This window comes from Triticum aestivum, chromosome 7D (genome assembly GCF_018294505.1).
Source record: "Triticum aestivum cultivar Chinese Spring chromosome 7D, IWGSC CS RefSeq v2.1, whole genome shotgun sequence".
Classification (NCBI taxonomy): Eukaryota; Viridiplantae; Streptophyta; class Magnoliopsida; order Poales; family Poaceae; genus Triticum; species Triticum aestivum.
The window spans coordinates 385,334,227-385,406,315 of record NC_057814.1 but is presented as its reverse complement, the minus strand read 5'-3'; the positions used below and the strand labels follow the sequence as shown (position 1 = coordinate 385,406,315).

At 46.4% G+C, this 72,089-nt stretch overlaps 1 protein-coding gene across 1 annotated transcript; it reads left to right on the top strand.

Moving 5' to 3' along the window:
• The first annotated feature begins 41,153 nt into the window (after positions 1–41,153).
• On the top strand, positions 41,154–45,247 carry LOC123165249 (beta-glucuronosyltransferase GlcAT14B). The gene is made up of 5 exons (XM_044582882.1): positions 41,154–41,400; positions 41,531–42,315; positions 43,084–43,159; positions 43,270–43,385; positions 44,431–45,247. The coding sequence occupies exons 2-5, from the start codon at positions 41,649–41,651 to the stop codon at positions 44,994–44,996; spliced, it is 1,425 nt and encodes a 474-aa protein (XP_044438817.1). The 5' UTR covers positions 41,154–41,400; positions 41,531–41,648; the 3' UTR covers positions 44,997–45,247.
• The last annotated feature ends 26,842 nt before the right edge of the window (positions 45,248–72,089 follow it).

Below are 72,089 nucleotides of genomic sequence, written 5' to 3'. Positions count from 1 at the left end.
ACACCTAGTTGGAAGACCTATTATTGTAGTATCTTGATTGAGCATTTTGACTATCTTCTCCATGAGGATTTCATATGACTTATTCTAGAAGTTGATTCCTTGTGGATTCTTTGCGTTCCCGAAGTCCGACCTTTTACTTGATGTTATAGATATCAAACTACCTATAATTGGGTTATGCTAGTACATCAAGGAGAACATTAGAAGCGGAGTGCTAAATGTCTCTCGGTCAGTCATCCAGATTTTTGTTTCCTTGGCGTCGTCAAGGTAAAATTTGGGAAAGTGTTGTCCTCCTTTGCACCTGCATCCTCCATCGTTATTCATCATGGTAGTACGAGGTGTCACCAGGATCTTGGCATAGATGTTGGTAAAACCTTGATGAATATGGAAATGCTCAAGTTCTTGAAAGAACGCTCAGTCACTAGGTTATATCCTTGGTATCAACTGGAATGTGCCTTCCATTTACCGAGTTGTTCTATAACCGTAGTTTCCTTTCCAAACTGAGTATGCCATCCTTTTGAATTCTTTCAAACGATCAATTGTGAATTGCCTCAGGATGGTATGAAGAGTTTCAATGATCTATGGATCAAAAGTAATTCTTTGTGCCACCTAAGGGAATAATTCAACAAGCCACCTACTCTAAGGCGCCCCGTTATGGAATCATGGCAATGTAGCTCCTCGCTACTTTGAAACGCATCCACCATCCTTTTAAGTGTGGGATTGTTGCCTACCAAATTGAACCCTTGTCATCTGCTTGTTTCCATTGCTACTGATGTGTGTTTTGCGTCTCAACTCGAGAGATATTGTTATGTCTCATTCCATGAGTTGATCGTCAGTTGTTCGATCTTCGAGAAGATTGATTCCTATAGAGTCTCTTTCTGTCATCGTCATGCTGGATGAAGATCTCGAAAGCAAAGACGTCAAGATCATTATGAAGCAATGGGTCATGAAGATTGTATCAGCTTTGTGTCCCCTCTGTCTTCTTACCTCACGTCTTGAATCTCGGGACGAGATTCCTGTTTAGTGGGGGTGAGTTGTCACAGCCCTAGAATTTGTGCCTGCAAATAGTTGCATCTGCATCCATGCATCATGTTATTTTTCAAATTGATTTGAATTGGGGATGTTGAAACCCGAGCACCAAAAGAACTCAACTAGGTTCAAATTAAAAACATTTTCAATGAACCCAAAGTGCCTCAAGAAAAGTTCATGATTTTTGGTTAAGATAGAAACCTCTACCAAAAATGATGAATATATTTCTACAACATTTTTGGATTATTGAATTAACTCATATTGTATTTGAGTTGGAGCAAATAAATCCTATAATTATTTTTATTGCTCCAATTATTCTGAAACATTTTGTGGAGTTTTGGAATAATCCATATTGCATCCACAAATAATTTCAGAAGCAACAAAAATGGTTTAGTATTAGTACTAAATCAAAACAGAGCAAAACAGAAAGAAAACAGAAAATAAAACAGACGGAGGCTCACCTGGAGCAAACTTACCTACGTGGCCCAGCGCCAGGCCACCAGCGGCCCAGCCCACCAGCACCTCGCCCGTCATCTTCCTCCCCTTGCCCCGAAGGTGCTGCATGCCCGCATCACAGCCGACCGCGGCCACGTCGCCTCGCCACCTCCTGTTTCCCCTCTCTTCCCGATCCACACACTGGAGACGCCCCGCAGACCCCTCTACCTTTCCCCTCAACCTAGAACTCTCTCCCTCTCCTCTAGCTTCTTCCCCGAGCACCAACAGAGCAACCATGGACAGCGTACGTCGTTCGCGTGGCCACCGTCGATGAGACGCCACAATTCCGTTTCTGGGAGCTCCGCCATCGACCGGGAAGTCACCTCGACGCAGATCGTGAGCCAGGGTGCCCTAAAGAGATGCCATCGAGCTCCACATCGTCTCAATGCACCGCCGGTCGCCATCACCAATTCGCCGCCTCCATCGCGCCACGAGCGCACTGACCATCCCTGCGTGTTCCCTGTGAGCTCCCGCTTCGACTCCCCCTCTTCCCCGGCCTCTCCGCGTCCTCTAGGCCTAGCTGCACGAACGCCGAACTCCGGCCGCCGCCACGAGCTCTCTTCTGGCGAACTCCGGCCACCTCGCGCCCTTCCGTTGGTTTCCCTGGATGCGCAAGGGCACGGGCTACCTCCTGGTGCCCTCGGCGCGTCGATCCGTCGCCTCTGGCGCAACTCCGGCGGACGCCGCCGCGGTTTGAGGTCGCCGCCGGCCAAAACTCCGGCGTGCTGACGTGGCAACATCATTAGCCGCTAACATCTCCGCTAATTAACCCCTGGTGACACCGACTGGGCCCCATGCCTAATTAACTCTGGGTTTATTTTCTGTTTAGATTAGTTTATAACCCAGCGGGACCCACGCGTCAGAGTAGACTATGCTGACGTGTCTGTTGACCCGGCCCCAACTGTCAGTGACCCAGACAGCACTGTGTGACTGACCAGTGGACCCCACTGGTTAGGTTTGACCTGGTCAGCCGCAGTTGACCTGCTGACGTCACAGTGACGCAACGCTGACGCAGTTAATAATTTTTTGGATTTAAAATAATTCAGAAAATTCTAGAAAATAGTATAAACTTCAAAAAAAAACATAGAAATTAATCTATAGCTTAGAATGAAATAAGTTATATATGAAAAATGATCAAAAAATTCCAATCTTTCCATCTGCACTGGTTTCATGCATGTTTAATCAACTTAACCTTGTTGTTCATATCGAAACATGATAATGCATTTTATAAATTCATAGTTTGAATTTAAATCTCAAACCCTTCTGTTCTTAGCTACATTAGCTCAAATCACAGCATATTGACATGTCATGATCATGCATCATATTGTGCATTGCATTGATTGTGTTCTTTCTCTGTTGCCGGTGTTGTTCCCCCTCAGTAGACGTTGTTCTGATGCTGTGATCGATGACACCGATGAAGAATTATACTATCTTCAGAAGTGCCAGGCAAGCAAAACCCCCTTGTTCATTCCGATACAATCCCACTCTCTCGCTCCTGCTCTCTTTTACTACATTAGTACAACAACGATTCAACGGTTACATGTTGTGGTAGTTGAACCCCTTTCCTCTGCATGAGCTGTCATTGCCACAGTAAATAGATGAAACCCACTAGCATGAGTAGGAGTTGTTTGAGCCCTGATGTGCCTACTCATTCATGCTTGTTTTTCATGCCTGCTATTGCTTATAGTTGTGTCAGGTCTGATTCATCAGGGATGAATTGGAAAGTTGTGAACATGTCCTACTGTTGAGAGCTAAGTGTGTGAACACGATTTGGTAAAGGTAGCGGTGAGAGGCCATGTAGGAGTACATGGTGGGTGTCTCATTGAAACCGTCCTCAGGAGCTGAGTTCTGTGTTTGTGATCCATGAATAGTTACTACCACACATTGGGTTCCGGTAACTCAACCCCTCTCGGCTTATTAACCGCCTCGATCTCTGTCCAAGAGTTGCAACTAGTTTCTGGTGTTTGTAGGTTGTGTTAGTAGTCTACCAAGTGGCACCCGGTACAGGTGGGCTTGGGACAGACTAGGCACCGTGGCACGGTGTACCAAGCGTAGATCCATCCGTCAAGGTGGGCTTGGGAATCCTGCACACATCGTTTGGGGCCGTGAGCGACACCCCGGCCGGATCTCCTTGCGGATGGAACTCGAATAGGCGATAAACCTGGACTAGAGACTTGTGTGGTTAGTCAGGTCGTGGCCGACTCCCTCGCCAGGCTTCCGCTTGAAGGTTGTCGAGATACACGACGTGTACATGGTGGTAAGTGGCGAGAGCGTGTGTGAAGAAGTACACCCCTGCAGGGTTAACATCATCTATTCGAATAGTCGTGTCCGCGGTAAAGGACTTCTGGGTTGCCTGTACAGTTCATAGACAAGTGAAAGTGGATACTCTAAAATGCGCAAGATAAGCGTGAGTGCTATGGATGGCGTTCTCGTAGGAAGACGGGAGCGGATCCATAGTGGTGTATTGATATGGTGAATATGTGGACTCATGTGTGCCACCTCAAAAGAGTTACTTGCAGTCGTAGTTCAGGATAGCCACCGAGTCAAAGCTGGCTTGCTGCAGTTAACTCCACCACCCCCCTTTTGATACTAATGCATATGTAGATAGTTCTGATGTAAGTCTTGCTGGGTACATTTGTACTCACGTTTGCTTATTTTATGTTTTGCAGAGAGACTTCAGTCTCGCTAGTAGTTCCACGTGGACTTCGACGTTTAGCTTGTTACCTCAGCTACGATCTTGTGCCATTGGGAGGGTCTTGTAGATAGTCAGGCTTCTCAGCCTTTTTCATTTGTAGTTGTGTGTACTCAGACATGTTTATGCTTCCGCTTGATGCTTGTATGCTCTGTATGTTGGGTCATCAGACCCATGTTTGTAATATCTGGCTCTTCGGAGCCTAATGAATAAATACTTTGAGTTGTAGAGTTTCGTTGTGATGCCATGTTGTATTTACACATATCGGGCATATTGTGTGTATGGTTGAAATGCTTGGTATGTGTGGGATCCGACAATCTAGTTGTTTATCCTTGGTATCTCTCTTATGGGGAAATGTAGTCTAGTGCTTCCACTGAGCCATGGTAGTCCGCTACAACCCGGTTCACCGGAGTCCTGTTAGCCCAGTTGCTACTGCTCCGAAACACTTAGACTGGCCGGCATGTGTCCTACTTCGATCCTGTGTCTGTCCCTTCGGGGAAATGTCACGCGGTGTATACCGGAGTCCTGCTAGCCTGCTACAGCCCGGTTTATCGGAGTCCTGCTAGCCCAGTTGCTACAGCCCGAAATCACTCGCTGATGACCGACACGTTCGATGTTGGGTCATGTATCCCTGTCCCTGTAAGTTAGTGCCACTTTGGGTTCACGACTAGTCATGTCGGCCTGGTTTCTCTGTCATATGGATGCTAGCGATACTATCATATACGTGAGCCAAAAGGCGCAAACGGTCCCGGGCCAGGTAAGGTGGCACCCGTGGGAATACCGTGCGTGAGGCCGCAAAGTGATATGATGTGTTACATGCTAGATCGGTGTGACTTAGAATCGGGGTCCTGACAACGAGCAAGAATATGATAAAGCAATCTGAATATTGCGAATATATATGAAGTATTGATAATGGTGGGGATCCGTAAGCGGTATTGGTCTGGTCGTTGGACACAAACGAAGTACACGAAGTTGCAATGGCTAACTTTTAACTAAACAAATCCCAAGGAAAAAGTTACTAGATGGATCTACTTATATAGGAGGAAGGGGTGGCGGCCAAGGAAGTGGGAGGACGTCCCAAGGCTGCCTAAAACGAACCCTAGGTCGTACAAGGCCAATGGGCCCAAGTGGAGGTGATGCAACACCTTTGGACTTGTAGTTTGACTCAGATTCTGCTGCTGCATCAGATTGTTTCGTCCATAACTCAACGCTCCGGACGAATTTGAAGGTGAATCCAACTGGGTTGGAAAGAGCACGGAATCGATTTTCCAACAAAAAAATCACCCAATTCGGAGTCCGTATGAAAGAGTTATTTTCGTTTTGAGTCAGGTATGTCTGTGCAGTCCGAATCTAAATCCAGAACATGAGAGACTTGGACTCTATCTTCTCTTGGTCCAAAAGTGACGTGAGAGGACTTTTTGAACAGCACCTAAACTTCTTTTTTCCCCTTATCTTCATATGTGGATTGTACAAATGTCCCATACACCTGCAATTAGACAAAACACAAAAGTGTGTGAAGTATTTTTGTTCTGGATAACATAAATAGATTATTGAATAGTTTGCACTAGAAATCATTTGACAAATATGCATGTATGCCATATTTTTGGTCGTATCCAAGGTAGTCATGTCCTCATCGGTTACTTCTTGAGCTTGCGTTGGTTTTTCCCTTGAAGAGGAAAGGGTGATGCAGCACAATAAAGAAGTATTGCCCTCAGTTAAGAACCAATGTATCAATCCAGTAGGAGAAACGCACAAGTCCCCAATAGATGCACCTACACAAACAATCAAACACTTGCACCCAACGCGATAAAGGGGTTGTCAATCCCTTCACGGTCACTTGCAAAGGTGAGATTTGATAAAGATAGATAAAACTAAACAAAAGATAAAATATTTTTGCCCTTTTTGGTTTATAGATCTGAAAATAAAAGATTGCAAGATAGTAGATCGAAACAAATATGATGGAAAATAGACCCCGGGGCCATAGGTTTCACTAGAGGCTTCTCTCTTGAAGGCAAATAATACAGTGGGTGAACAAATTACTGTCGGGCAATTGATAGAAAAGCGCAAAGTTATGACGATATCCAAGGCAATGATTATGCATATAGGCATCACCTCCGTGTCAAGTAGACCGACTCCTTCCTACATCTGCTACTATTACTCCACACATCGACCGCTATCCAGCATGCATCTAGAGTATTAAGTTCATAAGGAACGGAGTAACGCCTTAAGTAAGATGACATGATGTAGAGGAGTAAACTCAAGCAATATGATGAAAACCCCATCTTTTTACCCTCGATGGCAACAATTCAATACGTGTCTCGCTACCCCTACTTTGTCACTGGGTGAAATCACACAAGATTGAACCCAAAGCTAAGCACCTCTCCCATTGCAAGAAAAACCAATCTAGTTGGCCAAACCAAACCGACAATTCGAAGAGAAATATAAAGATATCAAATCATGCATATAAGAATTCAGAGAAGATTCAAAAAAATATTCATAGATAAGCTGGTCATAAATCCACAATTCATCGGATCTCGACAAACACACCGCAAAACAAGATTACATCGGATAGATCTCCAAGAACATCGAGGAGAACATGGTATTGAGAATCGAAGAGAGAGAAGAAGCCATCTAGCTACTAGCTATGGACCCATAGGTCTAAGGTAAACTACTCACGCTTCATCAGAAAGGCAATAGGGTTGATGTACATACCCTCCGTGATCGGATCCCCCTCCGGCAGGATGCCGAAGAAGGCCCCAAGATGGGATCTCACAGGAACAGAAGGTTGCGGCGGCGGAAAAGTATTTTCCTGGCTCTCTTCGAGGGTTTTGGAATATATGTGAATATATAGGACGAAGAAGTAAGTTAGGGGATCCCCGAGGGGGGCACAAGGTAGGGGGCACACCGCCCCCCTCTAGGGCGCGCCCTCCATCCTTGCCGCCGCCTCGCGGCTCTTCTGGCTTGGACTCCAAGTCCCCTGGGTGTCTTCTGGTCCAAGAAAAATCATCATAAAGTTTTATTCCGTTTGATATTCCTTTTCTGTGAAAGTCAAAAACAAGGAAAAACGGAAACTGGCACTGGGCTCTAACTTAATAAGTTAGTCAAAAATAATATAAAATAGCATAATAATGCATATAAAGCATCCAAAACAGATAATATAATAGCATGGAACAATCAAAAATTATAGATACGTTGGAGACGTATCAGGAATCCCCAAGCTTAATTCCTGCTCGTCCTCGAGTAGGTAAATGATAAGAACAGAATTTTTGATGTGGAATGGTACCTAACATATTTATCCATGTAATTTTCTTCATTGTGGCATGAATGTTCAGATCCATAGGATTCAAGACAAAAGTTTAATATTGACATAAGAACAATAATCCTTCAAGCATACTAATAAAGCAATCATGTCTTCTCAAAATAACATGGCCAAAGAAAGTTATCCCTACAAAATCATATAGTCTAGCTATGCTCCATCTTCATCACAAAAAGTATTAACATGCACAACCCCGATGACAAGCCAAGAAATTGTTTCATACTTTTGATGTTCTCAAACTTTTTCAACTTTCATTCAATACACGAGCGTGAGCCATAGATATAACACTATAGGTGGAATAGAATATGGTGGTTGTGGAGAAGACAAAAAGGAGATAGTCTCACATCAACTAGGCATATCAACGGGCTATGGAGATGCCCATCAATAGATATCAATGTGAGTGAGTAGGGATTACAATGCAACGGATGCACTGGAGCTATAAATTTATGAAAGCTCAAAAAGAAACTAAGTGGGTGTGCATCCAACTCGCTTGCTCACGAAGACCTAGGGCAATTTGAGGAAGCCCATCATTGGAATATACAAGCCAATTTCTATAATGAAAAATTCCCACTACTATATGAAAGTGACAACATAGGAGACTCTCTATCATGAAGATCATGGTGCTACTTTGAAGCACAAGTGTGGAATAAGGATAGTAACATTGCCCCTTCTGTCTTTTCTCTCATTTTTTCTCTTTTTTTATGGCGGGCTTCTTTGGCCTCTTTTATTTTTATAAAGTCCGGAGACTCATCCCAACTTGTGAGGGAATCATAGCTTCCAGCATCCTTTCCTCACATGGGACAATGCTCTAATAATGATGATCATCACACTTTTATTTACTTACAACTCAAGAATTACAACTCGATACTTAGAACAAAATATGACTCTGTATGAATGCCTCCGGTGGTGTACCAGGATATGCAATGGTCTAGCGTAGCAAATGACATCAAAAAACGGACAAGCCATGTAAACATCATGCAAAGCAATATGACAATGATGAAGCATGCCATAATAAAACAGAATGGTGTTAGTTGCATGGAAATATATCTCGAAATGGCTATGGAAATGCCATAATAGGTAGGTATGGTGGCTGTTTTGAGGAAGGTAAATGGTGGTTGTAATGTACCGGTGAAAGCTGCGCGTTACTAGAGAGGCTAACAATGGTGGAAGGGTGAGAGTGCGTATAATCCATGGACTCAACATTAGTCATAAAGAACTCACATACTTATTGCATAAAATTATTAGTCATTGAAACAAAGTACTACGCGCATGCTCCTAGGGGGATAGATTGGCAGGAAAAGACCATCGCTCGTCCTCGACCACCACTCATAAGGAAGACAATCAATAAATAAATCATGCTCCGACTTCATCACATAACGGTTCACCATACGTGCATGCTACGGGAATCACAAACTTCAACACAAGTATTTCTACCAATCCACAATTACTCACTAGCATGACTCTAATATTACCATATTTATATCTCAAAACAATCATAAGGAATCAAACTTCACATAGTATTCAATGCACTTTATATGAAAGTTTTTATTATATCCCTCTTGGATGCCCATCATATTAGGACTAAATTCATAACCAAAGCAAATTACCATGTTGTTTAGAGAGACTCTCAAAATAATATAAGTGAAGCATGAGAGTTTAACAATTTCTATAAAATAAAGCCACCGCCGTGCTCTAAAAAGATATAAGTGAAGCACTAGAGCAAAATTGCCTAGCTCAAAAGATATAAGTGAAGCACATAGAGTATTCTAATAAATCATGATTCATGTGTGTCCCTCTCAAAAGGTGTGTACAACAAGGATGATTGTGGCAAACTAAAAAGCAAAGAATCATATCATACAAGACGCTCCAAGAAAAACACATATCATGTGGTGAATAAAAATATAGCCTCAAGTAAATTTAGCGATAGACGAAGACGAAAGAGGGATGCCATCCGGGGCATCCCCAAGCTTATGCTCTTGGTTGTCATTGAATATTACCTTGGGGGTGCCTTGGGCATCCACAAGCTTAGGCTCTTGCCACTCCTTATTACATAGTCCATCAAATCTTTACCCAAAACTTGAAAACTTCACAACACAAAACTCAATAGAAAACTCATGAGATCCGTTAGTATAAGAAAATAAAATCACCACTTATGGTACTGTTGTGAACTCATTCTTTATTTATATTGGTGTAATATCTACTGTATTCCAACTTTTCCATGGTTCATACCCCCCGATACTACCCATAGATTCATGAAAATAAGCAAACAACACATAGAAAACATAATCTGTCAAAAACAGAGCAGTCTGTAGCAATCTGTAAACTTTGAATACTTATATAACGCCAAAAATCCTGAAAAATTAGGACAATAGAGGCAATTTGAAAGTCACTCTTCTGAAAAAAGAATCAGTATTTTATCACGCTTCTATGAAAAATGAAAATTATTTTTCTGGGCACAAAAGTTTCTGTTTTTCAGCAAGATCAAATCAACTATCACCATAAGCCATCCCAAAGGTCTTACGTGGCACAAACACTAATTAAAACATAAGAACACATCTAACCAGAGGCTATATGAAAATTTTATTGAAAAACAGAACCAAAAAAGCAAGAACAAAAATAAAATTGGGTTGCCTCCCAACAAGCGCTATTGTTTAACGCCCTTAGCTAGGCATAAAAACATAGATCTAGGTATTGTCATCTTTGGTATGCAATCCATAAGTAGCTCTCATAATAGATTCGTATGGCAACTTATTTTTTTCTAGGAAAGTGTTCCATGCCCTTCCTTAACGAAAATTGAAATCTAATGTTTCCTTCCTTCATATCCATAATTGCACCAATCGTTCTAAGGAAAGGTCTACCAAGAATAATCGGACATGTAGGATTGCAATCTATATCAAGAACAATGAAATCTACGAGCACATAATTCCTATTGCAACAATAAGAACATCATTAATCATTCCCATAGGTTTCTTAATAGTGGAATCTGCAAGATGCAAATTTAAAGAACAATCATCAAATTCACGGAAACCTAACACATCACATAAAGTTTTTGGAATCGTGGAAACGCTAGCACCCAAATCACACAAAACATGGCACTTATAATCTTTAATCTTAATCTTAATACTAGTTTCCCACTCATCATAAAGCTTTCTAGGGACAGAAACTTCCAATTCAAGCTGTTCTTCAAAAGATTTCATCATAGCATCAACGATATGTTTAGTAAAAGCTTTATTTTGATTATAAGCATGAGGAGAATTCAACATGGATTGCAAAAAGGAAATACAATCTATCAACAAACAATTATCATAATTAAAATCCTTAAAATCCAAGAGAGTGGGTTCATTGCTACTTAAAGTTTTGACCTCTCCAATCCCACTTTTATCAATTTTGCATCAAGATCTATAAACTCCAAATTATTGGGACGCCTTTTAACTAAAGTTGACTCATCTCTAGTCCCATCTTTATCAAGATTTATATTAGAAAACAAAGATTCAATAGGAGTCACATCAATCACTTTAAGATCTTCATCATTATTTTCACAAAACTTCGGTTTAGCGGCCATCTTATTTACCGAAGAGGTTTGTTCTAAATTTTCAAGACGAGCAAATTGAGATTTAAGACCATAAAATTATTTAGACATATCATCGAGCTCTTTATTCATATACTCCATAAAAAAATCTGCTCCTTGAGCTCATTCCTAAATAAACTATTATGCTCAAATTGTAAGGATATGAAGCTTCTAGTATTATTTTCATTTTCTTCCAACTTCCTATAGTAAGGATCAAATTTCTTGGGTTGATCCATAGAAGAAAGCTAACACACGAGCAAACAAAAAGCAAGCGAAAAGACAAACAAAAGAAGGGCGAAAAAAGAGGCAAATCTTTTTGTGTTTTTCTGAAAATCGTTTTAGAAGTGGGGAAGAGGAAAACGAGAGGCAAATGGCAAATAATGTAATGCAAGAGATGAGAGTTTATGATGGGTACTTGGTAGGCTTGACGTAGATCTCCCCGACAACGGTTCCAGAAATTCTTCCTGCTACTTCTTGAGCTTGCGTTGGTTTTTCCCTTGAAGAGGAAAGGGTGATGCAGCACAGTAGAGATAAGTATTTCCCTCAGTTAAGAACCAAGGTATCAATCCAGTAGGAGAAACACGCAAGTCCCCAATAGATGCACCTACACAACCAATCAAACACTTGCACCCAATGCGATAAAGGGGTTGTCAATCCCTTCACAGTCACTTGCAAAGGTGAGATCTGATAGAGATAGATAAAACTAAACAAAAGATAAAATATTTTTGGGTTTTTTAGTTTATAGAACTGAAAATAAAATATTGCAAAATAGTAGAGCGGAAACAAATATGATGGAAAATAGACCCGGAGGCCATAGGTTTCACTAGAGGCTTCTCTCTTGATGGCAAAAAATACGTTGGGTGAACAAATTACTGTCGAGCAATTGATAGAAAAGCGCAAAGTTATGACGATATCCGAGGCAATTATTATGCATATAGGAGTCATGTCCGTGTCAAGTAGACCGACTCCTGCCTGCATGTACTACTATTACTCCACACATCGACTGTTATCCAGCATGCATCTAGAGTATTAAGTTCATAAAGAACGGAGTAACACCTTAAGTAAGATGACATGATGTAGAGGAATAAACTCAAGCAATATGATGAAAAACCCACCTTTTATCCTCGATGGCAACAATTCAATACGTGTCTCGCTACCCCTACTTTGTCACTGGGTGAAATCAGGCAAGATTGAACCCAAAGCAAAGCACCTCTCCCATTGCAAGAAAAACCAATCTAGTTGGCCAAACCAAACCGATAATTCGAAGAGAAATACAAAGATATCAAATCATGCATATAAGAATTCAGAGAAGATTCAAATAATATTCATAGATAAGCTGATCATAAATCCACAATTCATTGGATCTCGACAAACACACCGCAAAAGAAGATTACATCGGATAGATCTCCAAGAACATCGAGGAGAACATGGTATTGAGAATCAAAGAGAGAGAAGAAGCCATCTAGCTACTAGCTATGGACCCGTAGGTCTGAGGTAAAATACTCACACTTCATTGGAAAGGCAATAGGGTTGATGTAGATACCCTCCATGATCGAATCCCCCTCCGGCAGGATGCCGGAAAAGGCCCCAAGATGGGATCTCACGGGAATAGAAGGTTCCGGTGGTGAAAAAGTGTTTTTGTGGCTCTCTCCGAGGGTTTTGGAATATATGTGAATATATAGGACGAAAAGTAGGTCAGGGGATCCCCGAGGGGGCCACAAGGTAGGGGGCGCGCCCTCCACCCTTGCCGCCGCATCGTGGCTCTTCTGGCTTGGACTCCAAGTCCTCTGGTGTCTTCTGGTCCAAGAAAAATCATCATAAAGTTTTATTCCGTTTGGAATCCGTTTGATATTCCTTTTCTGCGAAATTCAAAAACAAGGAAAAAACAAAAACTGGCACTGGGCTCTAGGTTAATAAGTTAGTCCCAAAAATATATATAATAGCATAATAATGCATATAAAGCATCCAGAACAGATAATATAATAGCATGGAACAATAAAAAGTTATAGATAGGTTGGAGACGTATCAGTGAGTAGCTCAAAGGATAACATGAAGTCATCAAGACACGTTCAGAGAAGGTTAAAGTTTGTCAGAAAAATGAAAAACTCCGGAGTTATTACATTGGATTATATCCAAACGTCTAAAAATCTGACAGATCCTATTACTAAGGGTCTATCATGTAATGTGATAGATAATGCACTACTGGAATTTGCTTATTTGTCGTCTGCCTATTCTTTGCCGTCTGCTGGCGGATGGCAAAGAAGGTCTTTGCCGTCAGCTTGAAAAAAACGGATGGCAAAGAACTGGTTGATGGCAAAGAATGTCTTTGCCATCAGCCAATTCTTTGTCGTCTGCTGGCGGACGGCAAAGAGAGAGGTGGGCCCCACTAACGAGCTGCTTAGAAAAAAACCTAACGGCCCCCCTCTTTGCCGTCTGGACGGCAAAGAGCAAAAAAGCGGATGGCAAAGGGCGGCGGACGACAAAGAGACAACCTAACTAACGGCCGTCCCCACCCCGCTCCCTCCCTCCCTCTCTCTTTCTGTCCTCCCCACCCCGACGACCACCGCCACCCTCCGCCGCCACCGCCACCAGCCACCCGCCGCCACCACCCGCCCACCCACCGCCTCTCGCCCCGACCACCCGCCGCCCCCCTTGCCCCGTCGCCCCACCGCCCGCCGCCGCCCCCTCGCCCCGTCGCCCTGCACCCCTCCCCTGCGGCGCCCCTTCCACGCCGGCCAGCCGCCCCCTCCCCTCCCCTGCATGGCCGTCCCCGCCCCGTCCCGCCACGGCCTCCCCCTCCACCGGGCCGCCGCCGCCCCCACCCGCCGCGGCCTCCCCCTCCACCAGGCCGCCGCTGCCCCCACCCGCCGCGGACTCCCCTCCACCGGGCCGCCGCCGCCCCCACCCGCCGCGGCCTCCCCCTCCACCGGGCCGCCGCCTCCCCCTCCACCGGCGATCCCCTGCGCAGGTGAGTGATCTTCCCCCCTTTTTTAGTTTAGTTTGTTTTAGTTTAGTTTCTTTAGTTACTTTTAGTTAATTTAGTTTCTGTTTTAGTTATAGTTTTACTTTAGTTTTAGTTTCAGTTTAGTTTTAGTTTTATTTTTAGTTTAGTTTATTTTAGATTAGTTTTAGTTTTAGTTTAGAAGAATAAGAAGAGTAGAAGGAGGAGGAGGAGGAGGGAGGAAGAGGTGGAGGGAGAAGAAGAAAGAAAAGAAGAAGAAGAAAGAAGAAGAAGAAGAAGAAGAAGAAGAAGAAGAAGAAGAAGAGGAAGAAAGAAGAGGAAGAGGAAGAGGAGGAGGGAGGAAGAGGAGGAGGAGGAGGAGAAGAAGAAGAAGAAGAAGAAGAAGAAAAGAAGAAGAAGAGGAAAAAGGAGAAGAGGAAGAAGAAGAAGAAGAGGAAGAAGAAGAAGAAGAAGAAGAAGAAGAAGAAGAAGCAGAGAAGAAGAAGAAAAGAAAAAAAAACAGGAAAAAAGAAGAAGAAGAAGAAGAAGAAGAAGAAGAAGAAAAAGATACCCTGACACCCCGACCCCGACACCCCGACACCCTGACACCCCGACCCCGACACCCCGACAACCTGACACCACACCCCGACCCACACCCCGACCCCGACACCCTGACACCCCGACCCCGACACGCCACCCCGACACCCCGGCACGACACCCCGACCCCCGACACCCTGACACCACACCCCGACCCCGACCCCGACCACCCCGACACCCCGACCCCGACACGGCACCCCGACCCCGACACGACACCCACGACACCAGAGGCCGACGAGGTCATATATTTGTGAATTATGAGTTAGGTCATATATTTGATGCCACTGAACCCTATGAGCCCGTCATTGATTATAGTGATGATGATGATTATGCATTTATTGATGATAGTGATCGAGATTATTAGTAGTGTCAGGTATTCAATTTTTATGTTGTACTTGATGATGATACATAAGTGATATACATATTATTATTCATGTCGGTATTTTTTTATGTTGTACTAATTTCGTTTACTCTTTGTCATGGCAGGTGTTGAAAGATGGTGGGCGCTGGTCGGGAGCGCTCCGAGGCCCCTTCTTCGTCGGCGCGTGGTGGGAGGTCTTCCATTCCACACGCACCTCTCCGCCGAGCGTTGCTGGACAGTATGGCGACACCGCCGGGCCCTTCTTCGTCGACAGCGGTGCCCAGCAGGGGACGAGGTAAGGGAGGGAAGAAGAGAGGAGTTGGAGCACGTGGTCGCGGGAGAGGAGGTAGGGTGACTGCTAGGGCGCCTTCCTCGCCGCCACCCCCAGCTGTTTCACCCGAGCACGTGACTGCTAGGGTGGACTCGTCCGAGGAGGAGGCTACACGGACTCCGGTCCACGAGCCTTCGCCCACGAGCCTCGGGTCGACGGGCCTTCGGCCCACGAGCCTTGGGTCGACGCGCCTTCGGCCCACGAGACCCCGGAGGAGCACACGTCTGGATGGGGTACCTGGCCGGATGAGCCTGAGGGGCCGAGTGGCCATGCTGATGATGGCGGGGAGCCGACTGATATTGAGGAGGAGGGGGGCACCGTCTACCAGCGTGGTTGTACACGGCTCCCGTCCGTGCCGGCGACCCGCGAGCAGAGGTGGTTGATTTTCCCTGATGGGGAGAGGTAAGTGCATTTAATCCTTTTGTACCTTCTGCATTCACGTTTCTTCAAATATCTAATGCGTTGGCCTTGTCATGCTGTAGGGGTTGGGACCACCATCATAGTGTCCGCCGGCCCAACTCCGTCCTTGGAGTGCTTTGCCGGCAAAACTTCCCGGGGTTTGTCACGTTGCCTGGTGAGGGTCGGCTTCCAGAGCTTGGATTGAGCTGGGAGCACTACTTGGCTGCCCCGGCCCCGCCGGGTGAGATTATCGACGGTGTCTTGTGCGACACGAGGGCAGATGTGGTGATCAGAAAGTTCTGGGTAATTTCTCCTTTACACATTTAAAAATCTTCAACTAGCTAGTTATTAATTGTACTAATCAATATTGTCTCATTTGATTGCAGACATTCTACAGGTGTGAGGAGGGATACGAGGAGGAGGCGGCAAATGTTATCGAGAACGTCTGCAAGCGCCTACTACAGAACTTACGGCACGAGGCTCGGGTGCAGGCTGTTCGAGACTACTACGCCTTGCGTGGTATCAAGAAGCCCAAGCCGGCGTGCCGCGATAAGTTCCTGAGTAAGGAGCAGTACATGAAGGTAATTCTTAAGGCCTTGTACTTACTTCCTTCATTTAGTAATTCATAGCCGTAGCGCTCAAGTTTCTATTTGCTAACTTAGGCGCCTCCGAGATGGTGTGCGGATCGGATGGATTGTTGGGAGGTGTTGGTCAATGAGTGGTGCTCAAAAGAATGGCTAGCCGTCCACAACGCGGCCAAGGACAAACGTGCCCAAATGGAAGGTGTGCCACACCATCAAGGCAGCTCCAACTTATATCAGTTCGGGCGGAACTGGGTATGTGGTTTGCTTCATGATTCATGCAATTCATTCATCATGCTAGCTTGAGCCCTTTAATTACTAATTTACTTTGTTTCTCTCTTTCAGGCACGCTACAATAAGGCGGATAAGGTGCCAGAGGTGTACGACCTGTATGCCATGGCCCACACTGCCTCTTTCAAGAAAGTCAAGGCATTCTCTCCGTCTGACCTCGATGATGCAAACAACTTCACCAACATCTCCTCCCACGACAAGCTCGTGAAATATAGAGATGAGGGGAAGGCGAGGAAAGGGGAGGACTTTAACCCGAGCCAGGGTCCCATTGATCCAGAGCTGGTGATGATATCTGGTGGCGGGAGGTCCCATGGCTCCATAGCCATTGGAGATGGACTTATCCGTTGTCCTAGCACTCTCCCGGAGATCAAGGCGCGCCAGTCGAGCTCCGCTCCTGAGATAAGGCCTCGTGAACGGCCAGTCCAACTCGCCATCAAGGTTAGTTATACGTACTCAGTTATCTTTCTCCATTACATTGTCTGTGCTTCCATCAATGATTACAAATGGTAACGAGGAGTGGTGTTGCAGGCTGCTATACAGAGTGAGAGAGATAGAACGGAGAAACTTCTGGCGGAGGCGGCGGAGAGGCAGCGGGAGTTGGAGGAGAGGACGACAACGATGTTGGAGGAGGAGAGGGCACGGAATGACATGCAGGCAAGGGCCATGTACGAGCTCCTTGTGGTAAGTTTCTTCTGCAGATTAGCCAAAACATTCATGTAGTGTTTGTCTCATTACTAACTAGTATGACTGAGTCGTCAAAACCAAATGTGCAGTCTGTGTGCGAGAAGACCGGTCAGACCGCTCCGCCGATGCCAGTGATTGCTCCTGGGACCACGGTGAGTTTAATTTGAATGGACATTACTTGCTAGTCTTAACATTTGAGTGTCATCATGCTAACGAGACATTGGAAATGATCTTTGGTGCAGCGTAACTCCAGACAAGCATCGCACGATCCTTCTCCAGCTACCGGCACGAGCCTGCCCGCTCCTACACCTCCATGATCATGGTAAGTTTCTCTAGTGTTTTGCTTAACAAATGCATAAAGACCTAGACTTAGCCTTATTTCCTCCAAAATGCTTACCACAATGACCTAGACTTAGCTTTATTTCCTCCAAAATGACTTAATAAGCTTACTGACCTCCAAAACCATCCATTTTACCTAAGTTAGCTCTAAAACGATCTATACTTAGCTTTGTTTCCTCCAAAATGACCAAAGTTAGCTCTAATATGCTTAGTTAACTAGGTTTGCTCAATAATGACATGTACTTAGCTTACTTATGTCAAAAATGGCATAATTAGCTTAGTTAGCTCATAAACGATCCATTTTACCTAAGTTAGTTCTAAAATGATCCATTTTACCTTAGTTAGCTCATAAACGATCCATTTTACCCAAGTTAGCTCTAAAATGACCCATTTTACCTTACTTAGCTCATAAATGATCCATTTTACCCAAGTTAGCTCTAAAATGACCCATTTTACCTTACTTAGCTCATAAATGATCCATCTTACCTAGGTTAGCTCTAAAATGATGCATTTTACCTAAGTTAGCTCATAAGCGATCCATTTCACCTAGGTTAGCTCATAAACGATCCATTTCACCTAAGTTAGCTCACAAACGATCAATTTCACCTAAATTAGCTCATAAATGTCATATATTCTTCTTCTTCTTCTTCATTTTCTTCTTCTTCTTCTAATCTTCTTCTTCTAACTTTCTTATTTCCCATTTTGCAGAATTCATTCGCTTCACGGAAGCTAGCATAGATGGAGTGCTTGTTTGGATGAACTATGTTTCTTTTGTATCGATGAACTATGCATGTATGGTAGGATGACACTATTGTAATATGTATGGTTGGATGCATGTATGTGGAACTTGCTATGTATGGTTGATGGAACTATGCATGTATGATGAAATTATATGTGTTGGATATCTCATATGTTTGCTGTGAACTTGCCATGTGAAAAATATATATGTATCATCTATTTGCTGTGAAAATGGTTGGGTATAAGAAAAAACAGAAAAAAGAGGCAATGCAGGCTCTTTGCCGTCTGCCACCGACGGCAACGGGCTCTTTGCCGTCTGCGGCGGACGGCAAAGAAGCCACGTGGCAACCACCTGTGCTTCCTGGCAGCTGACCCATTTGGACAGTTTGCCTACAGTGGCAGACGGCAAAGGCTTGATGCTCTTTGCCTTCAGCCACGGACGACAAAGACTGCCGTTAGCCACCTAACGGACTAACAGCGAATTTATTGCCGTCGGCTTTCTTTGCCGTCCGCCGCTGATGGCAAAGGCCCCTTTGCCGACCGCTTCAAAAAGCAGACGGCAAAGAAGCTCTTTACCGATGCCTACTTTGCCGGAGCCTTTTGCCGTCCGCCATCCTTGCCTTTGCCGTCTGTCGTGGCAGACGGCAAAGTAGCTGATTCCTGTAGTGATGCATCGAAGAGGATGGGTAAGAGACCCACAATATGAGTTTGTCACGGTGGTAACCTAGTCTATGTGATCGGAGATCCCATGAATTAGATGTGGAAGACAAGTTGTTGGTCAACTGAGAGGAGAGTATCCTTACTATTAACAATTCCACTCCATGAAGATGCAATACTCTCCTAATCCGCATGGCAGGTTGATGTATATCTTACTGTTTTCTAAGTGGCTCATTGAAGCAGAGATGTTCTCCTACAGAACATCTTTTGAAGAACACACCTATATGAGTCTTATTTTTAAATGTTGCAATCTATGAGAGTAGGGTGCTCTCTAGTAAACTCATGAAAGGTCTCGGAGTATGACGCATAAGCTCCACCCGCGGGGAAGACCCACGGTAGCCTAGTATCGGTCAAGGCCTTGTGTGAAGCTAGATTCGCAGAAAACTTGCATTTCAAGGCCCAATCCACTATTCAAGTTGCTTGCTAGTGTAGCATAGAGTTCTAGGTGGAAGTTCAACTTAGCAGTCCCACTGCAGTACCCATATATAAAACAGTGTTTTGGAACCAAAGACAAATTTTGTGTGCCTCTGGGATCTGGTGAGGGATTGTTGGAATTTTGTCTATTTTGGGCCAGCCCAATAGCTGTTTCAGAATTCCTAATAAATCCTAGAGGCCCACGCAGCCAATTCGTGCAAGGCAAGAGGTGGAACCAAAGTTTAGTCCCACATTGCTAGTTTGGTGGGAGTTGGACCTCCTTATAAGGGAGGTTGTTTCCCCACATGTATGAGCATGAGAACAAGAGGGACATTCACGCGTGCTCCTTCTCCACCAGCACCCTCGCCACGCCATGCCTCATCACGACGCACCGCGGGGTGTGGGAATGAGCTGAGCCGATGTCTAAATTTTGCCACGCACGACTGTTATATGAAAGGTCACACCGAAGTGAACGACGCATCCCTTTGGCTGCTAGCTATTTCACTTCATCTCCCTCTCTCCGTTTCACCTCCCATCGTTGCCCGTTCCCCTGCTTCTTCTATGCCTATAAAAGAGAGGTCGCTCCTCTCAAGAGAAACACACCAGAACCTCTTCCTCTCGCCACCGAGTACCAATCTCCAAGATTCTCCTGCGATCTTCCCCATCCCGGCTTGCGGCGTGCACCACAGCTCGGGACAGTAGGCCTCCGAAACCCCACCTCTTTGAGTCCTGTACGGGAGAAGGGTGATAAGGTTTTTGGGGAGCGCTCTGCGCGACTACTAACTGGTTCATCACGAACGCTCCGGACGCCGACGACCACTTCCCCAACGTCAACAACCTCTTCGACGACATGGCTGGCGAGGACACCGACCCCAAGACCAGTGCTTCTGCTGCTGTTCCGTATGTCTTCGTGTCCTCTCTGTTTATGATCATGCTGCATCTTCTTGCTCTAGTGTTTCTTGATCTAGCCTCTATACTACACAAGTTCTGTTCTAGTTCATCTACTTCATGTTTGCATATGCTACTTACCTTCTCTATGTCAGATTGCATGACTTGTTTTATCTCTATTATTAGTCATGTTTTATCTAGTATTTCTGTTAATAAAATCACATGGTAAATTTCTCATATTTCCAACAACACCTCCTCGTCGCGGTTTTGTACCCTACAAACAATTTTCTTCTTGTGTTCGCCGCTAGATAAGAACTTTGGATTGATTCTTCGTCGCACGTTGAGGGATTGTTATATGATCCAATTATAATAGCATTGTTGAGAGATTGCACTAGCGAAAGTATGAACCCTAGGCCTTATTTTCAAGCATTGAAATACCGTTTGTGCTCACTATCGGTACTTGCTACCTTGCTATTTCTTATCGTTCCTATTACGAAAATCAATATCTACTATCATTACTACACTTGCATCACCATTTATTCACCGAACTAGTGCACCTATACAATTTACCATTGTATTTGGTGTGTTGGGGACACAAGAGACTCTTTGCTATTTGGTTGCAGGGTTGTTTGAGAGAGACCATCTTCATCCTACGCCTCCCACGGATTGATAAACCTTAGGCCATCCACTTGAGGGAAAATAGCTACTGTCCTACAAAACTCTACGCTTGGAGACCCAACACGAGTCTAAAAGAACAAGTTGTGTAGCAAACATCAATGGGCCGCCTCCTCTTCTGCGTGGAGGCGAAGTAGCAGGGAGGTGCTCTCACCCACTCATGGAGCTGGCTAGTCCACAAATACGATTCCACGGGCCAAGTGGGGGCGGCGGCGACTGCTTCCGCATGGGCATGGGATCACGCTCTGGCTCCGTCTGGGCCTTGGGCACGACGATGGGTGGCAGTAGCGGCGGTGGCGGCACAAACAGCGGCGCATGGACGGAGACACCCACCACTGACAAGGCAAGGGCATGCTCCAACCCATCCCAACATGTGTCCTCCTCGAGCCGGCTTGCCTCGAGCGTGTGCTACAGGGCCTCCTTGAGGGCGGGTTGGTACTTCGCCTCCGCCTCCTCATCCTCTGGTAATACCCACGGGGGCGGCGGGGGAACATCGTGGTCGATGTGGACGTCGCGGCGGCGCTCCTCCTCTTGCTCGAGCGCAAATCAGCGCTCCCAGTTGGGGGAGTCTGGCGTGTAGGCAAACTGAACGCGGCTTCATAGGCTGCCAGGGCAGCCTCCTCCGTCGTCTGCTGCGGTGGCGGCATTGCGGCGATGTGGGCGCGCTCCTCCTCCTGAAGGCGCAACACCTCTTCGTCGTGGCGCAACAGCTGCTCCCGGCGCATTGCCGCTCGCCGTCGGCCTCCTCCTTGGCGAGCCAATGCACCTTCCAGCGCTTAAGGTGGGCCGCCTCCTCTTTTGGCGTGGAGGCGAAGTCGCAGGGAGGCGCGCTCACCCACTCGTGGAGCTGGCTGGTCCACGAATAGGATTCCTCGGGCCAAGTGGGGGCGGCGGCAACCGCTTTCGCGTGGGCGTGGGCTCGCGCTCCGGCTCGGCCTTGGGCACGACGATGGGCGGCAGCTGCAGTGGTGGCGGCACGAACAACGGCACATGGACAGAGTCACTCGCTGCCGACAAGGCAAGGGCGTGCTCTATCCCATCCCAACGGGCGTCCTCCTCGAGCCGGCTCACCTCCAGCGCGTGCTGCAGGGCCTCCTCGAGGGCAGCTTGGTACTCCGCCTCCACCTCCTCATCCTCTGGCAATACCTGCGGGTATACCTGCCATGGGCCGGGCTTGGGCCGGGCCTAAAAAAGCCCACGGCAGAAAACTGAGGCCCAGGCCCTCCTAGGCCCTACCATCGGGCCTCCTTTTCAAGCCCAAGCCCGGCCCATCTGGTAAAAAGCCCTGAAAAGCCCTTAGGGCTTAGGGCCATGGGCGGGGCCTCTTCCTTAAAATGCCAATATGCCAAGCCCAAGCCCGTCCAGGCCCTGCTGGTGGGCTCAAAACTCAGGCCCAAACCCGGCCCATGGGCAAGCCCATCGGGCCTAGGCCCTGGATTTTAGGGTCGGGCCTGGGTGGGCCGACAGGGCCAGGCCGGAGATGGCCAGGACTACCTGCGTGGGTAGCGGGGAAACATCAGGTTGATGTGGATGCCGCGGCGACGCTCCTCCTTGTGCTCGAGCGCAAATCAGCGCTCCCAGTTGGGGGAGTCTCGCGTGTAGGCACGCATGGCGCGCTGCTCGACGTAAGGAGCTCGCGGCGCCGACGAACCTCCTCGGCGTGCGCCCGTGTTGACCGCGGCGCCGTCGGAATGGGGATGCATTGCGGGTCTAGATGCGAGCTGTGCGACACATTCACATCCGGATACTGCAGGGGCTGGCGGTACTCCCAGTGCCACCGCGCCTGGTGGACTAGTATGTACAACCGCTCACACTCCCGCAGTGGCGTGCCGCGTCTAGCCGGCAGCGATGGAGGAGGGACCCGCGGGAGGAGCTCGCGCCGATGTTGAACCTCCCCTTCCCCTCCCCTTACCGCTGAAGAAGCCCATGGCTTGCTTGCTAGGGTTTTAGGCTGGCTGGCTAGGGTTTTGTACTCGCTGGCGAGGAAGCAAAGGTGGCTAGATGTGGAAGGGAAGTGGATGAGGCCAGCCCCACCACATGCGTCCATTAAAAAGGACGGGCACGCGACCCTTCCACACACTGTCAGGCGGGCCCTCGATAGGTGGCTGCATTAATTACGACCGCGTAGGGTGGTCGGTCGGCCGACATGTGGGGCCGCGACGGACACCGAGAGGATGCACACCGCGTCTGCTTTTGTGTCGCCTGAAATGCGTCGACGCGGACACAAAGTAGACGTATTTTGGGTTTTGGGTCACCGCGTTGGGCTGGCGTTTTTGTCCGTCGTGACCCAAACGGACATGGGTGGACGAAATGGGTCGGCCGGTTGGAGTTGCTCTTATCGACAACATAGCTAGCCAAACAGGCCAGGCCAATCAGGCCAGCCCACGAGCACACCGGCACGGGCCGGGCCCGGCACACGACACGCCTTGGGCCGTGCTTGGGCTGCTAGGCTGAGCACGCGGGCCGACACAGCATGACCCGATTATCTTATACTCCCTCTGTCCGAAAATAAGTGTCTCAACTTTATACTAACTTTAGTACAAAGTTGTACTAAGCTTGAGACACTTATTTACAATAGGTGGGCCAGCATGCCTGGCATGCTGGTGGGCCGGCCCGATTACCAGCTGGGTCGTGCCTGGGCTGCAGGCTGTAGCACACGGGCCGACACAACACGATTCGTAATCGTGCCCTAGTGGGCCGGGCCGTGCCAGGCACGATTACAATCGACCGGGCCGTGCCGTGCCGGGCCGGCCCATTTGGCCAGCTCTGATCGACAAGGTGAGCCCGTCTCTGATATGGGAGCGGCGACAACGAGCATCGTTCTGGCGGCGACAATAGTCCTTCGGTGGTCCATGGACCCTGGTTTAATTTTGGGATAATTAGATTTATGCCCCTAGTTGTGTCCCACTCGTTTGTTTTACCCCTAATTTCCAAAAGTCACCGGTTTTGTCCAAGTCACTTTGCTCCTCTTACGCTTTTGTCCTTTGACCGTTTGACCATCAGTTTGAAAACTTCATAACTAATTCATACTAAATCAGAAAAATGCAAATAAGATACCAAAATGTTCAGAAAAACATCACCTATATGTCAGTGTCATTTGCATTCATGAAAAAAGTGTTGGAAAGTGCACATCCAAGTTTTAGCTCTTTTGACACCACCATGAATAGTAAAATCTAAAAAAATTCAAAAAAATCAAAAAAAATATGGTGGCAAAGAACGACAAATGTTCTAAGTGCTTGTCAAGTTTCATCAGGGAACGACATTCGTGGAAGTCATGGCAAAAAATAATCTATTTTGGAGTGCTGATTGTTTTTTTGCTGAGGCACCCACAAAGCTCATTCCCTCATGAAACTTGGCAAGCACTTCAAACATTTGTCATTCTTTGCCACCAAATTTGTTTTTGAATTTTTTGAATTTTCTAGATTTTACTATTGATGGTGGTAGCATAAGAGCTAAAACTCAGATGGGCACTTTCAAACACTTTTTTTCATGAATGCAAATGACACTGACATATAGGTGCTGTTTTTCCGAACATTTTGGTATCTTATTTGCATTTTTCTGATTTAGTATGAATTAGTTATGAAGTTTTCAAACTGACGGTCAAACGGTCAAAGGGCAAAAGCATAAGAGGAGCAAAGTGACTTGGACAGAAGTGGTGACTTTTGGAAATTAGGGGTAAAACAGCCGAGTGGGACACAACTAGGGGCATAAATCTAATTATCCCTTTGATTTTTGTTATGTTTGAGGTGCTTTGTTCTTTATGATAGATCTGATTTTTTAACAAAAGAAAAAGCGGAAAAGTACAGAGCAATGAGATTTTTCCAGAGAGCTCTTGCTACAGTGCCCAGGAGTGGCGATTTGGGCGAAATGCCGGCGACTGGTGCTATGCCATTTTCCCATCTCCCTGATTCCTTTTCCTGGTAATTTCCCTCCCGGTCTGTTCCTTTCCGTAGTTTCTACTCAATCCTGGTCTGCTCCTTCCCCTAGCTTCCTTTTCCAATTTCATCTCTCCATCCTTGGAGTCCGGCCGTGACTGCCATCAAGGCGAGATTTTTCCTCCTTAATCCCTAGTCCTGCTTCCTTCCTTTAGTCCATCTCTTCTCTGCTATTTTCCCTCCAGATCCGCTTTTCTCTTTCTCCCCAACCTGCTTTAGCTTCCCATCCTCTTCCCCGGGCTCCCCTGCTCCCCGCCTCTGTCCCCAATTATCCTTTTGTTTCAATTCCTTTATCCGCCCGTGCTCCCTTCTGGCTTCGTGCCGATTTCTAACCCTGGTGCCTTTCTCGTGTTCTTTTGTCCAGACCCTTCAATCCATCCGGCCAATCTTTTGGGGGAATCTTGTCACGCCCCCGATTTGACCGTACACTAATCATGCACGCAAATGTGTATGATCAAGATCAGGGTCTCACGGGAAAATATCACAACACAACTCTACAACATAAATAAGTCATACAAGTATCATAATACAAGCCAGGGGGCCTCGAGGGCTCGAATACAAGTGCTCGATCATAGACGAGTCAGCGGAAGCAACAATATCTGAGTACAGACATAAGTTAAAAAAGTTTGCCGTAAGAAGGCCAGCACAAAAGTAGCAACGATCGAAAAGGCAAGGCCTCCTGCCTGGGACCTCCTAACTACTCCTCGAAGCCGAACTCCACATAGAATCATCCTCGGGATCTCTAGCTCCTGGACTCCAGCATCTGGTTGCGACAATCCGGTATAGAAAGGGGAAAAGAGGGAGAAAAGCAACCGTGAGTACTCATCCAAAGTACTTGCAAGCAAGGAGCTAAACTACATATGCATGGGGGTATATGTGTAAAGGGCCATATCAGTGGATTGAACTGCAGAATGCCAGAATAAGAGGGGGATAGCTAATCCTGTCGAAGACTACGCTTCTGGCCACCTCCATCTTGCAGCATGTAGAAGAGAGTAGATGGTAAGTTCACCAAGTAGCATCGCATAGCATAATCCTACCCGGCGATCCCCTCCTTGTCGCCCTATTAGAGAGCGATCACCGGGTTGTATCTGGCACTTGGAAGGGTGTGTTTTATTAAGTATCCGGTTCTAGTTGTCATAAGGTCAAGGTACAACTCCGGGTCGTCCTTTTACCAAGGGACACAGCTATTCGAATAGATAAACTTCCCTGCAGGGGTGCACCACATAACCCGACACGCTCGATCCCATTTGGCCGGACACACTTTCCTGGGTCATGCCCGGCCTTGGAAGATCAACACGTCGCAGCCCCACCTAGGCACAACAGAGAGGTCAGCACGCCGGTCTAAATCCTATGGCGCAGGGGTCTGGGCCCATCGCCCATTGCACACCTGCATGTTGCGAACGCGGCCGGAAGCAGACCTAGCCTAGCAGGCGTTCCAGTCCAATCCGGCGCATGCCACTCAGTCGCTGACGTCACGAAGGCTTCGGCTGATACCACGACGTCGAGTGCCCATAACTGTTCCCGCATAGTTGGTTAGTGCGTATAGACCAAATGGCCAGACTCAGATCAAATACCAAGATCTCGTTAAGCGTGTTAAGTATCCGCGAACGCCGACCAGGGCCAGGCCCACCTCTCTCCTAGGTGGTCTCAACCTGCCCTGTCGCTCCGCCACAAAGTAACAGTCGGGGGCCGTCAGGAACCCAGGCCCACCTCTACCGGGATGGAGCCACCTGTCCTTTCAGCCCCCTCATCAGAATCACTTGCGGGTACTCAACGAGCCGACCCGACTTTAGCCACCACATGTGTCATGTATATAAAGTATATAGTATATACCCGTGATCACCTCCTGAAGTGATCACGGCCCAGTAGTATAGCATGACAGACGGACAAGAGTGTAGGGCCACTGATGGAACACTAGCATCCTATACTAAGCAGTAGGATAGCAGGTAAGGGTAACAACTTGTAGTAACAATGACAGGCTATGCATCAGAAAAGGATTAACCGAAAGCAGTAACATGCTACACTACTCTAATGCGAGCAGTATAGAGAAGAATAGGCGATATCTGGTGATCAAGGGGGGGGGTCTTTCCTGGAAGCTCAGCCGAGAATCAGGGGTCGTCAACACCGTAGTCGACCGAGGATCGCCGACAGTCTCGGGGTCTACCGAAAAGAAGTAACGGAGGGGGAAGACAATAAATAATAGAGCAATCAAAGCATCACAAAGCATAACATGGTAATACGCGGTGCTAGGTGTGCCCTAATGCGGTACTAGGTGATACCGGCGAAGGGGGGAAACATCCGGGAAAGTATTCCCGGTGTTTCGCGTTTTCGGACAGATGAACCGGAGGGGGATTGTTGCACGTTTGCTATGCTAGGGATATATGGTGGACGAACGGGCTGCGTATCCGGATTCGTCTCGTCGTTCTGAGCAACCTTCATGTAGAAAGTATTTTCATCTGAGCTACGGTTTATTTTATATGATCTTCTAAAGTCTTAAATCATTTTTAGAATTTATTTAATTAATTTAATTCAACATTATCCAGAATAGTGTATGCTGATGTCATCATGACGTCAGCAGTCAACAGGGCGTTGACTGGGTCAATCTGACGTGTGGGTCCTGCATGTCATTGACTGTTTAGATAATTAACAATAGTTAAATTGGTTAATTAGCTATTTAGGTTAATTAAACAGGATTAATTAAGTTAATTAATTCTCTAATTGATTAATTAATTAATTAATATTTTAATTATTTTTAGTTATTTATTTATTTATTTAATTCTTTTTTTATAAAACGTTCTGGGGTGGGCCCCGTTTGTCATAGGGCCAAAGGCCTAACGGGGCGGAGCGGTTAGCGGGCGCGGGCGTCGGCGCCCGACTGGGCGAGCGCCCAAATCGACAGGCAAGGGGGGCGCCAGCCACGGGCGTGGCGAGGCCGCCGGCGCCCACGACGCCGGCCAAGGGAGGCGGCGGAGGGCGGCGCCACGGGAGGGACCGCGATAGGGCGGAGCAAGCGGTGACGGGCGTTCAGCGCGGCAAGGCCTCGCGCGAGAGGAAGGACACGGCGAGGCAAACGGTGGGCGTAGCCGGGCGCGGCCACCGCGCGTGTGAGGCGGTGCGGGGCGAGCAAGGCGCGCGTGCGGGTCGTGGCACGCGGGAGCAGCAGCACGGGGGAAAGGGGAGGAGAGGGGAAGCTCACGAGGGCCGTAGGGAAAAGGCAGCGGGCTCGGGGTCGGCCGGTGTGGAGGAGACCGTGGACGGGGCAGCGGCGGCGTGGTCGACGGCGGCAGGGGCGATGAGGTTCGGCGGCGTAGGGGGCGGCTTCAGGCGACGGTGAGGTCCGGCGACGGCGGCGAGCGCTGGGCGCTGGAGTAGTTGCCCCCCCGATCCAGATCGGGGGGAGGAGGAGGCGAACGTGGGGGGAGTGGGGCGACGGAATTGGGGCGGCGTCCGGGCCACCGGCGACGAGGGGCGATGGCGCGCAACGGCAGCGGCAGAGGGGTCGGGGGCGTTGGTTGCCCCCGATTCAGATCCACCCGTGGGTGGGGTGGGGAGACGAGAGGGATCGGGGAGGAGTGGGGGGTTACGTGCTAGGGTTTCAGGTGCGTGGGGGTTAAGGGGAATGGGGTGGCCGGTTGGGCCTTTTGGGCTGGTGGCCTGCTGGCTAGCTGGGCCATTCGGCCCAGGGGGAGGGGGTTTCTCCCTTTTTTTTGTTAGCTTTGTTTTCTGTTTTTGTATTTTCTTTTCTGTTATTTATTTCCCTTTTCTATTTTATTTAAATTTAGGGCATCTTAGCATTTTCTAAATATGTGTTTTCTTCACAACAATTACCTATGCAATATTTGGCACTAACCGAACATTTTCTTTCTAATGCTTGAAAACTTTTGTTGTTTGCCATATTTTTGAATTTGAATTTTGAATCGGTTTCGAACTAACGCGAGAATAGCAACAGTAATCGAGGTGACGTGGCATCATTAGCAGAGGTTACTGTAGCTTGATTATCCGGGCATCACAATTCTCCTCCACTACAAGAAATCTCGTCCCGAGATTTAAGAGGTAGTGAAAGGGGGAAGGTTTGGTAATGAATCTAGCGGGTCTTCTCATCCTGGCTTGCTCTTCTCGAAGAGGCCGGTCCAATACATTGATGTCTTCATTTCTCTGCTTTAGGTCATCATGATGAAGTCGGCGTCGTTCTTCAGGAACTCCATCATACTTGCGAAAGAATAAATGGTGGGCATTCCGGGAGAATGGACCTCTACAAGGTTGTCTATCTGGTAGATAACATCGGGGAAGGTGGCGGAAAGTAACTCTCAAATTTAAACTTAATAAAATATCGGGAGCAAAGTATGAAGGTCGCATGAGAAATTTTCGAGCGGGCATGCAATCGCTCGTTGCCTGAAACGGAGTGTGAAAGGGGTTCAAAGCAATCGGAATAAGTATTATGTCTGATGCCAGTATAGATCAGTAGGACGGTGGTCCGTGAATTACATACGAGGCCACGCGCGATGAATAAATTTGGGAACAGGGGGTGCACAGGAGAGTCAGGTTTTGATCCTATGGAACTGTGGGTTATGAGCCCACCATGTGGTTAAAGTAGGAAGGGCGGTGACATCTTGCATGATCATGATAGCAAGGCATGTCAGAGGGTAGCCTGTCAGTTATCTGTCAGCAACATCGTTGGTACCAAGGGCGAGGGACGAAGAGAACCATTTTCCTGTTCGTTGAAACGAGGCGGACCAATAGGCAAAGCTCTCGTCCATCGGTGGTTACCGGAATGTCACCAACAATAGTAACAGGGTCTTACCGACAGAGTTGTACACCGAGGTGTTTGCACAAGCAGGGAATTAATACTGCTTAGATCGTAATGATCACCAGAAACGTTAAGCCAACCAATGGAAAGGAAAATATGATTATCAGAGTAAACAGATCAATGGAAAGGAAAATGTGTCTAAACACATATTTCAAGGGTATATCCTTCCGAAGGTCAAGCAGAGCATGATATCCATGTTAAGATATAATGTAGAAAACTCTTTAGGTAGGGGACAGAAATTTCATGACATTACCCATACAACGGTGTTTGGATAATTGAGCAAGAAACATTTAGCATTGGGGTTCAAATGTTCTTGTTGAAAATCGGAGTACCATAGACCTGCTTCGAGATAGCATTGACATGGTCATTAGGTAAGATCAGGCTATGGATACACAAAGGATCCATCAGGAACAACTTATAGAGTAAGTCTTACAATTTCCTCATGGAAAGAATGGATAACCTTGCTAAAAATGAAAACTATAACAATAGGGCCGGAGGGCTAGGTATGACACCACCTTACCGGGTCATATAAAGACCAACGTTATAACTCTTGGAAATATGTTCCAACCATCATATCTGACCGAGATTCAGATCTGATTGGTGTCAGGATACCTCAGACTCAGGATGTCTGAGAAGAAAGGTGCAACACAAATTGATGGGATGACATTGTAAGATTCTCGGGAAATGAACTATGGAAGCGAGTTCTGAACAAGGGTTCATCATTAAGCCAAGGAGAGGATGAGGAGGTGGCTGATGGACTCGGCAATATTTCAACGAGATATCCAAAAAGATGGATTTCCACAATTATGTGAACAAGGAGATAACAATCGTCATTTCAAACGATATAATGATGTATGCTCGAGGAAAAACATACACAATTAAAGAATGATAGAAAGGTGCACTCGAAAATCTGGACTAGGTAACACGATCAATGTTAGAATGATGATTCAATAAGCAACAGACTTAGAATGAAACTATCGACCATTAACTTCAAAGCAATAAGGTTACTAGAAGTTTTAAATTTACACATCACAGACCATTTGTCGACATTCCGGTTAGAAACAACACGGACACCAAGAAAAGAATGGTGATGGTAATAAGTATTACTTGTATCAAGAATTCTTAAGGGGTGGTGAAAATTCCCATGACATTCTTGACATAAAAGATGGTAATACTCCAAGGTAAAGAAGAACAGAAGCTGGATAGCAAGGGACTCAAAGTATAACACAAAACACGAACAAGTTTGTGTTGGAGGGAGGTCAATAAAGTGGTCGATGATAACACAAATCATCGAGGGCAAGGATGGTATTTCTCATCACGAACTCAATTGATATCCTGGAAGAGCTCGGAATGCTGATGATGATCACGACACATTTGTCGAGAGATCTCATGAAGATGTAATCAATCGGTAATGACATCTAGCCAAACGAATGACAAAGCAAAAGGTTATTGGAACCATGGGTACGACACAAACTCGGAATCAAGTATTGTTATTCAAAGCGAAATGATATGATGAGGAAGATCGACGTAAGCTTAGCTCATCGTCAAAAATTGTGCTCCGGGAAGAAGGACCAGGTAGCACAGTTAAAATTTAGCACGATAGTGATATAGACGATAAGGCTAGGAATGACTTGAAGGATTATTAAACTCATAGCAACAAGAATTACTTAGAGTTATTGAATCGGAGTGCGGAATCGATTCACTTATCGCTGTTCTCGAGTGACTAATAACTCAGAACCTGGGGGATCCGAGATCGGTGAGAAGCAATACTAGATGAAGACTTGCAGGAAGCAACACAGTTCTCGAGATACCAGAGGTTAATACTCAAGGAAGATCAAAAATAGAGGTTGCGGAGATGTATCGATCAACAAAAGACAAGTGCTTTAACTTGTCTGAGAAATGGAATCAAGGAGAAAATGTGGTCGGGACCACGATTGCAAATGATCAATACATACATACCAGATGATTTCATATCAAGGAAATAGTTATTATTACAAGAAGCTTCTATGTTAGGATCTACATCGTGACCATGCGCAAGAACACAAAGTTCAAGGTCGACTCCCACTTCTTTAATGCATAACCTTTCATTCACTTCTCGCCTTCCACGAATTTGTGGTGTTGAAATTTTATCTGTCATAACACCAGTAGAGTATGACCCGTAGTAGTTTCCGGGTTCACACAAATTAGAAAAAGGCATATGTCCAATCCATCGGGGCCTCTTAGGAACATATACCACAAACTTCAGGAGTAATTATCACCAGCTCGAAAGTAGAGCATGGTTGACAAAGCAGAGGATACAATTTATCAAAGGCATTATATACCCGTGGAAAGGATCACAAGGTTATTGAATATGAAGGACGATGTCGGATGAAATCCAACAATGGATCGAGCGATCCACAACGGAGCTGATGTGAGTATCGGTACTCAATCAGAGGAAGAAATAATGCAAGAGCGTCAGATTATAGATCATCTGAATAATTTGATGCTTAGTTAACAAAGGAATTGATGATTTCCAAAACGAAGGATCAGAAGCAGACGCTCTGATCAAGGATGGATAAACTGAATAGACCAGAGGCACAATCGACGACAATTAGTTTGGTCAAGAACCAGCTCATGTTCAAAATGACGTCTGAGCCGGAAAGATAATTTAGAAGGTTCGATTGATGATGTGTGCATTCGCACACATGTTGAATCAATAGGATCAAAATGATAGTGTCAAAAGATACTAGTGAATATTGCTAGTGATATGGGAGCATCCATAATGTAAGCATACAAGTATTTGCAGAGCAATAGTTCGAAGAGGATGCTCAGAAGGTCGGATAGTATTTCAGAGTATCTTATGAAGCATACGAACAACTGGGGATGAACGGATACTCAATAAGTGCGAGGAATCTTCAATAGGGGTATTCATGTGGTAAAGAACTGCAAGGCAGTAAGCTTAAAGGATTTTCGGAACAACAGAGAGAATTTCGGGGTATCTTGTAATAACAAGATCAACTGGGAAACATTGTATGAATGGCGAGTATACGTGGTTATCCATAGGAGTTTATCGATGAAAGGGAATTGGAAAAGCGATGAACACAAGTTCTCGGGTTATCAGCGGAGAGTATCTTCAGGGTCTTCACGTGCAGCAGACGATCATCAGTGATAAGGGGCTCTCCGGGTGAAAGTGATAACGAGATCCTAATGTTAGATTTAGCAAAATTCACTTAACCCGAATAGAAGAGAGATCAGAGTCCCAGAGTATAGACAAGGAGTAAAAGATCCTAATACCACCCAATGGCGACGTGGGCCCATAAGCCACACATCCCTGTTAGTAAAAGTTTTTCAATGACTAGACTCGACTTCGGCCAAGGAGTTGGAAAGGGGGATTCCTACAGGCAGTTGGCTCTGATACCAACTTGTCACGCCCCCGATTTGACCGTACACTAATCATGCACGCAAATGTGTACGATCAAGATCAGGGTCTCACGGGAAGATATCACAACACAACTCTACAACATAAATAAGTCATACAAGCATCATAATACAAGCCAGGGGGCCTCGAGGGCTCGAATACAAGTGCTCGATCATAGACGAGTCAGCGGAAGCAACAATATCTGAGTACAGACATAAGTTAAACAAGTTTGCCTTAAGAAGGCTAGCACAAAAGTAGCAACGATCGAAAAGGCAAGGCCTCCTGCCTGGGACCTCCTAACTACTACTCGAAGCCAAACTCCACGTAGAATCATCCTCGGGATCTCTAGCTCCTGGACTCCAGCATCTGGTTGCGACAATCCGGTATAGAAAGGGGGAAAGAGGGAGAAAAGCAACCGTGAGTACTCATCCAAAGTACTCGCAAGCAAGGAGCTACACTACATATGCATGGGTATATGTGTAAAGGGCCATATCAGTGGACTAAACTGCAGAATGCCAGAATAAGAGGGGGATAGCTAATCCTGTCGAAGACTACGCTTCTGGCCACCTCCATCTTGCAGCATGTAGAAGAGAGTAGATGGTAAGTTCACCAAGTAGCATCGCATAGCATAATCCTACCCGGCGATCCCCTCCTCGTCGCCCTGTTAGAGAGCGATCACCGGGTTGTATCTGGCACTTGGAAGGGTGTGTTTTATTAAGTATCCGGTTCTAGTTGTCATAAGGTCAAGGTACAACTCTGGGTCGTCCTTTTACCGAGGGACACGGCTATTCGAATAGATAAACTTCCCTGCAGGGGTGCACCACATAACCCAACACGCTCGATCCCATTTGGCTGGACACACTTTCCTGGGTCATGCCCGGCCACGGAAGATCAACACGTCGCAGCCCCACCTAGGCACAACAGAGAGGTCAGCACGCCGGTCTAAATCCTATGGCGCAGGGGTCTGGGCCCATCGCCCATTGCACACCTGCATGTTGCGAACGCGGCCGGAAGCAGACCTAGCCTAGCAGGCGTTCCAATCCAATCCGGCGCGTGCCACTCAGTCGCTGACGTCACGAAGGCTTCGGCTGATACCACGACGTCGAGTGCCCATAACTGTTCCCGCATAGTTGGTTAGTGCGTATAGACCAAATGGCCAGACTTAGATCAAATACCAAGATCTCGTTAAGCGTGTTAAGTATCCGCGAACGCCGACCAGGGCTAGGCCCACCTCTCTCCTAGGTGGTCTCAACCTGCCCTGTCGCTCCGCCACAAAGTAACAGTCGGGGGCCGTCAGGAACCCAGGCCCACCTCTACCGGGATGGAGCCACCTGTCCTTTCAGCCCCCTCATCAGAATCACTTGCGGGTACTCAACGAGCCGACCCGACTTTAGCCACCACATGTGTCATGTATATAAAGTATATAGTATATACCCGTGATCACCTCCTGAAGTGATCACGGCCCAGTAGTATAGCATGACAGACGGACAAGAGTGTAGGGCCACTGATGGAACACTAGCATCCTATACTAAGCAGTAGGATAGCAGGTAAGGGTAACAACTTGTAGTAACAATGACAGGCTATGCATCAGAAAAGGATTAACCGAAAGCAGTAACATGCTACACTACTCTAATGCGAGCAGTATAGAGAAGAATAGGCGATATCTGGTGATCAAGGGGGGGGGTCTTTCCTGGAAGCTCAGCCGAGAATGAGGGGTCGTCAACACCGTAGTCGATCGAGGATCGCCGACAGTCTCGGGGTCTACCGAAAAGAAGTAACGGAGGGGGAAGACAATAAATAACAGAGCAATCAAAGCATCACAAAGCGTAACATGGTAATACACGGTGCTAGGTGTGCCCTAATGCGGTACTAGGTGATACCGGCGAAGGGGGGAAACATCCGGGAAAGTATTCCCGGTGTTTCGCGTTTTCGGACAGATGAACCGGAGGGGGATTGTTGCACGTTTGCTATGCTAGGGATATATGGTGGACGAACGGGCTGCGTATCCGGATTCGTCTCGTCGTTCTGAGCAACCTTCATGTAGAAAGTATTTTCATCTGAGCTACGGTTTATTTTATATGATCTTCTAAAGTCTTAAATCATTTTTAGAATTTATTTAATTAATTTAATTCAACATTATCCAGAATAGTGTATGCTGATGTCATCATGACGTCAGCAGTCAACAGGGCGTTGACTGGGTCAATCTGACGTGTGGGTCCCGCATGTCATTGACTGTTTAGATAATTAACAATAGTTAAATTGGTTAATTAGCTAATTAAACAGGATTAATTAAGTTAATTAATTCTCTAATTGATTAATTAATTAATTAATTAATATTTTAATTATTTTTAGTTATTTATTTATTTATTTAATTCTTTTTTTATAAAACGTTCTGGGGTGGGCCCCGTTTGTCATAGGGCCAAAGGCCTAACGGGGCGGAGCGGTTAGCGGGCGCGGGCGTCGGCGCCCGACTGGGCGAGCGCCCAAATCGACAGGCAAGGGGGCGCCAGCCACGGGCGTGGCGAGGCCGCCGGCGCCCACGACGCCGGCCAAGGGAGGCGGCGGAGGGCGGCGCCACGGGAGGGACCGCGATAGGGTGGAGCAAGCGGTGACGGGCGTTCAGCGCGGCAAGGCCTCGCGCGAGAGGAAGGACACGGCGAGGCAAACGGTGGGCGTAGCCGGGCGCGGCCACCGCGCGTGTGAGGCGGTGCGGGGCGAGCAAGGCGCGCGTGCAGGTCGTGGCCCGCGGGAGCAGCAGCACGGGGGAAAGGGGAGGAGAGGGGAAGCTCACGAGGGCCGTAGGGAAAAGGCAGCGGGCTCGGGGTCGGCCGGTGTGGAGGAGACCGTGGACGGGGCAGCGGCGGCGTGGTCGACGGCGGCAGGGGCGACGAGGTTCGGCGGCGTAGGGGGCGGCTTCAGGCGACGGTGAGGTCCGGCGACGGCGGCGAGCGCTGGGCGCTGGAGTAGTTGCCCCCCGATCCAGATCGGGGGGAGGAGGAGGCGAACGTGGGGGGAGTGGGGCGACGGAATTGGGGCGGCGTCCGGGCCACCGGCGACGAGGGGCGATGGCGCGCAACGGCAGCGGCAGAGGGGTCGGGGGCGTTGGTTGCCCCCGATTCAGATCCACCCGTGGGTGGGGTGGGGAGACGAGAGGGATCGGGGAGGAGTGGGGGGTTACGTGCTAGGGTTTCAGGTGCGTGGGGTTAAGGGGAATGGGGTGGCCGGTTGGGCCTTTTGGGCTGGTGGCCTGCTGGCTAGCTGGGCCATTCGGCCCAGGGGGAGGGGGTTTCTCCCTTTTTTTTGTTAGCTTTGTTTTCTGTTTTTGTATTTTCTTTTCTGTTATTTATTTCCCTTTTCTGTTTTATTTAAATTTAGGGCATCTTAGCATTTTCTAAATATGTGTTTTCTTCACAACAATTACCTATGCAATATTTAGCACTAACCGAACATTTTCGTTCTAATGCTTGAAAACTTTTGTTGTTTGCCATATTTTTGAATTTGAATTTTGAATCGGTTTCGAACTAACGTGAGAATAGCAACAGTAATCGAGGTGACGTGGCATCATTAGCAGAGGTTACTGTAGCTTGATTATCCGGGCATCACAAATCTAATCTATCCTGGATTAGGGATTTCCTTTTGTTCTTTGTTCTGTCAGCTTCAGAGGGAACAGAGTGGTTCCTGTAGGCCCAGTTATTAGTCAGTTGTTTCAATTTCAGTAAGAAGTGTGTTGTAGCAGGTCCTCTGTATCTACTTCGGAGGGAAGAGAGTCGGACAACTGAATCAATATTTAAACAACCATGAAGATAGTGGCCTGGAATTGTCATGGTTTGGGCAATCACAAAGCAGTTCGAGGGATTTTGGACGTCCAAAGGCATGAGAATCCAGATGTTTTATTTCTGTCTGAAACCAAGTTGGATGAGAAAAGAATGAAAAAAATTTGTTGGTTACTGGATATGCCCAATATGGTGATTCACAGCAGCAACGGAAAGAGTGGTGGCCTAGCTCTATTCTAGAAGCGCGATGTGGATGTCTCGGTCCGTCATGTTAAGCGCTTATATATTGATGCTTATATACGAGATGATGGGAAGGTATGGAGGTTTACAGGAATCTATGGCCATCCAAAGAAAAAGGATATGACCTGGCGTGCTCTACGGAATTTGAAACATCAAGGTTCTGGACCCTGGCTTTGCATAGGTGATTTCAATGAAATTCTATTTCAGCATGAGAAGTTTGGTGGTCAACTTAATCCTAGTGTACAAATGGATCGGTTCAGGGAAGTGCTAGAATTTTGTGAGCTTGAAGATCTTGGTTTCATGGGAGATGTTTTTATCTGGCGAAACCATAGTCACAGGTATGACCGATACATCAAGGAAAGGCTAGATAGGGCTGTTGGCAATCGTGAATGGCGTACCATATATCCGGCTTTCAAAGTAATCAATGGCGAACCTCGCCATTCAGACCACCGCCCGGTGATTCTTGACTCTAGTTGTGAACCTGTGTTCGAGCCACCAAGTGACCCAACTTTTCGATTTGAAGCTATGTGGTTGCAAGAAGAAGGTTGCGCTCAAGTGGTACAAGAGTCTTGGAATAATGCCTTTATGAACGGTGCCTTATGTGCATCGGATGGTGTTAGACAGGTTGCAGATTCACTTCGAAACTGGAGCACAAATGTCTTGGGAGATCTAGAGAAGAGGATCAAAAAACTAAAAAAAGATCTTAGATGTTGCCTACGTGGTCCAACTAGTGAACAATCTGTACATCGTGAGCATGTGCTTCGGTTCAAACTTGAAAGACTGGAAGATCAGAGGGACACCTATTGGAAACAAAGAGCTCACATAGATTGGTTGAAAAAAGGTGACCGTCATACACAATTTTTTCACAACTGTTGTTCAGAGAGGAAAAGGAGAAACAAAATCATTAAACTGTGTGATGACCATGGGAATTCTATTGTAGGTCATGGGGCTTTAAAGGAGCACATTCATAATTTCTATAAATCTCTCTTCACTGCACAGCCTGCTACAAACTTGGCTAATTTGCTCCAACATGTGCAACCACGGGTTTCGGACTATATGAATGCTTCCCTCTGTTCTCCCTTCACTGAAAATGAAATCTTTGAAGCTTTGCAAAATACCGGGAACCTAAAAGCTCCAGGCCCAGACGGGATGCCAGCAATTTTTTACAAGAGATTCTGGGATTTGGTTGGTGAGAGGGTCAGATGTGAGGTACTCGCAGTTCTAAATGGAGGCCCAATCCCAGAGGAATGGAACAGAACTACAGTTGTGCTAATTCCAAAGAGTAAAAATCCAGAAAGGATTAAGGATTTCAGACCAATCAGTCTCTGCAATGTGCTATACAAAATTATTTCCAAGGTTCTTACTAGTAGAATGAAAGTCTTTATTGGAGACATTATCTCGCAAAATCAAAGTGCATTCATTCCAGGTCGTTTGATCATCGACAATGTCCTGGTTGCTTACGAGATGTCTCACTATATAAGAAACAAAAGGAATTGACAGGATGCTTTCATGGCAATCAAACTTGATATGAGTAAAGCATATGATAGGGTAGAATGGAATTTTTCTTGAAGCAATGTTGATCAAGCTTGGCTTCCATAATAAGTGGGTTTCTCTCTTGATGAAGTGTGTTCGATCAGTGACTTACAGAGTTAAAGTGAATGGTGATCTGACAGAGGTGATATACCCCCAACGGGGTCTGAGACAAGGGGACCCACTTTCCCCCTATCTCTTTCTAATCTGTGCCGAAGGATTTTCCTCCTTACTTCATACTGCTGAGGATCAAGGGTTGATTGAAGGCATTCAGATTTGTCCAGGGGCACCAAGTGTGTCACACTTGCTTTTTGCGGACGACTCCCTTCTCCTCCTAAAGGCTGATGGTGACAATGCTTCAGAACTTCAACGTATCCTTGACCGATATGAGGAATGCTCAGGACAAATTATCAACAGGGATAAGAGCAGTGTGCTTTTCAGCCCAAATTGTAATAATATGCAGAAGATAGAAATTATGGATTATTTGCATATTTCCTGTGAGGGACAAAATGAGAGGTACCTAGGGCTCCCAGTTCATATAGGCAAGTCCAAGAAAAGAGTCTTCCAATATCTGAAAGGGAAATTTTGGGCAAGAATCCAAGGTTGGAAAGAGAGAACACTTTCCAAAGCCGGAAAAGAAATTCTTATTAAGGCGCTGGCTCAGGCGATCCCAACTTATGCTATGTCATGCTTTGATATCACTAAAGGGATTTGCGAGGAGATCTCTTCCATGGTATGTCGTTTTTGGTGGAGTCAAATGGATGAAGAAAATAAATTACATTGGGTTGGCTGGGACAAATTATCTAAGCCGAAGAAGGATGGAGGTTTAGGTTTCAGAGATCTCTATTCCTTTAATATTGCTATGCTAGCAAAGCAAGCCTGGAGGATCCTTCTAAATCCAGAGTCCCTATGCGCTCAACTACTCAAGGCGAGATACTTTCCGCACGAGGATTTCTTGAAGGTCATGCCAAAAAAGGGTATCTCTTACACTTGGAGGAGTATTCTTAAAGGTCGCGATCTTATCAAACAAGGCTTGATCTGGCGTATAGGTGATGGCCAAAAAGTTAATATCTGGGAAGATCCATGGGTACCAAGAGGGAGTACTAGAAGACCTAGTACAGTTAGAGGCCAAATTTTACTTCAGAAGGTTTGTGATCTGATCGACCCTATTTCTGGACAGTGGGACCAAGATCTTGTTCAACAAGTATTTAATGATGATGATGTCCCACACATTCTGAGTATTCCTATTAAGGAGGGATTTGATGATCTTCCAGCCTGGCATCCCGACCCGAAAGATAACTTTTCGGTTCGTTCAGCTTACAAACTCAAACTTCAGTTGGACGATGTTGCTGCAGGTCAAACATCAACTTCCACTGTAGCAGATCCGACAACAAATGCAACAAAGGTTTGGACCAAGCTTTGGAGTTTGAAAATGCCTAGGAAAATCATCATGTTCCTTTGGAGATTGAGTCACAACACCCTTCCTGTCCGGTTAAATCTTAAACGTCGTGGAATTGACCTGGATACCATCTGTCCGATGTGCAATCGCCTTGACGAGGATGGTGGCCATGCCTTCCTCAAATGTAAATTTGCAAAGGCTCTTTGGCGGGAAGCTAAACAGGAGCATGTAAGGGGTTTGCTTCTCAGTTGTACTGATGCAAAACAATCAGTCGAAACTCTACTAAGCCTGGAGAATGCGACATCCATGTTCTGCATTTGTTTGATGTGGAATTTGTGGAATGCTAGAAATGCAGTTAATAATGGTGATAGGTGTCCGTCAGCAGCGGCTATCGTTTCCTCTACTGCTATACAAGTTACAGAATTTTCTGAACATCTTCATATACCTTCATGTTCAGTTATTGCCCCTAATGAGCGCTGGTCTAAGCCTCCTGACAACTTCCTAAAGATAAACATTGATGGTTCGTTCCTAAAAAATAACAGTACAAGAGGTTGGGGTTTTTGTGTTAGGGATGCTTCTGGAGATGTTGTCGGTGCTGGCATGGGCCAAATCCACTTCCTGTCGGATGCTTTGCATGCAGAGACGATAGCTTGTCTGAAGGCGATTGAGTTTGCTACTGAAGTTGGGTTTGGGCGTATCATCATTGAAACAGACTCCACAGTGCTAGCCTCAGCTCTTCTTTCCAATGAATTGGATACTGCTCGTATCGGAGTTCTCTTTCGGAAGGCAAAATTTCTTCTTTTTACCAGCTTTATTGAGTTTAAAGTGCATGTGTGTAAGCGTGCCTGTAACTCAGTGGCACATGTTTTGGCTACCAATGGTGCCCATATGTCCCAGGGAGGTACCATCTATTGGTATGACGCTGTTCCTGACATTGTATCTTCTGTGGTGGCTAGCGATCTAGCTGCTTCTGCTTCTGCTTGTTAATAAAGCCAGGTTACAGTTTAAAAAAAAAATCTGATTTTTTTTAAAGTCGAGCCAAGGTGAAAATGAAAATCTCGTGCTGCCCTACTAAAAAAATAAAAAAAGTGAGGAAAATCTGGTGTTGCTAATGCTGTACGCTGGCGAGCTCAACCACTCCAGCCTGCTGCTCCGACCAAAGCGTGGAGCCGGACGAAGCAACCAATCTGGATCCCTCAGGCCGGTTTCTCGCAGGAGGCAGCGTAGGGCGGTGGCGCGGCACCCGGCGGGGTCACGGGAGCACAGGTAAAGCTCCTTCGAATTTCTCCCCTTCATTTGGGGTTTGCCGATTTAGGAATTGGGGATTTGATGAAGTGTGAACGGTGGCTACAAATTCGAGTTTGCTCACTGTTCTTGACGTGATCTGCGAATGTAGGTGCGCAAGTTAGAGCGATTCGGGAAGCACAGGCTTTGGATTTGGAGTCGTGCGCGCCCCCGTTGACATTTTTTCTAGCTCCGCCACTGCGGTGTACTAGTGGAATGCTTACGAGCAAATGAGGAAGAGCTGTGGCCTTAACTCCGGTCCAGGGCGGCCCTTCAACGACCGCCGGTGGCTGCTCCCCTTCCTCGCGAGCCTCCTCGTGTCGGTCACCCTCTTCCTGGCCGCCGCCTGCGGCCTCTTCTCGCCGCCCTACTTGGCCGGCGACGACGCCTTCCTCGTCGACGTCGTCTCGTTCACCGACTGGGACGATGGAGGCGCACCGTCGCAGCGAGACAGCGGCCAGTCAGTGGAACCCGAGGCCAAGGACCAGCTGCTGGATGACAACGACAACCCCGACAACGCCGCCGTGAACTCGGACGATTCCGACGCCGAGCCGCCCAGGCTGGCGTATCTCCTCGAGGGCACCAAGGGCGACGGCCTGCGGATGCGGAGGGTGCTGCAGGCGATATACCACCCGCGCAACCAGTACATCCTGCACTTGGATCTGGAGGCGCCGCCCCGGGAGAGGATTGACCTGGCCATGTACGTCAAGGGGGACCCGATGTTCAGCCAGGTCGGGAATGTGCGGGTGATCGCCAAGGGCAACCTGGTCACGTACAAGGGGCCGACGATGGTCGCCTGCACGCTCCACGCCGTGGCGATCCTCCTCAAAGAAGGCTTGGAGTGGGACTGGTTCATCAACCTCAGCGCCTCGGATTATCCCCTCATGACGCAAGATGGTTAGTGCTCTTGTTCAACATTTCCATTTCTATTTTCCTGCAGTGAAAACCACTTCTGTCCAGGGACCTGTCTTTTGTTGCATTGAGCAACTAAATGAAAGTTGGATCTGCATTCTCATGATTGGCAAACACAAACCAGCCATTGTGATACTATGTTCATTCCTTGATTTACCTGCTGAAACTGTACTCCTGTTGTCTGATATAGAGCACTGTAGAATGGAGTTGGCAACATTGGAATTGCTGTGCACACGACGAACAGTATGCACGACCATCAGACGATGGTCCATCAAGGGGTGTGCTCCCTTTTGTTGCTATACATGGACGGTTTGATTGGCTTGTCGTCCAAACATCGTCTGCATGCTATCGTCTGCGTAGCAGTGCTCTGGCAACAATATCATGTCATAAGATTAAAATCATTCATAGTATGTGTGCTTCGGGGCACATATGTTGCCCTATGTCTGCAGTCTGGACTAGCTTAATCAGATATCTTCTGCATTATCATCACTTATGTAGAGGATAGCCTCCTCAGTGAGTGTAAGATTGTAAGGGTAAGGAAGCATCACTTACATCGATATTTAGAGGATAGAGGCCATGGATAGGTTACAGGTGGTGAAGTGCCAGTGTGCAGCGTTCGTTTAAAATTTCACTAAATCAACAACATAACTACTGAAGGCAGTGTACTTTGTAGTGTGAACTGATAGTATCTCTGTGCTGATATACTTAATTTATTGCATACTCCATTATTTAACTGCTGTTATTTTTGTACAGATATACTTCATGTATTCTCGTCTTTGCCAAGAAATCTTAATTTTATAGAGCACATGCAAATATCTGGATGGAAAAGGTACGTTTTCTTAATGGTGTAAACTCTTTATTTTGATTTACATTATCTAGCTCTGTTTATCCTTCGCAAACTACTTTGCCTTTTCTGATGTCTGTGTGCTTTCATCACAGGATCCAAAGAGCAAAACCCATAGTTCTGGACCCAGGGCTTTATCTGTCAAAAAAGTTTGACCTTTCTACGACACCTGAGCGGCGAGAACTGCCAACATCTTTCAAATTATATACTGGTAGGACTGCTTTCTGATTTCAGTATTGGCAATTCTGCATTTCTACCCATAAGCCAGTACATTTGTGTGGCAGTCGGCATACATGACATGCGGCCTTCGAGAACCACTTGCTTAAATTTATTCAGTTGTGCTCTTAATTTTTACACTTGCTATACTCCCTCCTTCCATCTATACAGGGCCTAAGTTTTGAATCTCTCATACCAAGGCTGTTGCATAAAAAGAGGAGCAAATATTGGGAATAGTACTTCATTAATCCCTCACACCGTCACACGCAACTTCCTCTCCTCCTTTTTCTGCATGCAGCCAACAATAACTCCTCCAGTCCTGCATGCATTGGCCAAAAGAAACAGTTTTGTGGAGAAAAAGGAGGAGGAGGCGAGGTGAAGCACTCCTAATAACTACTTTGTGCATGCATGCAAATCAATGCTGCCGCCATTGCGTTTCCACGAGGATGACCACGCGATCTGCGAGGGGGAATTAAGTGGGAGATGCATTGGTTAGCTCGTTTGGCCTTGTATAGATGGAAAAATGAAATTTGGGGTTAGGCCTGATATAGATGGAAGGAGGGAGTAGCTTCTTAGTTCAAATTGTACATTTTGCATATAGAAGAACAGTGGCTATTTGTTGTATTGGCATATCAGTCTGGAGGTATTGTGGTCAAAAGTATTTGAATCAGGGCGCTAATTTTGTTAAGAGGGCGTGCTATTCTTAAATGATCAAAAGTTTGTAGTTAACTATGCATATGATTTTTATTTGCATTTCTTGTTACTAAACTGGAAACCCTTATCCTGCGAAACAGTGTATGGAATCATTTGTTGGCATCAAGAAAGTAACTCCAAAATTTATTCTAGTAAACAGGGATACAAACTGAATTAATAGTAGTATGGAAAAACAAAAGTTTTTGTGTATAATGTAAGGATGAGAATGTGAGCAACTTTATAACTGGTGGTCTTGCTGTCTGTTGAGTGTTAAGGCATGTTTTCTTGTTGAAACGACACTTTCTAGTGTATCTTAACATGACAGCCCTCCCTGTTGGGATCATCAGGTTCTGCTTGGATAATGCTCACGAAATCCTTCCTGGAGTACTGCATATGGGGTTGGGATAATCTGCCACGCACCCTCCTGATGTACTATGTCAACTTCATCTCCTCACCAGAAGGTTATTTCCATACTGTGATCTGCAACTCTGATGAGTTTCAGGGCACTGCAGTTGGTCATGACCTGCACTACATTGCCTGGGACTACCCTGCAAAACAGCATCCGCTGACCCTCTCCATGAAGGACTTCAACAACATGGTCAAGAGTGGCGCACCCTTTGCACGGAAGTTTCCCAAGGAAGACAAGGTCTTGGACAGGATCGACCGTGAGCTTCTGCACCGCTCTGAAGGCCGGTTCATTCCTGGGGCATGGTGTAATGGGAGCTTTGAAGGAGGGGCTGACCCTTGTTTGTCTAGGCAGGAAGACTCTGTTTTAGAGCCTGGTCCAGGCGCTGAGAGGCTGCGCGGCTTGATGAAGAAGGTGCTGTCATGGGATTACCGCAACGGCAGCTGCTCGACTCTCTCGTACGATCAAACAAAGAGAGACTGGTATGTTCCCAAAAGTAAAGGATAATTTTGATTGCCTGCTTGTAAATGAAAGAGCTTGACCCCTTCCATTGAAATGAACAATGCTGATGAGTGCGTCATTCTGACCAAGGAAAATGTTGAAATGGTGATGTTCATACCACGATACACACTACCATCTCATGGAAATTAACAATTGTGGAAGACTTCATTTTCAGTTCTACAATCTTTGCTGTAGTCCAAACAGGAAATGGATCCTTGTATCATACATGTTCTTTCTCTGGTCAAGTTTGTTTTTCATGTGTTCTTGTTGCACTTTATTCACAGGAAAAAAGAAGGAACATATCCAAATTCTGACTATACCTGGAATATGGTAGAAAGGAAAAAGAAAATCCCCAACAAAGTTTTCCTCTGGAACACAGAATTCTTTTTGTCTGGGATCTTTGGGAGTGTTTGGATAGTCCACTTGGCCCACCGTCACTTGGACCACATGTCCGCCCATGTACTTCTTTTCTCTCCGCCCATGTACTTCTTTTCTCTAGGTCTGCCTGACCCACCCCTGCTGTCCGGATTTGATGTCTTTAATGTGATTTTTAGAGCAACTCTAATGGGACGACCCAAACGGACGGCGATTTCGTCCGTTTTTTGTCCGTTTGGGTTGGCCGCCCGCTCGGCGTCCGCTCTGTTTTTGATATGGGTCGGCAGTGCGCCCAACGCGCCGACCCATATGTGGCCGGCTGGCCGCCCAATTTTACATTGATGATTTGCTTTCAAACATATTGTCAAATAAACCAAATAAAAATAGTATAGTTTTACAAGCCGAATACAAATAAAAATGTTTCACATAGTTTTGCAGACGAATAAAAGAAGATACATCTATTGGTTGCGAACATGAGCGCACCTATGCTCAACCAAATCATTTTGCAGTTGCACGTGAGTTTTCCAATCACGCATATCTTGATGAAATTAGGTGAACTGTTCAAACGTTGCCGCTACTCCATGCTCAGGTACAACATTCTCACCCTGAAACTGAAACCCTTGATCGTACAGACGTTCCGGGCGCTCGTCTTCTACGATCATATTGTGCATGATCACACAAGCAGTCATCACCTTCCACAGTTTCTGCATGCTTCAGGTATTAGCAGGATACCGAACGATGCCCCATCGAGATTGCAAAACATCAAAAACACGCTCGACATCCTTCCTAGCACTCTCTTGCTCTTGGGCAAATCTTTTCCTCTTCTCTCCGACAGGGTTGTGTATTATCTTGACAATAGTGGTCCACTGAGGATAGATGCCGTCACCCAGGTAGTATCCTTTGTCGTAGTTGTGGCCGTTGACAGTAAAGTTCACCGGTGGGCTGTTGCCTTCGGTAAGCCTATCAAACACCGGCGAGCGCTGAAGCACGTTGATATCATTGTGTGATCCAGCCATGCCAAAGAAAGAGTGTCAGATCCAGAGATCTTGAGACTCCACGGCCTCTAGTATGACAGTGCAAGCCCTGACATGTCCCTTATACTGCCCTTGCCAAGCGAAAGGACAGTTCTTCCACTCCCAGTGCATGCAGTCTATACTGCCAAGCATCCCTGGGAAGCCCCTTCTAGCATTCATCGCCAACAAACGGGCTGTATCTTCAGCTGTCGGCTCTCTCAAGTACTCAGGGCCAAACACAGCAATAACAGCCTTGCAGAACTTATACAGGGACTCTAGGCATGTAGACTCGCTCATACGGACGTACTCGTCAATGAGATCACCGGCCACTCCGTATGCAAGCATTCGGATGGCGACAATGCATTTCTGATAAGAGGAGAAACCGATCTTGCCTACGACATCCTCTTTGCACTCGAAATAGTCATCATAGCCGACCACCCCCTCTCTAATACAGTTGAAAAGATGCCTACTCATACGAAAACGGCGGCGGAATTTTTGATGTTTGAACAACGGGTTTGTTGTATCAAAGTGGTCCTTCCGAAGAAGGAAATGCCCGCTCTCTCGGTTGTGATTCAACGCCGGAAGGTGGCCTGGAATGGAGCCACGGAACAATGGCCGCTGGCTGTTGAGGTGGTGATGGACCAACGCGGCAGCCAATATCTCCTCCTCGTCGTCGGACGACGAATCGTCGAAGTCGCAAAGGAAATTGTGTAAAAAGAACTCGTCGGCGGAGTCCATTTCGTACCTTGGCAAATTGTCGAACAACTTGCGGGCGTCGAAGAAGGAGACGGCCGGCGAGGGGAGTCGCAGCGCGCACGGACCAGCTAGCTGCCCTGCCGGCGTCCGACGAGCGTGCCGGTCGGATCTGGCCGGGGCGGCGATGCGGCTTCTTGGTCACGGGCGGCTGTGTAGTGGGGGGAGCGGCGGTGGGAAGCAGTTTGCTCCCCGGCGGCAAGATGGCGGTGGCGGGCGACGGGGGAGTGGGCGGCGTTGTTGGGCGTATGTGGAGGTGGCGGCAGCTGGCAGAGTCGCCGGCAAAAAGGGCGGCGGTGTCGGCGACGAAGGAGGCGGGCGAGGGTTGCTGTTGGCTGGGGGTGAGGGGGGGAGGCCAATGTGCCACCGACCAGCGGGCTCGAGGAGAGGAGAAGGCGAGCGTGCGCGCGTCCGTCGCGTGTCCGCGCCGACGCAAATCCGTCTAAAAAATGGGCCGGGAATGGGTCGCCCGCGGACGAAAAGCGGACGCGCATCCGTTTGGGTCGGCGTGTTGGGCCGCCTTTTGTGTCCGCGCCGACCCAAATGGACGACGGCGGACGAAATGGGTCGCCCCATGGGAGTTGCTCTTAGTGTGTTTGTTTTAAGAAACAATGCTGGAGATGCGCTTAGTGGGTATAGACAAAATTGCAAGCCTGTTTAAATTAGGTATAATTGGTTTTATGCCCCTAGTTGGGCCATGATGATGATATAGACCTGGGGTAAGCCTGACCTATGACCCCTATCCAAGGTCACTATCCTAGAAACAAAGAAGCTCAAGAAACAACAGGGAGGGGCCAACAAAGGCGTCGAGTGCAATCCACTCGACCGATCAGCTACTCGGAGACCCCTCCTTCCTAAAGTCGCTCGACCAATCGACCACTGGACCATACAAGAATCCACTCGACCTATTGAAGACCAAGAGTCATCTGGAGCGGCAACGGACGAGCGTTCACTCTGTAATCTTTAAGGCCATTAAGGCATTTAAGGCTGGCGTTACCAGTAACGCCTCATCTTTATGTACATTGAACCCTTGGCGACAGGGGAACGGCTGGGGTCCTGGCGTTCACTATATAAGCCACCCCCTCCTCTGGCACAAGGGTTTGCACCCCCTGTAACACACACGCGCATAATCCAGTCGACCGCCTCCGGGCTCCGAGACGTAGGGCTATTACTTCCTCTGGGAAGGGCCTGAACTCGTAAAACTAGTGTGTACAACTTCGCGATAGCTAGGATCTTGCCTCCTCATACCTACCCCCCATTCTACTGTCAGTCTTATAACCACGACAGTTGGCGCCCACCATGGGGCCGGTGTCTTAGCGACTCTTTGGTGAAGTTGCGATTTTTTCCGATTCCCATCATCATGGTTTCCGGCGGTGGTTTGGTTGAGGGCCGCGAGATCCGTCTCGGCGCGCTCGTCTTCGTTGCCGACGACTCTGCCTGGCTTCAGGAAGCTCCCCTCGACGTCGATGCGCTCCCCATCCGCGGGGCGACGAACTTTCGCGCGTGTGTCCGCGACGTCCTTCTCCGGCAGCCGTCGACTCAGTATCGATCGGCTCCCGTGGTGTCCTCGCTCCCCGCTGTACGCCGGCGCAAGCGATCTAGTCGGTCGCGGCTTCAGCAGTGGGTGAGACACGCGGTGGCCCGTCAGTCGGCCACCCCACAAGTCGCGGCAATAGAGTCGGACGAAACTCTCTATGGCTTGTTCGACCTGTCGACTGGCTCCGTCGAGACCGCATCCGAGTGCGATAGCAGCGATCCCGCGGCTAAAGTCTTGATGGTCAATGGACCGCAGAGTCCTCCTGGCTTCCCCCGCGACGACGACGGTGATGGTGGCGGCGATCCATCACGCGCTCACGAAGAGTATCGCCCCGAGCCCCTTTCTTCGCAGCAGAGGGAAGAGCTTCGCCGCCGCAATATGGATGCACTTCACACTCCCATCGTTGGAGAAACCCCCAAGGCCCGGGCCTTGGAGGAGGCGCGCCTGGCCAACTTGGCTGAGCGCACTCGACTGGAGAACCTACAGCATGCACTCGACGAGCGTGCTCGGCAGCGGATCCCCGAGTCCAGTCGATGACAGCTTTTTCCACCTCAACCTCAGGTATACCGCACTCCGATTCAGAATCTCACAGCTGCGGCCCGAATAGCAGAGTCAATTCAGCCTTCCCAGTCGAAAGCGGACAGAGGTTTGATGCAGATCCGGGCCTTGCTCCGAGCAGCCGGAGAGCGGAACACAGCAGTGTCTCAGTCGCGGAATAGGATTCATAGCAGGTCTGTGATGGCAGACACGGTTCAGTCGGCTCACAGCCCAAGATCGCCCCCGCGGCGTGAGGGACGTGGGCACCGGCAGGATCAGTACAGAAACCACGAGCAATATGATCACCGACTCGGCCATGATGACCATCGTCGAGTTCCCACACCTCCTCCGAGGAGTGGGTCATATGTGCCTCGGCAGCATGATGACAGATGCCCTCACAGCGGCGAGCGAAGAATACCAGTCGACCCAAGGGAGCCAGGCTTTGATGCGAGATCTATTCTCGTTCAAGGTCTAGTTGACAGGAACAGAGCGCACAGAGAGGGCCATGGCAGAGATCACCCGACTGGCAGCAGAGTGCATGTTTCAGGTCTAGAGTGTTTCAGTAGGGCCATCAGGGCCGCAGTGATTCCTCCCAACTTCAGGTTGGCGACTGGAGTCAGCAAGTTTACCGGTGAGTCCAAGCCTGACACTTGGCTTGAGGATTACCGAGTGGCTGTATAGATTGGTGGCGGCAATGACGAAGTGGCCATGAAGCACCTTCCTTTGATGTTAGAAGGCTCGGCCAGAGCATGGTTGAATCAGTTAGCACCTGGCAGTATATTCAGTTGGGAAGAACTCTCCCGAGTGTTTGTGAGAACTTTTGAGGGTACATGCAAACGACCAACAGGGTTAACGGAATTGCAGCATTGCATGCAAAAACCGAATGAAACCCTGAGAGACTATATCCAGAGATGGATCATGTTGCACCATACAGTGGAGAATGTGTCAGATCACCAAGCAGTTTGTGCCTTCAAACAAGGCGTTAAGTATCGAGAGTTGAATCTGAAATTCGGTCGGACAGGGGATATATCCCTGACTCGGATGATGGAGATTGCCACCAAATACGCTAACGGCGAAGAGGAAGACCGACTCCGGAGTGGCAAGCACAAAACAGTCGCTCAGGAAACCGGAGGAGGAAATTCCAATCGGAAACAGAAGCGCAAGGCCGAGCCAGCTGCTCCTGGTGAAGCTTTAGTCGTGGCTCAAGGAAAGTTCAAGGGGAAGCCCAAAGGGCCCTGGACCCCCAAGAAAGTGAAAGATCAAGCCGGAAATGATGTGTTGGATTTACCATGCCACATTCACATCAAGAAAGATGAGGAAGGTAATCTGATTTATCCTAAACATACCACTCGACAGTGTCGAGTTCTGATCCAGCAGTTCCGAGAAAAGCAACCCAATGAGAAGGAAAAGGAGTTGGACAAGGATGAGGATAAGGAAGAAGATGACGATGGTTTTCCCAACGTCAATTCCACTCTGATGATTTTTGCCGATGTGGAGAGCAAAAGTCGACTGAAAGTTATCAACAGAGAAGTAAACATGGTAATCGGCAATAGGCAGAAGAGTGCTTCCAGAAGGGCTCAAAAATCGCCGATGCACAAATGGCAGCAGTCGAAATGCAAGAATACAGGAAGAATGCAGATCCGAGTGATTTGTTGCGAGCTAAGAAGCCTGCCATAGATTCTGTAGTTCAGTTGTCCGGTGAAACGAAGCCGATTCATATTCACCCGACCGATCCTAATGCTGCTCCTACTCATATTTCAACATCACTCGACAGCAAATAGGAAGAATCGCTCATCCAGTTCCTCCGTGAGAGCTGAGACATCTTTGCATGGAAACCCTCTGACATGCCGGGTGTGAGCGTTTGTCTTTTCTGGACGCGTATTTCGGGTACCATCAGATCCGACTGTATGGACCCGATGAGATAAAAACAGCTTTCATCACCCCATTCGGGTGTTTTTGTTATGTCACCATGCCATTCGGTCTCAAGAACGCTGGTGCCACATTTATGAGGATGATTCAGAAGTGTCTACTCACTCAAATCAGTCGGAATGTGGAAGCATACATGGATGACATTGTGGTCAAGTCGCGTAAAGGTTCCGACCTGCTGGCTGACCTTGCTGAAACCTTTGCCAACCTGATAAGGTATGATATCAAGCTTAATCCATCAAAGTGCACATTCGGAGTTCCTGGTGGGAAGTTACTTGGTTTCCTCGTTTCCGAACGAGGGATAGACGCGAACCCAGAGAAAGTTGGTGCCATACTTCGGATGAAGCGCCATGTGCGTGTGCATGATGTCCAGAAGCTTACTGGTAGTTTGGCTGCCTTGAGTCGATTCATCTCTCGTCTCGGTGAAAAGGCATTGCCTCTTTACCGACTGATGAAGAAATCTGATAAGTTCGAGTGGACTCCTGAAGCTGACGCAGCGTTTGCAGAGCTCAAAGCCCTGCTTTCCACCCAACCGGTGCTCGCTGCCCCAATCAGCAAAGAGCCTTTACTGCTTTACATTGCAGCCACTGGACAAGTTGTCAGTACAGTACTCACGGTCGAGCGGGAAGAAGAAGGAAAAGCCTATAAAGTTCAGCGCCCAGTGTACTATGTTTCTGAAGTCTTGACCTCGTCCAAGCAGAGATATCCGCATTATCAAAAACTTGTTTATGGAATTTACATGACCACGAAGAAGGTTGCACATTATTTCTCTAATCACTCCATTATAGTCGTCATCGACGCACCATTGTCAGAAATCTGAACAACAGAGATGCAACTGGTCGAGTGGCAAAGTGGGTGATTGAACTCCTTCCCTTGGATATCAAGTTTGAGGGAAAGAAAGCTATCAAGTCCCAAGCAATAGCAGATTTCCTCGCCGAGTGGGTCGAGCAACAACTACCGACTCAGGTTCACTCAGAGCATTGGACCATGTTCTTCGATGGATCCAAGATGCTGAATGGTTCGGGTGCTGGAGTGGTATTGGTATCCCCCCGAGGAGACAGACTCAGCTACGTTCTTCAAATTCATTTCGATTCCTCCAACAATGAGGCTGAATACGAAGCACTTCTGTACGGGTTGCGTATGGCCATTTCACTCAGCGTCCGTCGCCTAATGGTCTACGGTGACTCAGATTTGGTGGTTAACCAAGTAATGAAGGAATGGGACGTCAGGAGCCCAGCTATGACTGGTTATTGCAATGCAGTGAGAAAGTTAGAGAAGAAGTTTGAGGGGTTAGAGCTCCATCACATACCCTGACTGAAAAATCAAGAAGCTGATGATTTGGCAAAGATAGGTTCCAAGAGGGAGGCCATTCCCAGCAATGTGTTTTTGGAACATATTCATACACCTTCAGTTCAGGAAGATCCTTTCACTGAAGAGCCCCCACAACCAAAGAGTGCCACTGATCCGACTGAAGTCGAAGTCCCAGTCGTGGTCGACTTGATCATGGAGGTTTTGGTCATCACTCCCGACTGGACAGTACCGTACATCGCGTACATTCTTAGGAAGGAACTCCCAGAGGATGAAGAAGAGGCTCGACAGATCGTCCGTCGATCCAAAGCCTTTACTGTGATAAGAGGACAGTTGTTCAGAGAAAGTGTAACTGGAGTCAGCCAGAAATGCATAACACCAGAAGAAGGTCGAGTGATCCTCAACGACATCCACTCGGGGACCTGTGGTCACCATGCGTCCTCTCGGACCATTGTGGCCAAAGCATACCGAGCGGGATTTTATTGGCCACGAGCAAATGAAATGGCGAAAGAAATAGTCGACAAATGCGAAGGTTGCTAGTTTTACTCCAACATGTCTCACAAGCCTGCATCAGCCCTGAAGACCATTCCACTCGTCTGGCCCTTTGCTGTTTGGGGATTGGATATGGTTGGGCCTCTGAGGACTGGTAGGAGCGGCTTCACTCATGTGCTCGTGGCAGTCGACAAGTTTACTAAATGGATCGAGGCCAAGCCTATCAAAAATCTTGAAGCCAGTACTGTTGTCAGCTTCATCAGAGAGTTAACATTCAGGTATGGTGTTCCGCACAGCATCATCACTGACAATGGTTCGAACTTCGATTCTGATGAGTTTAGAGCCTTCTGCGCTTCCCATGGCACTCGAGTCGACTATGCTTCAGTCGCCCATCCCCAGTCGAATGGACAAGCTGAAAGAGCAAACAGATTGATTCTCAAAGGACTGAAACCCCGATTGATGCGTGATCTCAAGCATGCGGCAGGCGCCTGGGTCGATGAACTTCCATCAGTGCTTTGGGGATTGAGGACAACTCCTAATCGGTCGACTGGCCGAACTCCATTCTTCTTGGTCTATGGAGCTGAAGCTGTACTTCCGAGTGACTTGCTTCACAATGCACCCTGAGTCGAGCTTTTCTCAAAAGATGAAGCAGAACAGGCTCGGCAAGATGCAGTTGATCTCCTAGAAGAGGAAAGAGAGATGGCCCTGATCCGGTCGACCATTTATCAGCAAGACCTGCGTCGATTCCACGCCAGAAATGTGAGGGGTCGAGCATTTCAAGAGGGAGACTTGGTTCTTCGAGTGGATCAGCAGAAACCGCACAAGCTCGCTCCTGCTTGGGAAGGCCCCTTCATTGTCACCAGAGTGCTCCACAACGGAGCATACTACCTTTACAATGTCCAGCACAAGAAAGACGAGCCACACGCTTGGAATGCAGAGCTGCTCCGCCCCTTTTACACTTAAGCTTTCAGACTGTTGAGATATAATAAGAAATACCTTCTAGTTTGATTATTAAAGACATAGTTTTTACAGTCTCATAAATGATTGTTGTTCCTTTTTTATTCTCTAAATCCCCCCGCAGGTGGCTTAGCTGCGAACCCGTTTCGCCTAAGTTCGAAAAATCCTACCAAGTGGTGAGCAAGCCTCTCACTCGGGAGCTTAGCTGCGAATCCATTTCGCCTAAGTCTAAAAAAACCTACCGAGTGGTGAGCAAGTCTCTCACTCGGAGGCTTAGCTGCGAATCCGTTTCGCCTAAGTTTGAAAAAATCCTACCGAGTGGTGAGCAAGCCTCTCACTCGGGGGCTTAGCTGCAGTCCAGTACTCGCCTAAGTTTGAAAAAATCCTACCGAGTGGTGAGCAAGCCTCTCACTCGGGGGCTTAGCTGCAGTCCAGTACTCGCCTAAGTTTGAAAAATCCTACCGAGTGGTGAGCAAGCCTCCCACTCGGGGGCTTAGCTGCAGTCCAGTACTCGCCTAAGTTTGAAAAAATCCTACCGAGTGGTGAGCAAGCCTCTCACTCGGGGGCTTAGCTGCAGTCCAGTACTCGCCTAAGTTTGAAAAAATCCTACCGAGTGGTGAGCAAGCCTCTCACTCGGGGGCTTAGCTGCAGTCCAGTACTCGCCTAAGTTTGAAAAAATCCTACCGAGTGGTGAGCAAGCCTCTCACTCGGGGCTTAGCTGCAGTCCAGTACTCGCCTAAGTTTGAAAAAATCCTACCGAGTGGTGAGCAAGCCTCTCACTCGGGGGCTTAGCTGCAGTCCAGTACTCGCCTAAGTTTGAAAAAATCCTACCGAGTGGTGAGCAAGCCTCTCACTCGGGGGCTTAGCTGCAGTCCAGTACTCGCCTAAGTTTGAAAAAATCCTACCGAGTGGTGAGCAAGCCTCTCACTCGGGGGCTTAGCTGCAGTCCAGTACTCGCCTAAGTTTGAAAAATCCTACCGAGTGGTGAGCAACCCTCTCACTCGGGGGCTTAGCTGCAGTCTAGTATTCGCCTAAGATTAAAAAATCCCACCGAGTGGTGAGCAAGCCTCTCACTCGGGGGCTTAGCTGCAGTCCAGTACTCGCCTGAGTTTGAAAAATCCCACCGAGTGGTGAGCAACCCTCTCACTCGGGGGCTTAGCTGCAGTCCAGTACTCGCCTAAGATTCAGAAATCCCACCGAGTGGTGAGCAACCCTCTCACTCGGGGGCTTAGCTGCAGTCCAGTACTCGCCTAAGATTAAAAAATCCCACCGAGTGGTGAGCAACCCTCTCACTCAGGGGCTTAGCTGCAGTCCAGTACTCGCCTAAGATTAAAAAATCCCACCGAGTGGTGAGCAACCCTCTCACTCGAGGGCTTAGCTGCAGTCCAGTACTCGCCTAAGTTTGAAAAATCCCACCGAGTGGTGAGCAACCCTCTCACTTGGGGGCTTAGCTGCAGTCCAGTACTCGCCTAAGTTTGAAAAATCCTACCGAGTGGTGAGCAACCCTCACACTCGGAGGCTTAGCCGCGGTCCAGTACTCGCCTAAGTTTGAAAAATCCTACCGAGTGGTGAGCAACCCTCTCACTCGGAGGCTTAACTGCAGTCCAATGCTTGCCTAAGTATAAAATACGTTCCGAGTGAGAACCGACCTTCTCGCTCGGGGACTTGGCCACACGCTCCATCCCGATCCGCAAGGACGACGAGGTGCAGGTCGACTGCTACCTTCTCCTCAGAGCTGCGCCATAAGTACAATGTGTGCTCCATCCTGATCCGCAAGGACGACGAGGTGCAGGTTGACTGCTACCTTCTCCTCAGAGCTGCGCCATAAGTACAATGTGCCCTCCATCCTGATCCGCAAGGACGACGAGGTGCAGGTCGACTGCTACCTTTTCCTCAGAGTTGCGCCATAAGTACAACGTGCGCTCCATCCTGATCCGCAAGGACGATGAGGTGCAGGTCGACTGTTACCTTCCCCTCGGAGCTGCAACACAAGTTTAAAGACTATTCCGAGTGAAGAACAAGTTCCACTCAAAGGCAAACATAAGCATATTCAGAGATAAACCAAATTCAGATAAATCCTAAGGTTCCGGACCACGGATTAAAGTACTCGGGCGTCAAGCCCGAAGGAGTTTAACGATTACACGATCACTCGACATTCCAAGGAAAATAAAGGTGAAGCATAATTTTTTTGATCACTCGTCAGGGGAAGGACTGGCTAGATCGCAGAAACTGTCAAGGTCTATGCTATCTGCGATGCGAGTGGCGGCGGCAAGGAAAGTATCCATGAAGGACTGGAAGGTGTGCTTTTTGGTGTTAGCAACCTTGAGCTCCGCCAGCTTGTCTTCTTTGACATCCTTGCAGTGCACTCGAACCAGTGACAGGGCGACATCAACGCCGCAGCGAGCAGATGATTTCTTCCATTCTTGCACTCGGTCGGTATCTGATTCAGTCGAGCCATCAGAGACTCGAGGTCTTGAGACAGTTCCGCCTGGGGCCAGAGTTCAGCGTCAACCCGAGTCATCGCCGCCTTTAGACGGGCGAGATAAGCAACTGCGCTGTCCATGCGAGATTCCAACCGCAGCACATTCATCGCGACGTCATCTTTGATCGGACAGTTTATGGGATCGAGACCCGTCTCGACCCGCCCAGTTTCTGCTTCAAAGTCCTGACAAAGTTCTGCACAGTCGAGTAAATAATGAGTCGACAATATGATAAGACCTATCAATCGACAGCAATAAGTCAGTCGAACAACAATACCTTCAAGCTTTAAGACCAGTTTTGCAGCAAGCTGGCCCAGATAAGATTCTAACTCGCCCTTCTTGGCCTTGAGGTTTCCAATCTCGTTAGTCAACTTGTCCTTATCTTTCTTCAGTTGCTCGACCTCCCGATTGGCATCAGAGACAGCGGTCTTCAGTTTGGAGTTTTCTTCTTCTAACTTGCCGACTGAAGCTAGCTTCTTGTCAGCAAGTGCCGTTTTCTCTCGCGCCTCCTTCTGGGCAGCAGCAAGATCCAGATCCTTCTTCTCCAGAGCCTGCTTCATTTCCTCTAAAGAAACAACATTCTTCAGACGAGCTTGAAGTTGACGGTTTTCATTACGCACATCTGTTCGAGTGAAATCACTCGGTTCAAAGTGACTAAAAAAACACACGGAAAATTGTGAGTCGTAAGATGGACAGTTGACGATTGGTTACCTCCCATGGCAGCTACTTCATCACGAGCGGTCTTGAGGTTCTTCTTGGCCAGTTCCAGATGAAGATTGAGGTTGATTTGCTGCTTGTCCAGTGCAGAAAGTTGAGCCCCAAGATCACAAGATTTCTACACTCAGCATATAAGATATATCAGTCGACAGAAACAAAAGAACATCATAGTGAAAGTTACTCTAAGACTACCGCCGAATCAAACATTCAATGGTAGTCTCGGGGACTACACCCAGTGGGTGCACTTAGCGTGCCCCCACTGGTTCGATTCAACACTCGGCATGGTCTGCCCAGCGCGAGTCGTAAAAGGAAAGGAGTAGATTCTCAGACCCCGGCCGACTGCAAACAGTCGACCGCGGTCTCGGGGACTACACCCAGTGGATGCACTTAGCCTGACCCCACTGGTTTGATTCAACACTTGGCATGGTCTGCCCAGCGCGAGTCGTTTAAAAAAACACTCGACTCAATCCAAGTCGACTCGAGTTGAAGGCCTATACAGACACACCCTAGTGGGTGATCGGATGAGAAATAAGATCAGTCAGAAATAGACTAACCTGGACATTGGTTTGCAGAGCAACGATGGCGTTGTAAGTGACCTGACTGGCCTCGTGCACCACTTTCAATTGCCCCATCACAAGATTCAGTTGAAGAAGAGCTTCCTTGGTAGCACTCGGTGGGTCGTCTGGAGTTTGGTACGCAGTAAAAAGCGACGACGGCAGAGCAGTCGAAGCAGCCACTGAGTCTGATGCGTGGAGTTGTACTGGAGCAGCAGGAGTCTGAGCAGTCGACCCTGATGGGCGATCAGTCGTCAGCGGGATAGCGAAAGTGACGTTGGTCCGAGCCGGATTTGTGGATCGCTCGACCTCCGTCCCAGGCACCAGTGTCGACTGAGGAACCTGAACCTCATGCGCTTTCCCGCTCGATCCCTTGTTCCTCCTTCTCCTTTCCCTCAGAGGCACTTCTTCTTCATCATCTGGAAGCACGACAACGTCTCGTGGAGCTGTAACAAACAGAAAACATCAGTGATTCAACCGACGAACAATCCAATCGACAGAATAAATTTGAGTCGAGCGGACTTACTAGCTTTGGAGGTAGCCGCGTCATCGGTTTCCTCGTCGTCTGGGACCTTGTCAATGTCCATATCAGTCCCGGCGGAGGCTGGGCTGAAAAAGTTTACAATCCATTCGGTCAGAACAGAAGAGTCAATCAGCGCAAGAAAACACGGAAAGAACATTTACCCTGAAGCAACAGGAACATCCATCTTAACCTTGGGCAGGGTCTTCCGAGCCTTTGAGGGGTTGATGACGATTTTCTCCGTCGGCTCCGGAGTTGAAGACCGAGCACGCTTATGCGTCTTGCCGCGCCTGCTCGCTGGATCATGATGCTGTTTGGATCGACATTCCGCATGAGGTGGTGAGTCGACTACCTCCTCGTCGTCTGACTCGTCACTTTCGTCCTCGTCGTCGTCATCCGGCGACTCCCATTCACCACTCTCCTCCGCGCTATCCTCGCCCTCATGATCCTGCTCCAGAGCTTGTTCACCATTGGGCATCGAGTACATCTCGGTATAAACCTACAAGACAAGAAGTCGAGCAGAAGTCAGTCGGATTCAAGAATAGTCGGAAAAAGTACCCAAATGCAATTGGTTATAAAGGTCGAACCTTGTCGGGCTGATTACTGTCACTGAAGGGGTCGACTCTCCTGGCTCCCCTGGGGTTGTCCTTGTTTCCTGTAATACTCCTCAACCATTGGGCCACTGTTTTGGCCGGCACCTCCTCTGGATGAACCCGAGCGGTGTCGCTGGCTCCAGAATACATCCACATAGAGTGGTCACGAGCCTGGAGCGGCTGGATGCGCCGACTAAGGAATACCTCCAACAAATCCATGTCGGTGACGCCCTGGTTGATCAACTGGACCACCCTCTTGACCAGCATGGCTGTCTCCACCTTCTCCGCAGCGGTCACTTTCAGCGAGGAAGGGGTCTGAACACGATCGAAGGAAAAAGGGGGAAGTCTAGTCGACTGGCCTGGAGTCACGATATCCTGGCAGTAGAACCAGGTTGACTACCAGCCTCTGACCGACTCAGGAAGGGTCATTGAAGGGAAATAACTCCTCTTCCTCTTCTGGATACCCAGACCCCCACACATCTGAATAACGTGTGTTTTCTCATCACTCGAATTCGCTTTCTTCACCGACTGGGAGCGGATAGTGAAAATTTGCTTGAAAAGACCCCAGTGCGGTCGACACCCCAAAAAGTTCTCGCACATGGACACGAACGCGGCAAGATATGTGATGGTGTAGGGAGAAAAATGATGGAGTTGGGCCCCGAAGAAATTCAAGAAACACCGGAAAAAAGGGTGCGGAGGAAGCGAGAAACCGTGGTCGACATGGGTGGCGAGCAGAACACACTCACCCGGTCGCGGCTGCGGCTCCGTCTCCCCCTCCGGCAACCGCGTAGCTCCATGGACGTTCAGCCCGGACTCGGCCAGCTCATCCAAATGTTCCTGCCGAAGTGAGGATCGGATCCAATCGCCCTGGATCCAACCTGATGGCAGCCCCGACCGCGACGAAGACCCCCGATTCGTCTTCTTGCCTTTCGCCGCCCCGTCGCCTTCTTCGCGCGTTCCAGCACCGCCGTCTTTTCCTTCCCCATGGTGGCGGATCGGCGGCGTCGAGAGCGGAGAAGCCGGATGCGGTGGAGAAACAAAGGAGAATGAAGGGGAATGGATGCGCATAGTGCAGGCGCCTCGGCCCCGTCACCTTTTAAAGACCCACTTCCGAGTGGCTGACGCGTGGGCCCGGACGATCCTGTCAAATCCCGCAACACTCGCACGCGGGATACGTGGCGAAAAAGGTGGCGCGGAAATCAAGGCGCCCCTGTCTATCCGTCCCGCTTACCACGACGCGCCCCGCCTCGCGCGCTTCCCCGAAATTTTGAATCCGGTGAAATCCGGGATACGGCATAACCAATTACACCAAATATCTCGCGTCAAAAACAACACTCGACGGATGACGTTATAAATCCAATCGGCAACTTCTGAATCGATCAAGGCGACTGAAACGAAGCTGAAGTTCCAACATGGGCCTCCGTTCAAACATGAATAGTTGTGAAACACAAGAGTCGAAGCAAGATCAACTTCAGCCTTCTTTTCACTCGGACCTCAATCCATTCGGGGGCTAATGATGATGATATAGACCTGGGGTAGGGTCATAGGCCTGACCTATGACCCCTATCCAAGGTCACTATCCTAGAAACAAAGAAGCTCAAGAGACAACAGGGAGGGCCCAACAAAGGTGTCGAGTGCAATCCACTCGACCGATCAGCTACTCGGAGACCCCTCCTTCCTAAAGTCGCTCGACCAATCGACCACTCGACCATACAAGAATCCACTCGACCTATTGAAGACCAGGAGTCATCTGGAGCGGCAACGGACGAGTGTTCACTCTGTAATCTTTAAGGCCATTAAGGCATTTAAGGCTGGCGTTACCAGTAACACCTCATCTTTATGCACATTGAACCCTTGGCGACAGGGGAACGGCTGGGGTCCTGGCGTTCACTATATAAGCCACCCCCTCCTCTGGCACAAGGGTTCGCACCCCCTGTAACACACACGCGCATAATCCAGTCGACCGCCTTCGGGCTCCAAGACGTAGGGCTATTACTTCCTCTGGGAAGGGCCTGAACTCGTAAAACTCGTGTGTACAACTTTTCCATAGCTAGGATCTTGCCTCCTCATACCTACCCCCCATTCTACTGTCAGTCTTAGAACGACGACAGGCCACACTCGGTAGGTTTACCCCTAGTTTCCGAAAACACTTGTCCGCCCAAACCACTTTGTTCATGCCTAAACCACTTTGTTCGTCTTATGCTTTTGCCCATTGACCGTTTGGCCGTCACTTTGAAAACTTCATAAAAAAATCGTACTAACTCAGAAAAATGAAATAAGGTACCAAAATGTTCAAAAAAAATCATCTATATGTGCATGTCATTTGCATTCATGGAATAAGTGTTGTAAAGTCCCCATATGAGTTTGAGCTCATATGATCTCAGCATGAAGAGTAAAATCTAAAAAAACTGAAAAGATTTCAATTTTTTTAACATTTTTAAATTGTTTTGATTTTACTGTTAACCCGAGCTCATTTGAGCTCGGCTGCAAAAACTTCACGTCTCCTTATGCATCACAAAATGCATAGCATGTTGTCAATCAAATCGGTTGAAGAAATTCGGAGAGATAATCTCCCATCGGTTGCGCCGAAAGGCCATGGGCACTTGCTCCTCCTTCTTGTGAAGTAACAACCACATATGGATTCACCTCATGACTTTGAGAACAACATGCAATCTTTTTGAAGCTTTTGTTCTGTTAAAAATGTAACCATTATGAGTGTTCCAAATGGTTTAAAGTAAATTATAATTTTTATGCGGATCGAGACTTCAATTTGAGATGCACTCCAACTAACCAGTTTTTGAACGTTGTACTTGTATTAGCAGAGGGTGAAGATAGATTAAAAGATGTATAGGCAAATCGTCATAATAGCTTGGCAAGTGGGTAGGGAAGGAATAAATGTTGTCGCTGCCACAAAAGTAACACCACTACTAATTTACAGCAGTTTTGAGTTAGCCATGAGCTAACTAAGGGCCTGTTTGGTTCCAATAAGTCACCTGACTTATAAGTCAGGTGACTTAAAACCAGTGACTTATAAGTCACCTGACTTATAAGTCACCTGACCACACCTCAAAATAGTGCATGTGTAAAATAAGCTTCACTTTTCCCATTTATGTTGGTGTGGTTAAAAGCAATAATTCATGCATACCCAAACAACAGAATAGATCAATAAGATTATCTGTAGCTATCTCATACGAGTAGTATGAAAGGCAACATAAACTTGATAATTGGTATGCACAGATCCATAACATTCGAAGAGCACAATATCTAGAAAGACAGTATAGACTTAATAAGTATGATTCAGTGCATGCATTGGGTAATATGAAGTGTTCTAATATCAAAAAAATTGCAGAAACAAGTGTAAACTAATTCTGGTAAAGAGCAGTTCCTACCTGACGTAAAGTCATCATTCTGTATAGATTGCGTCCTTTGACAAGTAGCAAATACAAAGGTGGTAATTTGCCTACTCCTTTGCTCTAGAACACTTAAATCCATTTCAAATATGCATACATATATCCATACAAGTATCGATACAAGTCATCACCAACAAATACAAATTACATTGTTCGGCACTAGAACAAATACCAATTACCGCCTACTATGCAGTCCTTCCGCTATCCAATTACGAAAAACGTTCATGTTATGATCATCACGCGAGTTTTGCCCCTGCGATTGAGTTGCACGGCTTCATCGTCGGCGTCGGCGTCGTAGGCGACTAGGCTCATCCACCATTGGAATGAACTCCTCATCATCATCACACTCTCCAAAATCTCTATCCTCCAATTTACTCTCTCTAATGAAATTGTGTAAAGCCATGCATGCTGAAATAATTTTACTTTGCTTTGGCGGTGGATAAGAGAGCATGTGCAACAAAATCCTCCACTTGTTCTTCAGTACTCCAAAGCATCGCTCCATTGCATTGCGAATTTGGGAATGTCTATTATTAAATGCTTGTTTTTTACTGATACGTCTCCAACGTATCTATAATTTATGAAGTATTCATGGTATTATATTATCTGTTTTGGATGTTTATGGGCTTTACTAAACACTTCTATATTATTTTTGGGACTAACCTATTAACCCAGAGCCCAGTGCCAGTTTCTGTTTTTTTCCTTGTTTTAGTGTTTCGCAGAAAAGGAATATCAAACGGAGTCCAAACGGAATGAAACCTTCGGGAGCGTGATTTTTGGAACGAACGTGATCCAGGAGACTTGGAGTTGAAGTCAAGGAAGCTTCGAGGTGGCCACGAGGCAGGGAGGCGCGCCTGCCCCCTGGGCGCGCCCCCACCCTCGTGGGCCCTCGTGGCTCCCCCGACCGACTTCTTTCGCCTATATATGTCCATATACCCTAAAAACATCGGGGAACAGAATAGATCGGAGTTCCGCCGCCGCAAGCCTCTGTAGCCACCAAAAACCAATCGGGACCCTGTTCCGGCACCCTGCCGGAGGGGGGAACCCTCACCGGTGGCCATCTTCATCATCCCGGCGCTCTCCATGACGAGGAGGGAGTAGTTCACCCTCGGGGCTGAGGGTATGTACCAGTAGCTATGTGTTTGATCTCTCTCTCTCTCTCGTGTTCTTGAGGTGGTACGATCTTGATGTATCGCGAGCTTTGCTACTATAGTTGGATCTTATGATGTTTCTCCCCCTCTACTCTCTTGTAATGGATTGAGTTTTCCCTTTGAAGTTATCTTATCGGATTGAGTCTTTAAGGATTTGAGAACACTTGATGTATGTCTTGCCGTGCTTATCTGTGGTGACAATGGGATATTCATGTGATCTACTTGATGTATGTTTTGGTGATCAACTTGCGGGTTCAGTGACCTTGTGAACTTATGCATAGGGGTTGGCACACGTTTTCGTCTTGACTCTCCGGTAGAAACTTTGGGGCACTCTTTGAAGTACTTTGTATTGGTTGAATAGATGAATCTGAGATTGTGTTGTGCATATCGTATAATCATACCCACGGATACTTGAGGTGACATTGGAGTATCTAGGTGACATTAGGGTTTTGGTTGATTTGTGTCTTAAGGTGTTATTCTAGTACGAACTCTATGATAGATTGAACGGAAAGACTAGCTTCGTGTTATTTTACTACGGACTCTTGAATAGATCGATCAGAAAGGATAACTTTGAGGTGGTTTCGTACCCTACCATAATCTCTTCGTTTGTTCTCCGCTATTAGTGACTTTGGAGTGACTCTTTGTTGCATGTTGAGGGATAGTTATATGATCCAATTATGTTATTATTGTTGAGAGAACTTGCACTAGTGAAAGTATGAACCCTAGGCCTTGTTTCCTAGCATTGCAATACCGTTTGTGCTCACTTTTATCATTAGTTACCTTGCTGTTTTTATATTTTCAGATTACAAAAACCTATATCTACCATCCATATTGCACTTGTATCACCATCTCTTCGCCGAACTAGTGCACCTATACAATTTACCATTGTATTGGGTGTGTTGGGGACACAAGAGACTCTTTGTTATTTGGTTGCAGGGTTGTTTGAGAGAGACCATCTTCATCCTACACCTCCCACGGATTGATAAACCTTAGGTCATCCACTTGAGGGAAATTTGCTACTGTCCTACAAACCTCTGCACTTGGAGGCCCAACAACGTCTACAAGAAGAAGGTTGTGTAGTAGACATCAAGCTCTTTTCTGGCGCCGTTGCCGGGGAGGTGAGTGCTTGAAGGTATATCTTTAGATCTTGCAATCGAATCTTTTTGTTTCTTGTTTTATCACTAGTTTAGTCTATAAAAGAAAACTAAAAAAATGGAATTGAGTTTGTCTCATACGCTTCATCTTTTTAATATCTTTCGTGAGAATGATGGGAAGGAAAAATGTGCTCAAGTGCTAGAAGAAGAAGTCTATAAAATGTTTGGCACTAAATCTTTGAATGATGAGCATGATTGCAATGTTGTTAGTATGAACTCCTTGAATATCCATAGTACTAATGATGATTGCACTAGTCATGATGAAAATATCTCTTATAAGCATGTCGATTTTTGTGGAGTGCATAGAGTTTGCAAGTACATACCAAATAGAGAAGATAGATTTTGCAAGAGGCATAAGTATTTAGAAACTAAATGGTTGCAAGAAAGGCTAAATGTGAGTGCTGAAAATTTAAAATATCTTTACCGTACTTGTGAACTTTGAAATGAACATGGTCATTTAAATCTCCGATGCAAATGTTTCATGATCGAATCGTGTCCAAAAATTGTGATGATTTGATTTCCCTTGCACATCATAATGAACTTAGTTTGCTTTTGGGTTATGAAGATGAAACGTGCAACTGAGGGTATTCCAAAATTTAACCTTGAGAAATTCCTCGATATTGATCTAGAAGAAATTTATATGTATTGTGCGGTGAATTGCATTGAAAATCCTTATATTGCCAATTACATAAAGAAAAGAAAACAAATAGAAGATGAAGAGAATACTAACGAAAGGGAAGAGACTTCCCAATATTCTCCTATTATTTCTTATGATGAATCAGGTAACGAGGAGGAGCCTTCTATTCAACCAATCTCATTAATAAGGAGCTCTAAAAAGAGGACTGAACCCACACATGATGTGAAGAAGAAAAAGAAAATACGGAGAAGCAAAGGTAGAAAGGTATCTCTCCCAAATGATGTTGCTCCTATTACTCATTGTGATGATGATAATTGCTATACTATTGGTGCTATTCATACTATTAATGATGAGAGTGATTATGCTTATGATATGAAAAGGCCCAAGCTTGGGGATGCTATGTTTGATGAAGATGATGTTTTTGAGAATATATTTGCTGCAATTAATGTTTGTCCCAAGCTTGGGGATGCTACGTTTAATGAAGATGATATTTTTAGTCTCCCAAGTTTTGATATGCAAATTTATAATGATGATAGCATGCCTCCTACTTATGATGATTATATTGATGAAAGTGGGTTTGGAAGAGTGTCAACTTTAGGAAGTAATGATCCCACTATTTTGGAGGATGTTGAATCTTATTATGATAATTATGAAAGTGGATTTGGAGAGGTCATGACTTTATTTAGTAATGATTCCACTATCTTGGAAGAGGTTTCAATTGATTATGATGAGAACAAAGTTGCTACTTATGATGATTATTGTGATGAAACTTATGCTATAAAAAGTAGTGATGATTATATTTATAAAACTTGTCATTCTTATGATTACCCTTTTTCTGAACATTACTCTTTTAATATGGAAACAATTTATAGTATTCGAGTCTCTTATGATACTCCCACTATTTCAAAAGAGAAGAATTTTGCTTATGTGGAGAGTAGTAAAATTTCTATGCAAGTAGATCATGAAAAGAATGCTTTAGGTGCTGGTTATATTGTTGAATTCATTCATGATGCTACTGAAAATTATTATGAGGGAGGAATGTATGCTTGTAGGAATTGCAATAATATCAAGTTTCCTCTCTATGTGCTTAAAATCTTGAAGTTATGCTTGTTTTACCTTCCTATGCAAGTTGATTCTTGTTCCCATAAGTTGTTTGCTCACAAAATCCCTATGCATAGGAAGTGGGTTAGAATTAAATGTGCTAGTCATATTCTTCATGATGCTCTCTTTGTGTTTCAATTCTTATCTTTTATGCGAGCATCATTGAAATCATCATGCCTAGCTAGGGGCGTTAAACGATAGCGCTTGTTGGGAGGCAACCCAATTTTATTTTAGTTCCTTGATTTTAGTTCCTGTTTAGTAATAAATAATTCATCTAGACTCTGGTTAGATGTGGTTTTATGTTTTAATTAGTGTTTTTGCCAAGTAGAACCTTTGGGAAGACTTGGGTGAAGTCTTTATGATCATGCTGTAAAAAACAGAAACTTTAGCGCTCACGAGATTAGCTGCCTTTTTTTACTGGAGCGTGCTTTTAGGTTGATTCTTTTTGCAGATGATTAATAGATAAATTCCTCAGGTCCATCAATTTATTTTGGAATTTTTGGAGTTCCATAAGTATACGTTTGATACATATTACTACAGACTATTGTGTTTTTGACAGATTCTGTTTTCTATGTGTTGTTTGCTTATTTTGATGAATCTATGAGTAGTATCGGAAGATATGAACCATAGAGAAGTTGGAATACAGTAGATATTAAACCAATATAAATAAATAATGAGTTCACAACAGTACCTAAGTGACGGTTTTATTTTCTTATACTAACGGAGCTTACGAGTTTTCTGTTGAGTTTTGTGTTGTGAAGTTTTCAAGTTTTGGGTAAAGATTCGATGGACTATGGAATAAGGAGTGGCAAGAGACTAAGATTGGGGATTCCCAAGGCACCCCAAGGTAATATTCAAGGACAACCAAGAGCCTAAGCTTGGGGATGCCCCGGATGGCATCCCCTCTTCCGTCTTCGTTCATCGGTAACTTTACTTGGAGCTATATTTTTATTCACCACATGATATGTGTTTTGCTTGGAGCGTCATTTTATTTTGTTAGTATTTCCTTTCTGTTATTTAGAATAATGGTTTGCATCTTTAATTTCAATAAAAGTGGCATTGATAGCCTTTACTATGCCTATTTTACAAGTCTTCATGTTGCTGTTTGAAAACAGAAAGTTTACCGCTGTTGCAAAAATTTCCTAGAAAAGTCAGAATGTGATAAATTTTTTAAACCTTTTGCATAATAAGCTATGATAAATTTACTACAGTGGGAATTTTCTTTCATAATATTTGGAGCTAGGAAAGTATGGATCTTGCTGCATTCTTTACACACTGTCCTGTTTAGGCAGATTGCTGTTATGTTTGCATTGTTTGCATATGTTTGCTTGTTTAATGATTCTATTTGAGGATATGACTATTAAATATGCAGAGGCATTTAGTATGCAATGTTGAATAAGAATTTTAGTGATTTTCTACAGTAGAGTATGATAAGGTTTTTGCTTTGGTTTATACTAACTTATCTCACGAGTCCTTGTTGAGTTTTGTGTGGATGAAGCTTTTGAGATTTAGGGAGACCGTGATATGAGAGGAATTAAGGAGACACAAAAGCTCAAGCTTGGGTATGCCCAAGGCATCTCAAGATAATATTTCAAGAAGCCTCAAGCGTCTAAGCTTGGGGATGCCCCGGTTGGCATCCCACCTTTCTTCTTCGACAACTATCGGTTAGTATCGGTTGATCCTAAGTTTTTGCTTCTTCACATGATGTTTGCTATTCTTAGATGTCATTTTATTTTGTTTTTCTTGATGTTTGAATAAAATATCAAGATCTGAAATTCTTAAATGAGAGAGAGTCTTCACATAGCTACATAATTATTTAACTACTCATTGATCTTCACTTATATCTTTTTGGAGTAGTTTGTCATTTACTCGTGTGCCTCACTTATATCATACGAGTAAATGGTTGAATGATTTGAATGTCATAAATCTAAAATTATATATGTTTCATATGCTTATCCCATGGGGAGTAATGACTTCACATATAAGAAGTAGAGGTGGTAAATTTATTGAAGGTTAGCAAACATTGTATTGGTCACTTGAACAATTCATGAAAGAATATTGAAGGAAGAGAGATTTCACATATAAATATACTATCTTGGACATCTTTTGTAATTGTGAGCACTCATTAAAATATGACATGTTAAAAGGTTGATGTTGGACAAGGAAGACAACGTAATGGGTTATGTTTTCTTATATCCGAAATAAAGTATATTGTCATGGATCGCCCAACACGTTGAGCTTGCCTTTCCCCCCCATGCTAGCCAAATTCTTTGCACCAAGTAGAGATACTACTTGTGCTTCCAAACATCCCTTAAACCAGTATTGCCATGAGAGTCCACCATACCTACCTATGGATTCAGTAAGATCCTTCAAGTAAGTTGTCATCGGTGCATGCAATAAAAATTGCTCTCTAAATATGTATGATCTTTTAGTGTGGAGAAAATAAGCTTTATACGATCCTGTGATATGGAAGCAATAAAAGCGACGGACTGCATAATAAAGGTCACTATCACAAGTGGCAATATAAAGTGACGTTCCCTCGCATTAAGATTTTGTGCATCCAACTATAAAAGCGCATGGCAACCTCTGCTTCCCTCTGTGAAGGGCCTATCTTTTATTCTTGTGCAAGAGTCATGGTGATCTTCACCTTTCCTTTTTTACATTCTACCCTTCGGCAAGCACATTGTGTTGGAAAGATTCTGATATATATATATCCAATTGGATGTAAGGCATCATGAACTATTATTGTTGACATTACCCTTGAGGTAAAAGGTTGGGAGGCGAATCTATAAGCCCCTGTCTTTCTCTGTGTCTGATTAAAACTTTGAACCCATAAATATCGCGTGAGTGTTAGCAATTGTGAAAGACTAAATGATAGTTGAGTATGTGAAGTTTGCTAAATCAAAGCTCTGACATAGACTCTTCCTGAAAATAAGATGAATTGTAATTGTTTGACGACTGATAACACGGTTTGTTAGTTTTCAAGAAAGTTTATGATCTACACTTTAACATGTGAATAGCTTGTTACTTGATCATGAGAAGCTTTATGATATGAGCTACTGTTATGATATATAAGGATGCTAGAAAAGGTGAATGAAATTATCATTGATCAAACTTGTGCACCTGCTAGCATTCACACTTCATATTCTTTCTTTTATCATTTACCTACTCGAGGACGAGCAGGAATTAAGCTTGCGGATGCTGATACGTCTCCAACGTATCTATAATTTATGAAGTATTCATGCTATTATATTATCTGTTTTGGATGTTTATGGGCTTTACTAAACACTTTTATATTATTTTTGGGGCTAACGTATTAACCCAGAGCCCAGTGCCAGTTTCTGTTTTTCCCCTTGTTTCAGTGTTTCGCAGAAAAGGAATATCAAACGGAGTCCAAACGGAATGAAACCTTCGGGAGCGTGATTTTTGGAACGAACGTGATCCAGGAGACTTGTAGTTGAAGTCAAGGAAGCTTAGAGGTGGCCACGAGGCAGGGAGGCGCGCCCCCACCCTCGTGGGCCCCTCGTGGCTCCCCTGACCGACTTCTTTCGCCTATATATGTCCATATACCCTAAAAACATCGAGGAACAGAATAGATCAGGAGTTCCGCCGCCGCAAGCCTCTGTAGCCACCAAAAACCAATCGGGACCCTGTTCCGGCACCCTGCCGGAGGGGGGAACCTTCATCGGTGGCCATCTTCATCATCCCGGCGCTCTCCATGACGAGGAAGGAGTAGTTCACCCTCGGGGCTGAGGGTATGTACCAGTAGCTATGTGTTTGATCTCTCTCTCTCGTGTTCTTGAGATGGTACGATCTTGCTGTATCGCGAGCTTTGCTACTATAGTTGGATCTTATGATGTTTCTCCCCCTCTACTCTCTTGTAATGGATTGAGTTTCCCCTTTGAAGTTATCTTATCAGATTGAGTCTTTAAGGATTTGAGAACACTTGATGTATGTCTTGCCGTGCTTATCTGTGGTGACAATGGGATATTCATGTGATCTACTTGATGTATGTTTTGGTGATCAACTTGCGGGTTCAGTGACCTTGTGAACTTATGCATAGGGGTTGGCACACGTTTTCGTCTTGACTCTCCGGTAGAAACTTTGAGGCACTCTTTGAAGTACTTTGTGTTGGTTGAATAGATGAATCTGAGATTGTGTGATGCATATCATATAATCATACCCACGGATACTTGAGGTGACATTGGAGTATTTAGGTGACATTAGGGTTTTGGTTGATTTGTGTCTTAAGGTGTTATTCTAGTACGAACTCTATGATAGATTGAACGGAAAGAATAGCTTCGTGTTATTTTACTACGGACTCTTGAATAGATCAATCAGAAAGGATAACTTTGAGGTGGTTTCGTACCCTACCATAATCTCTTCGTTTGTTCTCCGCTATTAGTGACTTTGGAGCGACTGTTTGTTGCATGTTGAGGGATAGTTATATGATCCGATTATGTTATTATTGTTGAGAGAACTTGCACTAGTGAAAGTATGAACCCTAGGCCTTGTTTTCTAGCATTGCAATACCGTTTGTGCTCACTTTTATCATTAGTTACCTTGCTGTTTTTATATTTTCAGATTACAAAAACCTATATCTACCATCCATATTGCACTTGTATCACCATCTCTTCGCCGAACTAGTGCACCTATACAATTTACCATTGTATTGGGTGTGTTTGGGGATACAAGAGACTCTTTGTTATTTGGTTGCAGGGTTGTTTGAGAGAGACCCTCTTCATCCTACGCCTCCCACGGATTGATAAACCTTAGGTCATCCACTTGAGGGAAATTTGCTACTGTCCTACAAACCTCTGCACTTGGAGGCCCAACAACGTCTACAAGAAGAAGGTTGTGTAGTAGACATCATTTACCTCTTGGCGGTGGACCTTGATTGTACTCTTGAAAATGGTACTTCGTTCCTTTGTACGGTGCAAGATAACCAGGTTGGTTAGAGAATCCCGAGTCCACCACATAAAACTTCCCTACAATGTTAAACTGTTAGAAAAGCATCAATCATCGGGTTGATCAAAGAATTGTGTACTGCAATCTAAATGTACCTCGGGGAGGATGTAGGAAGTGGCTGCCAAATTTGTCTAGTGCTGCCTTGAACACCCTCATGTCATGAACCGACCCAGGCCACCCAGTAACGATGAAGGTGAATCTCAAGTCAAAATCACAAATTGCTAGCACATTCTGAGTAGTAGTTGATTTTCGGTTCATGTGTGTGATGAGGTCTGTCTTTGGTACAACCACCTCTATACGTGTCCCATCAATGGCTCCAATGCAATTGTCAAAGAACGGAGCAAACATTGGATTTTGGACTCTTGGATGAGGTGTCCTAAACTGTGGATCTAGTGGGCGAATTATGTCTCCTGCCAACTTAACCAAACATTCCAAGACTTTATCAAACTTCCTATGAAGTGTCTCCATTGATCGAACAAAATTATTTTCAGCCTGCCGTATAGATTGGGGAGCACCAACCTTCCATAAGAACATGGCTAAAGATTCCACAGATGTCATCCTCCTAGTAGACTTCAATCCATATGACTCTACTAGCAAATTGTGCAGGCTATCAAACACCTCTCTATCCATTCTAAACATGTTGAAACATTGTGTCTTATGCTGTAATGTCCTCATGACCCACTCATATCCAGTTTCTTTAGGTTGGCGGTACATATTTTTATTTGCCATGTTCTCAAGGTGGTACGTACCAATGATTTGTGCAGCGCTGAATATTATGTTCTTCCTCCTCTCTGCTGTTGCAGCTTCTTGTTCCTCCTCTTCTTCGTCCTCCTCTGCCCACCGATCCATGGTGACAGCCATCCATTGCTACAAAAAAGGGTAGATGATCAATTTAGTACCAACAAGTAACAGAATATGA

What these genes read in the sequence shown, in the direction of transcription:
- LOC123165249 (XM_044582882.1), top strand. Translation starts at nt 41,649, where the DNA reads ATGAGGAAGAGCTGTGGCCTTAACTCCGGTCCAGGGCGGCCCTTCAAC. An exon ending in TCCCCTCATGACGCAAGATG is followed by an intron (nt 42,316 to 43,083) that starts GTTAGTGCTCTT and finishes ATTTTTGTACAG; the next exon opens with ATATACTTCATGTATTCTCG. An exon ending in ATCTTTCAAATTATATACTG is followed by an intron (nt 43,386 to 44,430) that starts GTAGGACTGCTT and finishes TGGGATCATCAG; the next exon opens with GTTCTGCTTGGATAATGCTC.